Below are 60,957 nucleotides of genomic sequence, written 5' to 3' on the forward strand. Positions count from 1 at the left end.
TCATTGTCTAGACTTGTGTGAACTCTTTATAGCTAAAACTGTAAACTCTGCACCTTATTACAAGTATGGTAGAACTATCACCTCCACCACAAAAGAAAGCTTTCTAAGTAATTTTCCTGACTTATCTCAATTCCTTTAGCACATCCAATACAACACAGATACTAGATGATGTAACAGAAACTATGCACTCTCTTTTTTCTAGCACTTCAGATACAGTTGCTCCTTTACCCTTACGGGAAAGATGAAAGAAAACAATCTGAGTCCTTACCAGAACTAGGAAGTATGATCATAATATCCTGGTTCTGTCAACATTTCACTGGCTCCCTATCAAACATCAGATAGATTTTAAAATCTTATTAATTATCTATAAAACCCTTAATGGTTCAGCTCTTATCACATTAGAGTCCTGCACGTCCGCTGCGTTCACAAAACTTTGGCTGTTCGATGATACCTAGACTATCAAGATCTGTAGGTGGCAGCTCATTTTCCTATCTAGCACCCATACTCTGGAACAAACTCCCTAACACTGTTCGGAAAATAGACACACTCTGTCAGTTTAAATCAAGATTAAATACAATTCTTTAACCTAGCCTACACATAACACTAATACACACTTTTATTATTCAAATCCGTTAAAGGATTTGTCACGTATTTGGACTCCTTTGTGGTTGTTTTCACCTCCCATGTGTTAATTGTCTCATTATGTTAAGGAGTGTCTAGTTAATTTGTGTCAAAGACCTCATGTTTAAAAGCCCTGTTTGAGTTCAGTTTGTCTGGTCTACATCCTTCGATGCGTGTGGTTTCTGTTTACCTACCTACCTACCTACCTGTTATTTGTTACTTTGTTTGTCTTTCCCGTTGTCTCACCCGAATGTTCTCGTCCTCCTGCTGGAGCAGGGGGATCGCTCTCTTGAGGAACACACAAAGGACTTCCTGTTCCTGGCCAAACACTCCCATTACCCAGACAGCTTTCTATGTGGATTTTACTTCCGCGGAATGAACACCTCCTCGCAAGCTAAGCTGTCCGGGGACAGTCCTCAAGAGAGCTTCACTGCTTACATCGAGTGGGTACTGGTGTCGTGCAATTCGTCCGTGACTGTTCAACCCGAGGAAAGTGACACCAGCCCCACTCTAGAGCACAGCCCACCACTTTACTGCAACGCAGAGCCACAGCCTGTGCCCACCGCTGACAAGGGATGAAGTCCACTGTGTAAGGGTCCCTTTTTTCCTGCAGAATGGAATCCAGAGGCCCTGGTCGAAGGTCAATGCGTGTTCGGGAGGTGGGGGGGTGTTTACTCTCTTTTTGAAATCCTTTTGTTCCTTTGGATATCCCTTCTCAGATCAGTCTTATTGCATATACAGGTTTTGATTCACCTCCTTACAACTGCAACCGCTGAGCCATCGCCTGACAGAGTGACAGAGCAGAGGATCACCGCTAGACCCGAGACGATGACGTCAGACCAGGTGCGTGAGCTAGCAACAGAGCATGCCATGGTGGAGAACACCTAGTACAGTGAGATCGCGGAGTGGAGCCCCGCCCACTGCACCACGGCTGAGGATGAGATGATTATACATCTGGGGCTGCTGGATTTACAAAATGAGCTGGGTGTAAGGGTCCCCCTTTTCCTGCAGAACGGAATCCAGAGGCCCTGGTCGAAGGTCAATGTGTGTTCGGTCTTTTCTTTGCGTCTCATTAAAAATCACTAATATTTATTAATCTTTTGTTTCCAATTGCAGTACTGACCTTATACATAATTTTATCTGACTCCAATCTTTCGTGATTTTAGGTATATTTATTTAAATGTAACTGCTGATCCCTCTAGTTTTGATTAAATTTGGATCATTAATTAACTATAATATTTCCTAGTTTCGACTTATCGTTCGTTAGGAGTCTGGGTCGCTTAGAGACCTTGTTTGGCCAGAACAGACTCACGACACATCTGGGCTAGTCCAGGTCTTAGTCTGAGGCTACCCCGTAGATCGCTTACCTTAATGCAGCCATCTCCTCGATAGACTCAAAAGGAGTAATTTTTTTTATGCGTTCCCTAAGTAATAGCATGCTAAGCCAGTTTGGTGGCCAGAAGTCAAGATCTCAAGACGGCTCCATCCATCGATCGTTGATCGGACTCACCCTAGCACCCCAACAATGCGGAAAACCTCAGAAGTGACTAACCTACTAGAAAAGTTATTTCAGACAATATTATAAGTTAACCAAGATTAACATTTATTTTGCCAGGCAAGAACAGTTTCCAAATTGGTATGATTGATAAACATTTGTACAACTGATCAGCAATACAAAAACAACACAAAACAAAATAAAACAAACTTAAAAGGTCAGTATACCTGGACTTTAAAAAGTACATAGTGTAGTGTATGAGTACACACACCACACTACAGGCCGATCTGGCTACAGAATCGTGCCTTCTTGTGTTTTGTCACTTTCTTTATATACTCAGACCAGACAAAGAGATACCAAATGTAATTGTAAAAACCTTTTGGTGTTTAGGTTCCCGTGCTCCAGTGTCACACCTGGCTGGAACACGCTCAGAGACCCAAAAGGAGGACACACCTCCTTCTCAGCAGAACACAGTTCTACCAAGTTCTTAATCTTCTCCATAATATAAGTGATTACTGTGAAATTGAGACCAATTTACCAATCGCACTGAGACCTTTCAAATGAGACCAAACATGAGAGTGAAGAACAATAAGTTCACAAGACACATGATATATAATGCCTTATTTCTAATGAACTTTAAACCAAGTCTTTTGGGCAGAAGGAGGGGAAGCAGGAAGAGCAGAGGTGAGGAGGGTCTCATAAACACAACAGGGGTGGGGGGAGTGGTGGTGTTGTTTACTCTCTTTTAGAATTCCTTTTGTTCCTTTGGATTTCCCTTCTCAGATCAGTCTTAATGCATATACAGGTTTTGATTCACCTCCTTACACTGGGTGACTGGGATCTGGAGTTAGACCTGGCACCATCCCTGTATCCTGAGTTCCTGGTCGCGTCCAGCCGTCCTGAATGCCTGCTGGTCCCCTTCCAGCCGTCCTGAATGCCCGCTGGTCCCCTTCCAGCCGTCCTGAATGCCCGCTGGTCCCGTCCAGCTGTCCTGAGTCCCTGCCCCAAGGGCTCCCTCCAGTGCCCGCGTCTTGAATGCCTCTTCCAGTAACCGTGCACAAAGTATGTGCTCTCCACATCCGTCTCTGTCTCCTCCACCACCTGCTCCGCTGCTGTCGGTCGGCCCGATGGAGTCGACGTCCCCTCCTCCTCTATGACTTTTCCCTCTGTCAGCTCCACCGTGGATCTTCTGGGCTGTACTCTGGATCCCACGGATCTCCTCCTGCTCCGGACTCCTCCTGGCTCCTCCCTCTGCCTGTTCCTCCCTGGACTCTGTTTGCCAACTCCCTCCTGGGGGCCTGTCCTCAACCTGAACCTCCTCCCTAGTTCCCATTCGCACCTCCCTTTGTTGTTGTGATAAACTGTGGAACACATGTTCGGCTACGGCCTGAGCATCTCAGGCCATGGCCAATCATAGGGCCTAAAGTTGATGTCTGTAGTAAGTATCTATACACTTATCTAAACATTAAAGTTTGAGAAGCACAGAGTGATGTGATTCTGCAGTAAGCCTGGTCCAAATGCAGGATTAAGGTAAAGAAATAATTATTTGTATTGGCTGCCACACCAAATAATGCACCTGTGCTTGCTTTTCTGTTTAAGTGTTTTATATACAATAACAAATAATTTGTTAAAAAAAAAAAAAAAAAAACATTTTGCAATCAGGTTCTATTAGTTTTAAGTATTAAAGTGCATTAATATTTTAAATAACATTTGGCCAGAGAAATAAAAGTTATAGAAGACTTTATTCTTGATACATTTTTATTTTATTCTCACAATGTTTCAACTTTATTCCTTGTGTGTATGGATGCATGTATACTCTCTATCCACACACACACACAGATGTTATAACTCTCTATTTCTCTATTACACACAAATTCAAACTGCCTTGTCTTTAGCCTGCATTGTCTTCAATATAATCTTTTTTTTTTTTCTTTTTCTTTTTTTCCCACCCTTCGACCAGAATGTTACATCAACTTCAGCTGGGCTGAATTTCTTCAAAATCCAAATATTTCTCCACTTCAGCTGTTGCAAGATTTTCAGCTTCTTCACCTTTGCACTAAAACAGACTGAATGACAAGCAAGGAACTGTGAGGCATTTGTATGCTTTCTCTCTGTGCTTTTGTCTACTCTGAGAACATGAACTCCTTAAAACTTATCATGTTTTGTCTTGAATATGTGGTGAAAGAAAATATTATTTTGAGTTCAATACAGACTAAAGACAAAGCAGTGTCTGTGTGAGTGTGTGAGGTAGCTTGAGTATACATGCATCCACACACGCAAAGGTCTAAAGCCCTTATGTTTACAAACACATGTTTCTGAACACTAGTTGTTTCTTTTACTGTCATTCTTCCCCATTCATTTTCAATGGCTGCCCATTTTTGACAAGTGAGACTTTGTTAAATTTTGAACAAAATAAAAGCATTTACCTACACAAACCTATTGATTTAACAAAAAACACATTTTTCATCATTTTTTTTAGCTCATATTGAGGAAAGTATTTATGAAATAAATTTTCACTCCAAAAATGTGGGACCCACTTTTGTATAAATGAGGCTTACGATTAATCAAATGCACATAGAAATAAATTGTGACTTTCTTGCAATTTTGTACAAAATAAAAGCATTTAAAAGCAAACTTCCAGATTAAACATTAAAGCACACTAGTGTGATGAACAGTGCAAATTTTTTTATAATTCTTTAATATTGTGAAAATTAAGATAAAACAAAATGTTCACCTTAAAAATTAGGTATTTACTCTCAGATAAACAGATTAATCATGCACATAGAAATACAAAACCATTCCTAAATGAAAGAAAACAAGCTAAATAAAAAAAAAATATTTAAGTAGTAGTACATATTAACTAAATTTAAGTCCAATTCGAAAACATTATTAGTATTAAGTATTAGTAAACATTACTATTTGGGAAAAAGAAAATCTTTTTGGGACAAAAACAGCCCGAACATAACATAAGGGTTATTGAGGGTTATTGTTGAAATATTTCAACCTTATTCTCATAGTTTGACTTTGTTCTCGTAATATTTCTACTTTATTCTCGGAATTTTTACATTATTCATGAAATGACTTTAATCTCGTAATTTTAGATTACATTTTTTTTAAGGTGGCAATAAAACATTATACATCGTACACATGGATCACACAGGATTATGCTTAATTATTATATTATATATACACTTTTTTATAGGTTATATGCTTGTTGCTATAGCTCAAGCTCCTAGTAGATTAAAGAGATTACTGTATACATAAAAACATACAACTGGAAGAATTCATCATTATTATTATTATTATTATTATTATAACGCATAAATGTGTAGTTTTTTTTAAACAATGTTTGACAAAAGTGTTGAGTTGTATTCTTCCAGTAAAGAGGGAGCAAATCTATGAGCAATACACTTCCTCTTAAGCAAAGTGAACCCACAAAGTATATGAGGGTACTTATAAAGCTTCCTCTCAGGTAACCAGTTGTAAACACTTAAAAAAAAAAATACAGAGAGGTGATGAATAACTAGGTAATTGTAGTGTGAATGGCCCAATAATATTTCTAATCCAAAGTAAGCATACAAGGTGTAGCTGATACATCAGGTCCAATGATAATCTGTTGACCTCATGTGTGTTCCTGTGGGTTAAAATTCACTCATCTGATTCATACCTGAGAAGGGAATATAATGCAACAAATTCATGAATTTATTTAATTGAAACCAAAGGCATTTTCTCAGTGATAGTCATAATAGAGAAACTGTACCTTTGTAATCTCTTTCTCAGATCTTTAATCTGTTCATTCTTTTTAGTGAGAATCTCCTTCATGTTGCGATAAGCAGCCGTCTGCTGAAATTTCTTCTCCAGTTCCTTCATGAGTAAATACACATCATATGATGCATCAAACACATCAACCTTCACTTATGTATAAATAATACATAAACATTATAACATATAAACATACATTTCTTAAATAAATATGAACAACAATTACTGGTATTAATAATAATTTATTAAGTAAATAAATTCTTTGAAATAATGAATTCAGTAGGTCTGTAAACAAGACTTTAACAGTGTTTTTAACTAGGTTAATGTTTACTTTCATATGGTGGAAAAAAACTGAATATAGATCTGTTTTTTGCAATGTGTGAACAATCAAAAATTCAGAATAATGTCTGATAAGTGCTATATTGCTGAATAAGTGTACCTTTTCAGCAAGAGAAAGTTGTTCCTGGACACGGAGCAGGTCATGTTTGGCAGATACCAGGCAGTCCTGCAAGTCTTTCTGAGATGCAACGTTAGCATTCAGGGTCTTTTCAAAGTCAGCCTGCATAGCTGCAACTGTGCCTTCCAAATTTGAGATCTCCTGAGTATGTGTTGCAAACTATCAAAGAAAATGGCTGTAAATATTGTGTTATTATACTGATGTAATTTACAAAAAACTACAGGCATATACTATACTGTACAAATTCACAATAAAATTAAAATAGCACATACCATAGTGTTTCCACAAAGCCAAACAGAAAATTGTTTAAAAAAAAACAAAACAAACAAAAAAAAACTCTAAGCAAAAAGTAAGTCATACTACCAACAGGCTAATTTAACAGTTCATTTAAAGCCCAAAGTATACTCTGGCAATCCGTGTTACACACAACACAATTTTTATCACCATAAGTGTTTGTAGACACAACATCCACATGCAGCTCAATTTTGTTGTCTGTGCAGACTAGAGGTGGTACTTTATGTGTTTTAAACTTGTTCATCAGCGGTTGAGTATACTTGAAAATCTGTGTGAACACAGCTACAGCTGTGCACTAGACAGAGCGGAACACGGAAAAAAAGTATACCTGGGCCTTTATACCTGTTGATCTCCTTGGCTCTTCTGAAGGTCTTTCAAGGCTCTCTCTGCTTTAGACTTGTCATCCAGAGCACTCATGGCCTAGAATAAAACAGTTCTAAAGGCAATGCACAAAATAATAGTGCAATAAAAGGGTCCCTATTTAGACGCTTTAGCCAAAATTGTCATTGTTATTGTTATTGTATTATATACAAAATATTACATTTCTGAAATTGCTTTATTTAAAGAAACGTACAACTTTTAAACAACAATGTTTCTAAACAATTTTAAACCCCAAAATAATAATAATAATAATAATAATAATAATAATAATAATAATAATAATGGTTTTTAATTAAAAAAATCAGGACGTTTATCAATTTAGTAATTACATACAAGTGTTTTTGCTATTTTTATTAATAATAATATAATAATTTTATTGTTACTGTTATTATCATCATCATCACCACCATTTCTTCACCTGAGATTCCAAAGTCCTAAGTCTAGCTTTTAGTTTGTCATTGTCCTCTTGTAGTCTGGAAATCTCCTAAAAAAGAAAGTAAAAGATAATTTTTCATATACAGAACCCGTTCACATATTTTGCATATTCAAATATAAAATATATATACCTTCTGGAGTAGTTCAGACACACCTCCTTCATTCAGTGGTGCCAATTTTGGCTTACTAGACTCCTGATTTACCTAAAAGCAAAAAAAATAGATGCTTAATGTAGTTCACCATGATCATACATTTTACTGTAATATAGTACTGTCATTTTTTTAATTAAAAACTTTTAAAAGTTGGAGTGTTGTGGCATATTAGCTTTGAAGCCATTAATATTGCTAACACAATTTTTTTGGTAAAAAAAAAAAATATCCAAAATCATATTTGAGAAAGCGCATAACCAGCTACTGTTCAAAACTATCACCTTACTTTATTATAGATAAACCATTGTGAATCGGGCTAATGTTTTCTAATTTTAGTGGTACGGTTTTTGCGGGAAATTCAAGCATGGTACTGTGTCTTTACCTCACTTCTGTAAACATAAAGAAGCTGTTCCAGCAAGCATAGGCTATTGTCTGATTCGCCTGCGGGAGATCCTGCAGGAGGCACAACGTTTAATTATAGTCTATTGTAATCCAGAAAGGATTATATGAAACACATGTGAATGGAATGTGCTTCTGAATACAGATAGCCTTATATATGATTTGTATTTTAAAGATTTGAAGGATGCATAGTTTGCTTTTTGGGTTAAAAGAATTTCTTAATATGAAATTCAAATTATGTGACAATTAGAGATTAGACTGTTGAAATCTATACACTAATACTAATACTTTACTTAGTCACATGCAACACAGCACTCTGAGGATGGTTTGGTCGACAGTTTTAATGTATCATGCACTGGGATTTTAAATGAAATTGCCCCCCTCAAAATCAGGAAGTTAAAATCTAGAAAACAGCTTTGGAAGCTTGTGTTCTAAGGAAGGAGTGTAGAAGGACAGAAAGAAAACAGAGAAAGGACAAATTCTCAAAAGTCTCAAAAGTAGTTTGTTTCGCAAAATTCAGTTATTGCAAATTCCTTTGCTAAAATATTAAGAGGCAGTTGCCTTGCAAAGGTCTAAATATTTTTCTTAGATCAGCGCTACTCTTGACAGTATACCAACTACACTACTAATGGAAGTGTTGAATGCAGTTTCGCCTAGTATTATTTTGTTATCAGCGCATCCTTGGAGGCGAGATCAATTCCATCTTTTTTAAACATTTGGTGGTTTATCTGCTGATTAAGAAAGCAAATCTGGAATAAAACGTTTTGGAGAAAGCTGTTTCAAATCAGTTATCTCCTTACTTGAGAATAATAATATAATATCCTTTTTCAATCTGGTTTTAGATCTAAGCATAGCACTGAATTAGATTAGATTTGCTGGAACCGGGAACACTACTCCTACAATACGATGTACTTGTGACATCGTAAAAAGAATGGCATCTACGCTAATATTAGTCTGTTTCTTTCTCAATCTGTTTTCACAGTTTGTATCCAGACTAGATGGTCGATCAGCACCCAGAGATTATGTTCATCAGAGACCAGAACACCTAGATGCGCCCCGTGGACCGATCACCAGATCCTGATGCACACGCACACGCACACACTAAGTCATTTACACTACCTGACACAGCTGCGTCTAAAATTGAACTGTGCTGGGCGTCCAGTCAGAGGAGAACTGACCCCAACTGAGTCTGGTTTCTCCCAAGATTTTTTTTTTTTTCTCCATTCTGTATGCATGGGGTTTTGTTTCCTTGCCGCTGTCGCCTCTGGCTTGCTTGGTTGGGGACACTTAACTTCTAGTGACTATCGTTGAATTGACTACAGAGACCGTCTCTGCATTTAATAAGAAATTGGTCACTCTCGTCATTATACATCCCTGTCATTATACATCCCTGTCATTATACTGTACAGTGCTTTGATGCAACCTGTGTTGTTAAAAGCGCTATATAAATAAAAATGATTGAAAAAAAATGATTGATTGAATCAGCCTTGCTAAGAGTGATAAACAGTTTGTTATTATGTGCAGCTTTCAATACAATATCACTGTATTCCTTTAAACAGGTTATAAAACTGTTATTCAGCCACAGGTATCTGCGATTCATCCTTAGACTGGTTTAAATCCTATTTTACTGCGAGGAGTTTTTCCGTGGAAATAGGTCAGTTTAAGAACATCACATGACCAGTTTTGGGGGTAACAAGTAATGCGAGTTGTGTAATCAGAATGTTTTGAATTTACATTTCATTCAGCTTGGGCCATATACATTTCACTTTTGTTGTGAAAAGAACTTTTACATTTGTAAAAGAAGAACATGGGTACATAGATCACATTTACTGACAAATCCTGACAAATCACATGTAAAATAACACATTACGTATCATAAAAATGTAACAATACGTTAATACAATTGTATTGCGCTACTTTTAAAAGTGTTTTTCCCCAACACTGGCTATAACCGTAGACAAAAACAAAATATGCATTTCACACATTAACCTGCAAAATGTGCAATTCTGTGCAGGCTGCAGATGTCATATATAACATGCTACAAAAATAATTGACTATACCAATCAGTGACTCACATGTTATGTCAAGACCTGCAATTAGCTCACCTTGCTGTTGGCTTTGAAATCAGTCTTCTCAAACTCAGCTACTTGCTCTAGTAGTTCTCTAATAGGATGAGAAGAAAAAACAAAACAAAACAACAACAAAAAACAAAGAATGAGAGAAGTGTAAAGATTTGTCAAGAATTTGGCACAACAGATTATTATAAATCATCTAATTATAGATAAACTAATAATAAATTAATAAATAGTTGTAATTAACTTTAAAGGAGTCATACCATAAGCCTGACTGCCTGTTTAATAGTATGGGAGGGAGGAAAATAGTTAAAAGTCAAAATAACAAAAGTATGTTTTATCTCAGAATTAAACTACTGACATTTTAGTGGAGAGTTGTGAAATGAAAAAAAAAAAAAATAATAATAATAATAATAATATATATATATATATATATATATATATATATATATATATATATATATAGAGAGAGAGAGAGAGAGAGAGAGAGAGAGAGAGAGAGAGAGAGAGGAAAAATGGTAAGACTACTGTAAGTTGTAAGTTTCTACATAACTCAAATCTAGAGAAAAGACACATCAGTGACGAAGGCAGATGCACCTGCTCGAACTCTCGGTTGTTACACTGTTCTAAAAGGAAAAATAAAGACCCTCCTTCTCCTTTTGAAAACAGTTTGTGGTAGGCAAACATTTAACTGTGTGCACAGTCTGAAGTTTGCGGTGTGCACATAGGATGTGCGAATGTGGGTGTTTTCCCTCAGTGTGAGGCCCATCCCTGATGTATCAAGGAGGGAAGATCATACACAAACACACAGATATTTATATATTTAAAAGAGATAAAACACACTCAAACACACATACTGCACACACAACATATTATAGAACCGTTTTTATGCGTGTAATTATTACTTCATTCTCTCGGATCTGTGTCTGTAATTTTTTACTATAGGCCATTAACTTGTCTTCTAAAGTTATGTTTTATGACTTTGTGTAAAAGTAAAAGTGAAGGAGAAGAAAAACATGTTTTCAATCAAGATGAAAGTAAATCATGACAGACTTAATGTTTATGTGAACTGTCTCTTTAAGAAGTGGCTATCAACATTTTTGACTTGACATCAGAATTTTGCTAAGGCACACTAGTGGAATTGGTCTCAATAATTCACACAAAGGATAATATACATGCACCTCCAAATTGATGGAACCTAATTTACATGTACAATGTTACATGTACATGCTCAGTTTAAGCTCCAAGTTTAACCACCCATTGCAGTACAACCTAGGTGGAGGATAACAAAAACACATGAGGACATGGGGAGGTGTAGGGATGCCAGAAGAACTGACATTGGGATGGTGCAATAAGTGCTCCTTATATATTTTTGTAATGATGATAATGGCTCCTCTCAAACCTATGTTTGGGTGTTTCATTCCCTTTTTTTTACATATAGATTATATACAATAGATTTGATGTCCTAGGCTGATGTTACGTGGTATTCTCAAATGTCTTTATCATCAACAAAGAAATCTACTTGCTTTGAGTGTAAGTGTGACTTTCAGTTGACCTTTCAGCATGATGTACAGGTTATTACATTTAGTGACTGCATTGTAGCAACCGGTGGTATTATTTATTAATCAGTAAACCTTGTTATCAGACTAGCACTAGACGTCTTTGTGAAGATGTAGGGCATCTGAAGTGCCTCAATGACACCTTCTCTCATCTTCTGTCTTTCTTTTGTTCATCAGCACGCAGTTTCCAAGATTAATCTCTTCAATGAACTTCCTCCACTCCTGGTTCATGCCACAAAAAATATATATAACAAAGGACCCCTGAGCTTACAAACGCTGCCTTTCATGCAAGATGAAATAAGAATAATTTTCTAACCACAGTCTTCCTTTAGAAATACAGTGATATAAAAACCTACGCCTTGGTTTGATTTTAAATGTACATTACATGATCATGTTCATTCAACGAAGTCTTTTGGAAAATCTGTCAGTTTTGATATTGTGGCAGGTCGCCACAAATAAATAAATGTATGAGAAAGACATCCACAGCACAATAACCTGAGACCAACTTCATTACTCATCATTAGCTGCATTTGTAGTTGGCAGCATTAACCAGGGCTGCGTATCCCGGTAACGATTGATTGAGCACTTAAGAGAGTTTTCTACGAGCCATTTTACGAACATATGTTACTGTTTCACCGTGCATTTCCCAACTGAAATGTAGGAAATATAATAAGAGTTTAAGTATAATATTAATATAATATATATAATAATAATAATAATATAGACTATATTATTTATATTTAGTACTTTAGCAGATACTTTTAGCCAAAGCAACGTACAGATGAGGACAATAGAAGCAATCAAAATCAACAAAAGAGCAAGTTTCATTTACCTTAATGTATTACATATATAGCAAGATTTGCATAATTATTATTATTTTTATTGTTGTTGTTATATAATTAAAAAAGAAAACAGATAGAAAATTAATAGAGCAAGCCAGTGTTAGAGGCCTTTTTTGTTTTTGTCCATTATAATAAATAGAAAGTTGCTTGTTTCAATCCACACATAAACAGTGAATTGGTCATCAACTAGACTTATCGTTATTATCGGGAGAAGGAAAATTTTCAACGATATATCACAAACAATAAGATATCACCCATCCCTATCATAAGGTCAATTAGAAAACAGAATTAAATAACATATGTACAATTTAATTGTTCACAATAACATTTTGATGCACTTAGAAAGCAAATATAGTGTTTTTATTATATTATTATTTAATGTTGAATTTAAAGCATTTGAGTTTTCATTGTTCTTGATGTAAAAATACATTAAACCTTAAACTCTTAAACATTTAACCTCTTCCTTCTCCTCACCTGTTTTCCAGCTCAGAAATGTCCGTTTGCAACCTTAGGTAGAATTTCTCTGCCTGGGAAAAGAGTTGTCGCAAAAGCAGCACATTAGTGTGAGCTGTGTTTATTAGTTCCATCTCCACTTCTCCACGCACCAGCACCTGCAGACCGTCCAGCATGTCAGATACCTCATCTACTGTATATGTCTCTTCCATAAGCCTTTAATATGGATGTAGAGACAGAAAGAAAAAAAAAAGTCATAAAAGGAACATTTGAAAACAGTAGCTAAAAGAGAGTTACTGCTAATACGCAAGCGATACATAATGCATAAGGCTGGATTACCTTACCTACTATCTTTTAGATCTTGGAAGCAGGAGTCAATTGTCTTCAGTCTCAGTGCCCGTTTAGAGCGGGCAAAACGCATGTAGTTTATCACCTCATTTTGATGATGCTCATTAAACTCAAAATCAGCCTGTAGGTGAAAAATATTACATTTAATGGCAACCTATGCTTTAAAGACAAATGTTGCAGCAAAAAAAAAAAAATACTACATAGAAACAGCGCCTCTTTCTGGTTTCAAGACACATTAACAGCAATCTGCTGTACAGAGAACTATAAAAATTTAATTTTAAAGTTCACACTAAAACTTTGAAGCTGACTTTCATCTCTGGTTTAAAGATCTTAATACAAGTTATATGAATACAGTTTAATAACCATATATCGAACAGTAAAATGGCAAGTTCGTGTGATGGGAATTATGTAAATTTTCAAATGTATGCAGTAATCTTAAGTATAGAAAAAATCATAGGGAAGTGCTTACTGACTGATCAGAACAAAATGAATGTAATTACGTAATTAAGTATGATGAAATTATAATGATTTGATATTGATTGTGGCTTGGGGGGTTTGGGTTAAAAAATAATAATTTATTTATAACAATAAGCGTTGCTGATATTATTATTTATTAATAATAATACCAATATTAATATAATGTCAAGTAAACAACTGAATAAATACATAAATAACGGTACTGATGGCCTGATAACGTTACAACCTGACGTCATCTTATAGATCTAAGTCTTCCCTTAACAAGCCCTCTTTAAATTGCTCGTTTTAGAGATAAGATCAGTTTATCGACAGTTGAATAAACTGCTAAAATTATAGCCACATGCATGGCTTATTCTCGAATTTTCTCTAATGTTAGCTGGCTAAGCTACTTACCATTACGGCAGGGTGATGCAGAAGAGTTTTAACGTGGCAAGAAGAAAAATAAACGTATCCAATATTAAATATAGAGCCTTAACAAAAGGTCCGAAAAGCAAAAGGCACTTTCATGAAAATAGACTGGGAATGGTGTGAAGGACTGCAGAATTTACAATGAAAGTTAGCGAGAAGAGCCTTATTTTGCTTCTGGGTTGCGCTTAGAAACAGAACGGCGTCACTCCGTTACTAAAGACACTAGAGACAGATTCGCCATGTGACTACAGGGGACGTGTTAATTCTTCTTCTTTTGTGGCTAAAAGGGATACAGCTCCGACCGGAAACAAACAATTTACCTTTTAGATTTTGTTTTATTAGCGTCTACACCCACCCCTTCCAATAATTTAAAAATAGTAATTACTGTTGTGCACAGTGACAAAAATTACGCTGTATTGATGTGCCCAGTAACGCCATATGTGTCTCTATCTCTATCTCTCTTTCCCCTTCCCCTTATCCTTCTCCTTCTTCTTCTCCTCCTCTGTCTTTGGCGGAATTAGAGACTTATAAGAGCATTACCGCCACCTATCCCTCGAATGGACCATTGACATTCTTTCTACATGCAGGTCCTGAAATTGCTGAGTTCTGTGTTCCTAGGTCAACATATGAATAACTTTTGAATCCAAAAATTAAATCTGAACAATATCTAACACATGAGTAATACCTAAAATCAGAGGAAATATATATGAATGACACTGATGTATGAGCACCAAACACTGATTGTAAGACTAAACTTCACAAAAACTATAAATTATTTCTTTAAATCTAATCACAATGTTGTTGATATTGTTGAACACGTTAAACTCAGCAAAATCAGGTTCTGTCTTTCTACATATCTACAATCAAAGTCCATTATAATCCTTGCTCAATATTTTGCAAATTAAAACGTTACAATAGTTAAGAAGAATGCAATTATGATTTATTCTGAAGCAATATTCTCATCAATTTCCTATTTGCTGTGACATGTAAATCTGCTTGTTTTTTTCCATTAATGTAATTAATACCGCATCTTTCATTATCAAATTCTTAAATTTGATCTGTAGATTCAATTGGCCTATTGTAAGGAGGTGAATCAAAACCTGTATATGCAATAAGACTGATCTGAGAAGGGATATCCAAAGGAACCCCTCCTTCTGCCCAAATGACTTGGTTTAAAGTTCATTAGGAATAAGGCATGTTATGTCATGTGTCTTATGAACCTATTGTTCTTCACTCTCATGTTTGGTCTCATTTAAAAGGTCTCAGTGCGATTGGTAAATTGGTCTCAATTTCACAGTTATCACTTATATTATGGAAAAGATTAAGAACTTGATAGAACAGTGTTCTGTTGAGAAGGAGGTGTGTCCTCCTTTTGGGTCTCTGAACGTGTTCCAGCCAGGTGTGACCATGAAGCACGGGAACGTCTCGGTTACGTATGTAACTCTCGTTCCCTGAAGAAGGGAACGGAGACGTCACGTCGGATGACCGACGAATTGGGATCTCGCTTCGAGAGACCAATCTACTTCGAGTGTATCTAAACGAGCCAATTGAAGATTGGCATGCGCTAATCGCATCCAGCTGCCGCTGATCACAGCGCGGGTATAAATAAGCAGCGGGTGCAGCGCATATTCAGGTTTTCGCTGAGGAGCCGAGCTAGTGACCCGGCCCCTTCAGCAGAGGTGCAGCACTGTGGCGACGGGATGTGACGTCTCCGTTCCCTTCTTCAGGGAATGAGGGTTACATACGTAACCGAGACGTTCCCTTTCAGTCGGTCACTCCGAGTCACGACGAATTGGGATCCCTACCAAAACGCCATGGACGCTGCCTCTTCCAGTGTCCTGTGGGAGCCCACAAGCCCCCTTAATCTATCCGCGTAGGCCGGGGCTCGACCACAAGAAGCCAGCTACTTTTGTAAACACTACCCATTCGTAAGACTGGAACACTGGGAAACGTCCCACGTTCTAGTGAACAGGGACGTGCGGAAGTCCAGCCTTCCCGTAGGAGGTCTCGGAACGAATACGCATATGGACAGTATTTCAGTTTGCATATGGAAAATTGGAGGTGATTGAATCTTCTTAGATGGGCAGAAGGTCTGCCGGGGAAACACGGGGCTCTAAGGCTATGCCGTGGAAATACACACATAAAGTCCTCTTGGGGTACTTTACATGGCTCCCAGCCCTCACCGGTTCTCACGGATTCATCGAGAGGGCCTGGCGCCGGATGCTCCCCAACATCTGGCTGCCGAAGGGAATGGAGGAGCTCGACAGGGTCTACTGTATGGACGCTCTGGAGCGGTTAACAAGCCGACCCGAAACCGGGCCTCTCAGTGCTTCTACCCATTTGAGGTGAGAACACAGGAGAATACCGGTTCCACACGTAGGCTATAGACTCTAGCGATCGTGTTGGGGGTCGCCCAGCCCGCAGCTCTACAATCTGTCAGTGAGGTGCCACGAGCCACCGCCCAGGACGATGCAATACTTGCTGAGTGTGCCCGCAACCTGGAGGGGGGGCAGGGCATACCCTGTGCTTGGTAGGCTAGGGTAATGGTGCCCACTATCCAGTGAGCCATCCTCTGCTTGGAGACGGCACTCCCCTTCTGCCGGCCTCTGTGACAAACGAGAGCTGGACTGAGGTCCTGAAGCTTTGTGTCCGGTCAACGTAGCATCTTAGTGCTCGGACGGGACAAGCAACGTCAGGGCTGGGTCTGCCTCCTCCAGGGGCAGCGCTTGAAGGTTCACCACCTGGTCTCTGAAGGGGGTAGTGGGAACCTTGGGCACGTAGCCGGGCCGTGGCCTCAGTGTTACCTGGGAATCCGCGAGCCCAAACTGTAGGCACGAATCGTCGACCGAAAAAGCCTGCAGGTCCCCTACCCTCTTGATGGAGGCCAATGCGAGCAGGAGCAACGTCTTCATAGATAAAAGAACTTTAGCCCAACTGCTGGCAAAGGTTCAAACGGAGCCTACTGCAGTGCTGTCAGCACTACAGACGGGTCCTAAGAGGGTACTGTTGGGAGCCATGGAGGATTCAACCTCCTGGCTTCCCTCAGAAACCTGATAATCAGGCCATGCTTACCCACAGACCTCCCATCTATGGGGTCATGATTTGCAGCGATTGCAGCCACGTAGGCTTTAAGGGTGGAGGGAGACAGCCTTCGCTCCAACCCTTGCTGCAAGAAGATAAGCACGACTGATAGGGCAATTCCGGGGGTCTTCAACCTGAGAAGAACACCACTCGACGAACAGGCTCTACTTCAAGGCATAGGCCTGTCTCGTGGTCACCTAGAGCCTCCGCATCCCATCCAGGGACCAGACATGGAGTTTCCAGAGGTCTGGACGTGGGTGCCAAGGGGTGCCCCGTCTCAGAGTCAGAAGATCCTTCCTCAGAGGGATCAGCCAAGGAGGGGCTGTCGCGAGGAGCACAAGTTCTGGGAACCAAGTCTTCACCAGTAGGGTGCTACTAGCAAGACCTGCTCCTTGCCTCCCTGACCTTGCACAGTGTCTGTGCAAGAAGGCTCACTGGGGAAATACATACTTGCAAAGGCCCCGCAGCCAGCTGTGTGCCAGTGGGCAATGGGAAGTCTCTGGAGAGGCAAACAGGTCTACCTGAGTTGAACCAGCTGAACCGCCCGGGGATGGAGTCTCCATTCTCCGGGTAGTGCAGCTCGCGACAGCTCGTCGGCTGCCTGGTTGCACACTCCTGGAATGTGAATGGCGTGAAGCGACCTCAGAACTTCTGACTCCATAGGAGGAGGAGGTGGTGGGCTAGTTGCGACATACGACGGGAGCGTAGACCACCGTGTTGGTTAATGTAAGCAACGGTTAGTATGTTGTCTGTGCGGACTAATACATGCTGGCCTCGAAGGCAGTTCTTGAGACTGCCTAGGGCGAGATGTACTGCCAGCAACTTTAGGCAGTTGATGTGCCATTGCAGTTGAGGGCCCGTCCAAACCCCTGACACTGCATGCCCGTTGTACGTGGCCCCCCAGCCGGTGGTGGAGGCATCCGTGAAACCACAGCATACCTGGAGACCTGCTCCAGGGGCACTCCGGCCCGAAGGAACGAGAGGTCTGACCACGGGGTGAAGGTTTGGCGGCAGGCCGGTGTTATTTGAACCCGGTGAGTGCCACTTTGCCACGCCCACCTCGGGACTCGATCGTGTAGCCAATGTTGAAGTGGTCTCATATGGAGTAGTGTAAGCCCAGGGGGCACCCTCAGCGACGAGCTGGCTGAGGCGGGCCGTCGGCGGCTGGGTGGAGGCAGCAGCTGCACGCCGAGGCAAGATGTTTCTTACCTCAGTCTGCTTCTGGGCAGCAGAGAACTGCTGGGCAAAGTTCTCCACTGCGTCACCGAAGAGGCCGGTCTGGGACATGGGGGCATTCAAGGAACGTGTCTTGTCTACCTCGCGCATGTCGACCAGACACAGCCACAGATGGCGTTTCTGGACCACCGTAGTGGCCATCGCACAACCCAGAGACCGTGTTGTGACCTTCGTCGCTCGTGGCGTGAGGTCCATCACGATACAGAGTTCTTTCAGAACTTCTGGGTCATGACCACCCCTGTGCAGATCCTTCAGTGCCTTGGCCTGATGAACCTGCAACAACGGCAAAGCGTGTACTGCAGATGCAGCTTGTCCACAGGCCGCACAAGGCACTGCCGTTCAGAGCCGATGAGTACCTGCAGGCCCGGGAGGCGAGCACAGGATCACCGCACTAAGCGGAAACGGCATTGGGACACAGCTGACCGCTCCACTGGGGGGGCGATCACTGTATACCCCCTTGCTGTGCCGCTGTCAAGGGTGGTGAAGGAGGAGAAGTCACTGGGGCAGTTTCTGGCAGTGAAAGGTGCCTTCCACATCCCAGTAAGCTCCTCATGCACTTCCGGGAAGAAAGGTACCGGGGTGGGGCCCTGAGAACCAGCGCGAGCCACCTTTAAATACCAATCATCCAGCCTCGAAGGGCCTGGGAAGCAGTGGAGGTTTCCACTTGATCCCGATCACCTCGGCGGCCTGGGCAAGCATAGCCACCATTTCTAGATCTGTATCCATTACATTCAACGCCTGGTAGACGCAGAGCAAACCGGATCTCCACTTCCAGAAATGTCTGGCTCACCTTCCGATGCAGCGATTGACTTCTGATTGACAGGGGGAGACCAAGAGGGTACAGCTGATACCCCACGTGAGGGTCCAGACTGCCTCTTTTGCAGCTCCACTGGTTGCAGAGTTTAAGCTTTGTGTCACAACCCGAAATGGAGCCCACCTGTCTGCAGCCAGGATGAGAACCAAGTCGAGCAAACACAAGCTCCGCCCCTTTTTTCAAGGTGACAGAGCCCGCCCATCACTCCGAGATGACCACCTCCCCGCAAGGAAATGATTCATCCACAACCGTCACCTCAGCGTGCTAAGCCCAGGCTAACCCCAGATTCAATCAATCAATCAATCAATCATTTTTATTTATATAGCGCTTTTAACAACACAGGTTGCATCAAAGCACTGTACAGTATAATGACAGGGATGTATAATGACGAGAGTGACCAATTTCTTATTAAATGCAGAGACGGTCTCTGTAGTCAATTCAACGATAGTCACTAGAAGTTAAGTGTCCCCAACCAAGCAAGCCAGAGGCGACAGCGGCAAGGAAACAAAACCCCATGCATACAGAATGGAGAAAAAAAGACCTTGGGAGAAACCAGACTCAGTTGGGGTCAGTTCTCCTCTGACCGGACGCCTAGCACTTAACTTCCAGTTCAAAACAATGACATTCGCAGGTATTTTATGAGTAGAACTTAATTTCAGGTTAAATTTTAAGGACAGCTAAACCAGGTTGTGTTCTCGTCCGCCACTGCATAGGCAATGCTTCTGCCAGCATTGGCCGGGAATCGAACCCGGGTCTCCCGCGTGGCAGACGAGAATTCTACCACTGAACCACCAAGGACTGCGACCGTCACCTAACACCAGGTAACAACCGCATCCAGAAACACACGGGTGTACGTTGTCTGAAGCAAGACCCACGCTATCTTCCAAGACGCGTTGAGTTTGCCAGACGTAGCGTCGTCTTTAAAAAGACGCACCCGCGAATGCTCTTTTAGTGCTGAGGCAACAGGGGATAGCCGTTTTGCACACAAATAGGGGGGTAGTGCAGCCTGATTGTGGCAATCCACTCGACGCAGGAAAACGACCTCCGCTGAAACGCCGTACTCCAACACTCGTAGATCGTCTTTGGAGCAGAACAGTCACGCTCGGCTCCGAAGCGAAAACCTGAATATGCGCTGCACCCGCTGCTTATTTATACCAGCGCTGTGATCAGCGGCAGCTGGATGCGATTAGCGAATGCCAATCTTCAATTGACTCGTTTAGATACACTCGAAGTAGATTGGTCTCTCAAAGCGAGATCCCAATTCGTCGGGCATCCGACGTGATTTGGAGTGACCGACTGAAAGGGAACCTCAACACCAAAAGGCTTTTATAACTACATTTGGTATCTCTTTGTCTGGTCTGAGAATATAAGGAAAGTGACAAAACACAACAAGGCGTGATTCTGTAGCCAGATCGGCCCGTAGTGGGGTGTATGGTCTCATACACTACACTATGTACTTTTTAAAGACCAGGTATACTGACCTTTTAAGTTTGTTTTATTTTGTTTTGTGTTATTTCTGTACTGCTGATCAGTTGTGCAAATGTTTATCAATTATACCAATTTGGAAACTGTTCTTGCTTGGCAAAATAAATGTTAATCTTGGTTAACTTATAATATTGTCTGAAATAACTTTTCTAGTAGGTTAGTGACTTCTGAGGTTTTCCGCATTGTTGGCGTGCTAGGGTGAGTCAGATCAACGATCGATGGATGGAGCCGTCTTGAGATCTTGACTTCTGGCCACCAAACTGGCTTAGCATGCTATTACTTAGGGAACGCATAAAAAATTACTCTTTTTGAGTCTATCGAGAAGATGGCTGCATTAAGGCAAGCGATCTATGGGGTAGCCTCCGACTAAGACCTGGACTGTCTCTAAGCGACCCAGACTCCTAATGAACAATAAGTCGAAACTAGGAAATATTATAGTTAATTAATGATCCAAATTTAATCACAACTAGAGGGATCAGCCTTTTAATAAATATAAATAAAATCACGAAAGATTGGAGTCATATAAAATTATGTATAAAGTCAGTACTATAATTGGAAATACAAACGATTAATAAATATTAGTGATTTGTAATGAGACGCAAAGAAAAGACCGAACACGCATTGACCTTCGACCAGGGCCTCTGGATTCCACAACATTCTCTCGATCACGATCACAACATTCTCTTGGATAGACTAGAAAACTATGTTGGCATTAGAGGAAGCGCCTTAGCATGGTTTAAATCATATCTATCTGACCGCTATCAGTTTGTGGCATTAAATGAGGAGGTATCATATCGATCAAAAGTGAAATATGGAGTTCCTCAAGGCTCAGTGCTAGGACCGTTACTTTTGAACCTGTACATGTTACCTCTGGGAGATATTATCAGGAGTCATGGTGTTAGCTTTCACTGCTATGCTGATGATACTCAGCTCTATATTTCAGCGCAGCCTGGTGATACACACCAAATTGAGAATCTAACAGAATGCATAGTCGATATAAAAAGCTGGATGATGAGTAACTTCTTAATGTTAAATTCTGAAAAAACAGAGGTGCTAATAATTGGACCTAAAAACCCCACATATAATAATCTAGAACACAGCCTATCACTTGATGGCTGCTCTGTTAATTCTTCATCATCAGTTAGGAACCTAGGTGTGCTGTTTGACCGCAATCTTTCCTTGAAAATCATGTTTCTAGCATCTGTAAAACTGCGTTTTTCCATCTTAAAAATATATCTAAATTACGACCTATGCTTTCAACCTCTAATGCAGAAATATTAATTCATGTGTTTATGACCTCAAGGTTAGATTATTGCAATGCTTTATTGGGTGGTTGTTCTGCACGCTTAATAAACAAACTTCAGCTAGTCCAAAACGCAGCAGCCAGAGTCCTTACTAGAACTAGGAAGTATGATCATATTAGCCCGGTTCTGTCAACACTGCACTGGCTCCCTATCAAACATTGAATAGATTTTAAAATCTTATTAATTACCTATAAAGCCCTGAATGGTTTAGCTCCTCAATACTTGAGCGAGCTCTTATCACATTATAGTCCTGCACGTCCGCTGCGTTCTCAAAACTCTGGCCATTTGATAATACCTAGAATATCAAAATCAACTGCGGGCGGCAGATCATTTTCCTATCGAGCACCTAAACTCTGGAACAATCTCCCTAACTCTGTTCGGGAAGCAGACACACTCTGCCAGTTTAAATCTAGATTAAAGACACATCTTTTTAACTTAGCCTACACATAACACACCAACACGCCTTTTATTATTCAAATCCGTTAAAGGATTTTTAGGCTGCATTACTTAGATTTGCTGGAACCGGGAACACTACTCCTACAATACGATGTACTTGTGACATCGTAAAAAGAATGGCATCTACGCTAATATTAGTCCTGTTTCTTTCTCAATCTGTTTTCACAGTTTGTATCCAGACTAGATGGTGGATCAGCACCCAGAGATTATGTTCATCAGAGACCAGAACACCTAGATGCGCCCTGTGGACCAATCACCAGATCCTGATGCACACACACATACACACACACACACACTAAGTCATTTACACTACCTGACACAGCTGCGTTTAAAATTGAACTGGAAGTTAAGTGCTGGGCGTCCGGTCAGAGGAGAACTGACCCCAACTGAGTCTGGTTTCTCCCAAGGTTTTTTTTTTTCTCCATTCTGTATGCATGGGGTTTTGTTTCCTTGCCGCTGTCGCCTCTGGCTTGCTTGGTTGGGGACACTTAACTTCTAGTGACTATCGTTGAATTGACTACAGAGACCGTCTCTGCATTTAATAAGAAATTGGTCACTCTCGTCATTATACATCCCTGTCATTATACTGTACAGTGCTTTGATGCAACCTGTGTTGTTAAAAGCGCTATATAAATAAAAATGTTGGTAACACTTTCTATGAAGCCTGTATTTATAATGCATTATAAGGGCATTCTTAATGCATTATAATACATGTATAATGTCTTATAAACAACATTATAATATGTTATATCATCTTATAAATAATCATAACAACAGTTACAATACATTATAATACTTACCTATTTGTGCTTATAACTTTTATGAGAACAATGCATTATAACACCAGATGAAGCCTGCATTTATAAGACATCATAAGGGTATTCTTAATGCATTATTATGCATGCATAATGCCTTATAAACAACATTATAACGTGTCGTATCATCTGATAAATAATCATAAAAACAGTTACAATGCATCATAATACTTACCTATTTGTGCCTATAAATATTTAGTGTAACGAAGAGTGTGATGACACACAATGAACATATTATGAGTGGTCTTTAACTGCTTAAAGTAAAGTGATGAAAACAAAGTCTTCTTTTAAACATCTAAAAAGCTTTATAACGTGGTATTAATATTTATAAGTGGTCCTTGTCTGCTTTAAGTAAAGTGAGAAATGTTAGGTATTCTTTTATAAACGTGGTATTAATATTTATAAGTAGTCCTTGTCTGCTTTAAGTAAAGTGACAAAAGTTAGGTACTTTTATAAACATGGTATTATCATTTATAAGAGGTCCTTGTCTGCTTTAAGTAAAGTGAGAAATGTTGGGTATTCTTATAAACATCCATAAGATATCATGAAGTCATTATAAGAACATCAAACATCATGTTCATGTGTAACATCAAAGTAATGTGGAAAAGTACAAAGAAACAATATATTTCCAATGCAAATCATGTTTTATTCATTAAAACTGTAAAATTACAAGGTTTTACCACATACATTTAATTAACCAATATAAAGAGTTATAAACAGTTGGCGGTGCACAAAATTATGTTTCTTTACAGGCTGGTTAACTACATTCATGTAAGTTGTATTTTCTAATGTCATGTATAAGGCGGCCAAGAATGTGTGAGGGATGGTTCCTGGCAAGCCAGTATTCCCATTCAATGACCTTGAGGTGCTCTTTCAAAAGTTTAGTCCTGTTGCCACGGTGGCGCCATATATCCATTTTGTACGTCTTCCAGGCACGCTCCAAATGTTGTGTATGTGCTCTTGTTACTGGATCAACAAAATTCCTCTTGTGGCACACTGTGTGATGGTCATAGCCTGCCTGTGTCAAAGCCCTGCGATAAGCTCGCCATTCATCAGTAATTATACTGGAGCCTCTCCGGACATGCTTCAAAATATTTGGCAAGAGTTCATTTTTTGACCGTCTTCTTACCACTTTGAGAATGGGTTTTCTTCTTGTCTGCTCAACTTCTAGTATGCCTAAAACCCATTTTTTGTTGCGTCGCCAAGCAGAACCAAATCTGCCACGGTTGTACTGTAAAACAAATGGTAGAAATCAGTACTACACAGTTTTATCACACATACATCTAATCTTCATTGAGTTAGATCACACTAATTGTTTAACACATTGTCCAAATGTACAACTGTAAAATTGCTGCAACCTAAATCCTCTAAATATTCTTGCAAATTGCCACTACAACACTTTCTTTACTGCCCGTATGCAGACCTTAGTAAAAAAAAAAAATTACATGTCTGTTTCAGGTAGGAAATCCCAGAATGCACTGTGAACAAAACTTTATATAACTTTATAGTCAGTGATTTTGAGCTGGACATAAACTGACATCTAGCAACATGCACACAGTATGTAGAGAATCAAATAAGGGTAGTTACTGAGATACAAGTTATGTTTGCAAAAGCATATTTCCATATTAGTTTTGCTATTTTCAGTTCAGTATATAAGTAAATAAATGAGTAAATAAAGTGATATTTTTATCTGCTATACTATATTTTTTCTTAAGTGTTATTCCTTTATGATTTAAACCTTTAATTTAAAAAAGAGGTCCTCTGGACTTTTAATAACATGCAAAGCAACACTTCAAAAGACAATAGGACCCATTCTAATCTGTAATATTGTCTACACTGGACTGTTTATCTATTTTATCTGTTTGCGGTGCAGTGTGATGCTATGAGACAACGATGGCGTCTGGTGTAGACACGGTGTCATAAAGCATGTTGGTAGGTGGAAGCAGTGCAGCTCACTAGGTTTTGGGATAGACCATACTTTCTATTTAAAGCCTTCACAAACCTAGGTATTTGTGGCAAACTAGCATTTAATTTTAATTGTTACCATCATAATTCAAGACAAATTGCAAGGAAGTCAATTTTCTGCGAAAGCCAAGCCAAAAAATTTATTGTAATCATAATTTCATTATTCCTTTATACAGTACCTTTCTCACTACTACAGTCATTCGAGATAAAGTTCTGCTGCTTGAAGCCACACCATCCTCCATCAGGTCTATCTGTCTCATTCTTAGACCTTGGGAAAACCTGAGGAAAACCAAAAGAAATGTTAAAATTATGTTTTGCTGATGTAAGTTTTCAATGTGAAAACTACACAACTGAGGAAAATAAATGAAAAAGGTAAATAATATATATATATATATATATAGGGAGTGTAAGGAGTGTAACGATGCATATATTTGTACCCAAGGAGCACAGTAACGGAGGGGGAAGGTTAGGACGATTCTAAAGGCCCAACAAGGGAAAGGGGGCCCTGAACACCCCCCAGCAAAAAGTATTACAGTCTTTTAGAATCAAAATTTCTTCAGAATGTTGACAAAATACATATTGTCAGAAAGGTCTGAATCTCAAGATTCCATATTTGGTGGTTATTTTTTGACAGAGAAATTTAGACATTTGAGTGTCCTTTCTGTGAACAAATTAAGTATGTCACAAAAATTTAAGGTTTCATATGACATTGCTAAATAGAACATTATTTTGTGTATTTGGTGTAATCTAATGTGCTTATGTGGTTTAAGGTTCAAAAAACAAATAAATTATGTTCCTCATACTGTACATTATTGCTACTTTTCTAAGCCCCACCTTTCAGAAACGGGTAGATTTTTACGAAGCTCATCTTTCTAAAAATGCGAGGTGTCCTCTGATTGGAAAAGAAAAATTTGAAACTGCATCATATGACCCCTTTAACTGAAACTCAGCATATATAGGCTACTTATGTCACTTGTCACACCGTTTTTTATTCCTCTTGTTTATCTGTCAACTAAATCAGATATATTCTGAGTATGTATGTACTACAGATTTTAGATTTTAGACATTTTAATTAGATATACTGTAGTATGTATAGTATGTTTACCTCTAGGTGGAAAAAAGTAATTTGTACTACTATCTGTTAAAAATAAATGAAAAGAAACCTAGCATAGTGCATAATAATTTTACCTTTCCGATGACTGTTTTTTTAACATTAAAAGACACCTTTAAAATACATAAATATTAATAATAATTAAAAATCAAATCAAAAGTCATTTAGACATTCCGTAAAGTTTATCCAGGGGGTTTCTTGTCCCAAGTAGGGGGCTAACATACCCCAATAAGGGCCATCTTACCCCAATATTTGTCATTTTATGCTATAACAACTAAATTACCAAATATTTCTATTCATTTCCAGTATTAACATGTTGGCTAATGCATCGTAACCCTGCACATGCTAACGTGATATCGAAATATGTTACAATTTAAAAGCAAATTCACACTGCAGAAAGTTACATACCTGTAGATGAATTCTACATGGTTCTGCAATGATCTGCGGGACTGGTAGAAAATTATATTCTTACGAACTGTCGTAACTCCTCGGCATCGTCTGCAAACCCTGGTGAAAATCAGAATCATACTAACAAATCCCAAAAAGTACTAGTCTGCATACATATTTTAGCAATTTGAAAAACATGTAACTTACCAATGATATCCATCTCGACGTGGCTGTTTTTCAAGTTTCATTTTTTCTTTGCATTTGCATCGCATTCTCCGGTGCAAAAGACCCTTCTTCTGCATCCACAACACAATCTTTCGTTTGTGCGAAAGGGTTTTAGGTTTTCGAATTAAACACAAAAGTTCCTGCACTAATCTGGACATTTTAATTCAACCAGAAACTCATGGGTGCAGGCTCACTCCAAATCCGTTCAAAAAGAATCGGCTTTCCGTTTCGGAATCACAAGACCACTCCAAAAGATGATGGCAATTCATTCCATTGGCATGCATGACAATGATGTGTTTTCATGCATACTTTCAATAATCGATACTTCGAGTAGTTACACTATTAACTTGCATCTCGTTGTTTCTTAAGAATTGAGAAAATTAAACCTGAATCGGCTCCTTGAAAACATGAAAGAATCAGAGTCGATTCGAAATTGAACACTCCAAAACCCGGGAAGAATGACGCAGGCACGTCACAATCTACGCACGCAGCGGCATTACCCGTCATACTCTACGAGACAAATCTGGACAATCATCGAACATCGTGACTGATTAAGTGAGTTTCTTTAAACACAATAGATAAGCACCATAATACAAGTAAATGTTAAATTGTATTTGTAGAAATCGCTCACTAGGCCCATATAAAGTGGGGTAATCCAAATAATGTTTGTAAAATAGCTAAAAGGTTTTTATCCATATAGATTTAGACATGGATATACATACGTTTTTGTTGTTGTTGTTGTTTTTTTTTAACATTTATAATTGATTTTACGACAGATATGAGCCGAAAGCGGGTGCGGAAAGATACTAACGTTAATTCCCCTGACAATATCACCGGTGATGATTCAACATCAACGAAAAACGGTGAGCAGATTACCTGTAATGAAGTATTCCATCCTTAAACTCTGACTGTACAAACAGTAGCACGTTGAATGCAGTTAAAGGTCAAATAATATTATATATATATATATATATATATATATATATATATATATATATATATATATATATATATATATATATATATATATATATATATATATGTATGTATATATATATATATATATATATATATATATATATATATATATATATATATATATATATATATATATATATATATATATATATATATATATATATATATATATATATATATATATATATATATATATATATATATATATATATATATATATATATATATATATATATATATACAGAGTGCGATTTGTGAAAAACCAGAGGGGATGCTTTTGAAAACGTATGAAATGTTTTTAATACGACGGAATATGTATTTAACGTGATCACAGTTTAATAAAAACGTTCCAATCGGACCGTGTATCGCGAATCATTTGGTTCAGATCTGGTTCGGGGATAAAAAGAATTCAGCAGAGGCAGGGATGTATAAACCAGAGATGATGTATAAACCCAGGCAAATGTATTAAACTGAATCATTTCATTGATGTAATATCTGCATTCTGGAATTAATGTTTGGCCAATCTAATTAAAGGGCCAGAACTAACAGCTGTATGGTGTGTAACATTTTTGTCAATTTTCAGACACACCTGCTCCAACTTACACACATGAGCTTGCAACACTTAAAATACAGCTTCAAGCTGAAAAAGAAAAAGGGGACCTGAGAGATGAAACCATTGCGATTCTGAAAACTGATAAACAGTTCCTCCAAGAAGAGTTGGTAAAGAAAGATAGCTTTATCAGGGAACTGATAAAGAAAAACGAAGAAAAGAAACCAGGTACTTATTCTTTTTAATATTGATTAATAAACATTTACCATGAACTGCCCTATCGTCTCTGCTTCATTGTATGACAAGACTGTTTGTTTAATAAATACATGAACACAAAACATTGAGTCTCATTCACTAAGCATATGTACACACAGATTTATGTGTAAAATGTTTGTATGTACAATTTTAAGAATACGCCACGATTCACCAAAACTTTCACACCAAAACTTATTGTAATTTTACGATAAAATATAGGAACAACTGAAACCACATGTACGAAAAAACATTTACTCTCATTACAGCCTTACAATCATCTTAAGAAGCTGTTTACTGCTACTTAACACAACATTAAAGTATTCTTTATTTTTTAATACTTTTATAGTATTAATTGTAGTATTCAATCCACATATAAAATTATATAATAAAATTGTCAAATAAAACAAATTAAGGCTTTTTACATATCATCATATACATTATAAATTTCATCATATAGGCTACATTTTGTCATACAGAGAGCCGTTGTGGAAAACATGGAGATGGTTTGGGTGTGCTTTATGCAAATTACTAACCTTTTGCACATAGCTGCTTATTTTTGAATTACTCCAAATTCAAAAAAGATAAGACGAATGTTAAGAACAAATTAATTTGTGTACACACATGTTGTGACATTTTGTGAGATTTTTCATGAGAAGTTCTCAATTATTAGTGAATGAGACCAAATGATTTGAGTTGAAATGACTTAAAATTTGAATAGTAGCTGGCTAAGCAGGGAAAATATACATGCATGGATGCAAATATAATGTAACACGTAACTTATTTTACACAGGCCTAAAAGCATCAAAGAAATCTCCACGGATTGCCATTTCTAGTTCAGAGGAGGTCATTGATTCTGATGAGTCTTCAAGCCTTTCAGACTCCTCCCTTGAAGAGGTCAAGGTGAAGAAGAGAAAACACAAGCACAAAAAAATAGCACTACCTCTAGCTGATGCTATTGGACACAACCGTACGCAGTAAGTTACATTGTGGATAAATGACCATTAATTAACCAATCATTTGCAATTATAAGGTTCTATCTGACATTTTCGTCAAAATTCCATTATTCACATATACTTATTCTGTGACAACTTATTTACATTATATGATGGTTTTTGTGTGTGTGTTTGTGTGCACATTTTGGGACTTTTTATATATATATATATATATATATATATATATAAGGTTCTATGTACAAAGGTCTGCAAAAACACAATACCTCAAAACTGCTCAGAATGCAGATACAGTACCATATAATTAAGTAATAAATAAAATGCAGCGAAAGAGCTGTTGAAGATTAAACTTATACCTAAAAAGATTAGGTTTTGTGATAAAGATTAACCAATATTGCAGAGAATTTGAGAATTATAGGAAATTGCCTTTGACAAGTAACTGGTAGCGTAACAATATATAATAATATTTCTCTTTATTCAGTGAGGAACACCAGAGGCATCATTCGCAGATACCTTGACACTCTAGAAGCCTTCAAGAAGGTGAAATCCATGAAAGCGGCATTTGATGCTATTGGAGTGGACAGAAACACAATTGCAAGAACTGCAATTATTGCAGAGCTGCATCTGGCTGCACCTGATGTTTTGAAGACTATGGGCCAGTGGAACGACAAAACAGAGACACTGAGCAGATTTATTGGTAAATGTCATTCTGCACTGACCACTGAAATTAAAGAAAAATTACTCAAATGAAAGCAGATGGAGATCTGTTGCCTATTGCTTGATTTATTTGTAAACTTAAACTGTCCTGTTGTGTAGAAATGGACAGGTTTTGAAACTTCCTTTAGGAGATGTAAACAGGGCTGCCTGGGTTATGTCATTAGAGTGGCCTGTTCATTTGTTTGGCTTCACTCATGTCTTTTGCTTAGCTAAGCATTTTGTGACTTTGCATATTCTCATAAGACAAATCAGAGAGTTAGAAAAATAGTTTACAGTTCTGTTGTTTAGCCTTTAGGTGAGCTGTTACTTTGTTTCTATTTGAGTGTTTCCTATTAGGTTAATGCGAACTTCAGTGTGACCTACGTAGAGTTAGCTTACTGGAAAGCCTTGACATTTTAAACAATACAGTATTGTTTTGTTGATTTTTGTGCACATTTTATGTTACATGTACTGCAATATAAATGTTCACAGCTAATAAAAATTAAGTTCAAAGCAAATGTGTCATAACCCATTCATGATATCTTATGGATGTTTAAAAGAATACCTAACATTTCTCACTTTACTTAAAGCAGACAAGGACCACTTATAAATATTAATACCACGTTATAAAGCTTTTTAGATGTTTAAAAGAAGACTTTGTTTTCATCACTTTACTTTAAGCAGTTAAAGACCACTCATAATATGTTCATTGTGTGTTATAAGTCATCACACTCTTCGTTACACTAAATATTTATAGGCACAAATAGGTAAGTATTATGATACATTGTAACTGTTTTTATGATTATTTATCAGATGATACGACACGTTATAATGTTGTTTATAAGGCATTATGCATGCATAATAATGCATTAAGAATACCCTTATGATGTCTTATAAATGCAGGCTTCATCTGGTGTTATAATGCATTGTTCTCATAAAAGTTATAAGCACAAATAGGTAAGTATTATAATGTATTGTAACTGTTGTTATGATTATTTATAAGATGATATAACATATTATAATGTTGTTTATAAGACATTATACATGTATTATAATGCATTAAGAATGCCCTTATAATGCATTATAAATACAGGCTTCATAGAAAATGATTGATTGATTGATTGATTCCGTTCTGCAGGAAAGGGGGACCCTTATACTATAATAATGTGATTGCTATTATCTATATATTATTAAATGAAATAATGTATAGTGAAAAATACAACTGTGTTAAATAATACTATAAGATTCTTTAATATATATGCCGCTGATTTAATAGATGATTGTGAGATGGGTTTACATAGACCATGTGAGCTGAAAGTGATAGCATATAGGCTAAAGCTAATGTACGTGTAAAAAATTATGTATCATTATAAAAAATAATGTATAACTTAGTATCAAAGGTTATTCAAGTGCCATAGTGTTCAATAAGTTTTGGAATGTTGAATTAATATTGTTTAAAATGCATTCATGTGATTTATTGATGAAACTGTTGAAAATGTATTGTTCTGCCCTGTGTTTTGCAAGGCTGGGTTTTCTTTTCTGTGAAATTTGAGATTCCTGATGGTTCCTGATTCATGTTGAATGCTGGTTAATACAAGATGAGCCATCCATGGAACTGTTTCTCTGTTGAATTGTTTTGAGCCACCAAACTGGTAGGAGAATTCAGTTTTTTCTTCTGAACAACAGGACTTATCAGGATTTATCTTTTTTTTTCCACTTTTGACTTTTCAATCAACTGTGAATCTGATTCATTCCAAAAGAATCAGTATCTTTCTGAGCTCAACCATTCATGGACTCTGGAGTATACAAGTAACAGAGTATTTAGATTGAAAACATTGTCTTTTGGTTTGTCCTATTTGTATTACATAATATATAATAAGAAATCTGAACAGTGTTGATTTTTTGTAAAAGTTTTATTTTATTTTTGCTCTTTTATTGTGAAAATCTGTTTATCTGTATCGATCTGCTGAATCCACACACCTCTAAAATCCAAAAAGAGCGGTTGTTGTCTAGAACAAAAATCCTAAGAAATTTAATTCTCAAATACAGAAATTTAAGCAAAAAAATTTACTTTGTGGATTGTTCACTTACCTGTTGTGCTGTTCTCTTCTCTCCAGTAGCCGTGCCCTTCTTCTGATCTATTGGCCTATTCTAAATGTTACGCTAGTGCAATACACTATACAGTATCTGCTACACTCGCTAAAGGTTTCATTAGACCTTTCACCTTGAGTGCAGGGGGGTTTCCTCCTGAAGTCCAGTATCATCTCCACTGTTTTGAGCGTGTTGAGCTCCAAGTTGTTTAGACTGCACCATTCAGCCAGCTCTTTGACCTCCTGTCTGTAAGCAGACTCGTCACCGTCCTGTATGAGGCCGATGACTGTGGTGTCGTCCGCAAACTTCAGGAGTTTGACAGAGGCGTCTTTAGAGGTGCAGTCATTTATATAGAGGGAGAAGAGCAGTGGGGAGAGGACACAAGCTGAGGGGCTCCAGTGCTGGTTGTATGGGTGCTGGATGAGAATTTTCCCAGCCTCACTAACTGCTGTCTGTCTGTCAGGAAGCTGCTGATCCACTGACAGACGGAGGTGGGCACCGAGAGCTGGGTTAGTTTGAGGTGGAGGAGGTTTGGGATGATGGTGTTGACGGCCGAGCTGAAGTCCACAAACAGGATTGGCACATAAGTCCCTGGTCTGTCTAGTTGTTGCAGAGCATAATGCAGTCCCATATTGACTGCATCATCCACTGACCTGTTTGCTCTGTAGGCAAATTGCAGGGGGTCCAGTAAGGGTCCTGTAAAGTCCTTCAGATAACCCAAAACCAGTTTTTCAAATGATTGAACAGTTGTTGCTCAGTCTCCGTAATCAGATCGGCAAGTTTTTGTAAAGCCAGGCTCACATGCGCTTGCGGAGTGATGTAAACACACACCAGAATAAACAATCAAAACTCCCGCAGCGAGTAGAAAGGCTTACAGTTAATGAAAAGTGCTTCTACATCAGCACAACACATCTTCTTTAACACAGTTACATCTGTCCACCACCTTTCATTGATGTAAAAGCACGTCCCGCCGCCACACGATTTCCCCATTAATTCTACAACGCGATCCGCTCTAAACAGCTGAAAGCCCAACAGACTTAATGCGCTGTTTCCCCCGCCTGCGCAACCTTAGGCGTTTGACCAGCACTGATTTGTGTGCACTGTTACCACCTCCTATTTTTTTTTTTGTGTGTGTGTATTAATCTAGGGTCACTAGGTGGAGGTAACAAAATAACAATAAAATAACACGATGAGAGGTCTCCTGATCCTCTATCCCAGCCCTCATTAATGATGAGAATAATATAAATACTCTCAAAACTTATTTCACTGAAATTCAGAAAAAATATAACAACATTTTGATAATGTAATTAAACAATTTTATTTTTTTTAACAAAACAAACGTAACCAAGATGTCGGGAGAGAGTAAATGCCAACAATCTACCTTATGATTTAACAACGTAACTTACCTAAACAAAAGAAAAACTAAATTAAAGACAATAATCTTACCTCTCTCCCTGACTATAGAAAACAAGAGAAAATATCAAAAAGGGACACATCCCAAATAAATTGACACTCATCTCCCTACATGGTTGTTTACACTTCAAGAGAAAGTTGAACTATCACTGTTGTAATCACACCTAGGGTTTCACTACATTTCTCAACAAACAAGAGGAAAATATCGTCTGGGATAGCGGACAAGAGACTCCTCTCGAACTGCGTCTCTCTGCTGCTTTATCATTGTTTGGTCAGAGTGAAGTCGCGCTGGCGTTAATTGTCATCAGCTGTATGGAATTGGTGCGCTACTTAGCCAGGAGAGAGAGTGAGAAAAGAAAAAAAAAACAATCATGTGACAATACACAATTACGTCAGAGGACGTAACACCCCCACCATTAAAATCATAAACATCATACATTGTTTATAACCAAACACACACATTATCATATTCCACTACATAGAAATGTTAAGACCTGGACAATGCATCAGCCACAATATTGTCTGAGCCTCTTTTGTTATTAATGTCAAGATTGAATTCTTGAATGGCAAGAGACCCCTGCATAAGACGCTGATTTGAATTAGACATACGCTCACGGAAAACTAGCGGATTGTGGTCTGTATACACAACTATAGGGGACACGCTACCACCTATGTATACCTCAAAGTGTTGCAATGCCATCAACATGGCCAATGCCTCCTTCTCAATAACACTGTAGTTCTGCTGACACTTGGAGAACTTTTTTGAGAAATACGAGACAGGATGCGCTACACCAAATCGATCCTCTTGTAAAAGGACCGCACCCGCTCCTGTAGCTGAGGCATCAATCTGCAATTTGAATGGAACATCAAATTTAGGGGCTTTGAGTACTGGGGTACTACAGAGTAAATATTTTGCAGCCTTAAAAGCATGTTCACAGCTGGGTGTCCAGATAAAACTTTTAGCAGTGTTTAACAAATCAGTTAGTGGAGACACAACGGAGGAAAAGTTTGGGCAGAAAGCACGATAATATCCACACATTCCTAGAAATCTTCAAGGTTCACGCTTATTAGAGGGAGCAGGATACTCAAGAACCGCTGTTATTTTGGCTTCAACAGGTTTGACCATCTCTTGGCCAACTTGCTTACCCAGGTAAGTTATTTTTCCCTTCGCAAACTCACATTTAGCCAGATTCAAGGTCAATGAGGCATCAACCAAACGTTGAAGTACCTTCCTGAGGCTGGATACATGCTCTGTCCAAGTAACTGAATGAATAACCACATCATCCAAGTATACTTCACAGTTCTCCACATCTGCCAACACTGTATTCATTAACCGTTGGAATGTAGCAGGAGCATTCTGCATTCCAAAGGCCAGGACAGAATACTGTAGGAAGCTGTCTGGTGTAACAAAAGCGGATATTTCTGATGCACGCCGAGTCAGAGGCACCTGCCAGTATCCCTTTAGAAGATCTAGCTTTGTTACATACTTGGCGTTACCCACCCTATCCACACAATCTTCCATCCTTGGAAGTGGGAAGGAATCAGCCTTAGTTATATGGTTAACTTTGCGATAATCCGTACAAAAGCGATAGGTGGAATCAGGCTTTGGTACCAGTAAGCAGGGCGAACTCCAAGGACTTTGACTCGGCACAGCAAATCCATGTTTCAGCATATACTCCACTTGAGCTTTCATTATGTCACTCTTTTGAGGGTTAACTTGATAGGGATGCTGCTTAATTGGGGGTGCATCTCCAACATCAATGTCGTGGGAACAAATGGTAGTTCTGCAAGGCACATCTGAAAACAGATCTGGGAATTCAAACAACAATTCAGTCAGTTCTTTAATTTGACTTTCCTCAAGATGAGCAAGGTAATTCCTCAAATCGCTCATGATAGCAGAGTTTTGTAAACGTGTGGAAGAAACTTGAACTTCTTTGTTGCGCAAACCATCATCTTCCATGGTGTAGCTTGTAACCAAAGCAACAGTGGAAGTTAACACCCTCCCAGTCTTTCGCTCTTCCTCACCAAGTATTTTGTCACACTTTGTTGCATTCACACACTAAGAAGTCACATACTTTTTCAGCATGTTGATGTGGCACATGCAACTTTTGCTTACGATCAAGAGTGTCAATTATATAGTTTGTGTCACTCACTTTCTTTTTAATGATGTAGGGACCGGTAAACTTCGCTTGGAACACAGAACCAGGGGTGGGTAACAAGGCCAGAACAGAATCTCCGGGCTGGAAGGACCTAAAAACAGACTTCTTATCATAACGGGCTTTCATCATGTGTTGTGCTGTCACCAGGTGTTGTAATGCCACTTCACGAGCTTGTTGTAGTCTCTTTCGGATGGATTGAACATAATCAGGAATAGACACAGCGGACGAATGTTCAGACAACAGTTGTTCACTTAACAATTTTAATGGCCCTCGCACAACATGACCAAAAACAAGCTCTGCTGGACTAAATCCCAGAGACTCTTGCACTGTCTCTCTCACTGCAAAGAGAAGCAATGGAAGACCCTCGTCCCAATCCTTTCCAGTCTCGACACAGTAACTGCGCAGCATTGTCTTCAATGTCTGGTGAAACCTCTCAAGTACACCCTGGGACTCAGGATGGTAGTCACTGGACAACTGGTGACTTATGCCAAGCTCCTTTAAGATCTGCTCAAACATTTTCGATGTAAAATTTGTGCCACTGTCTGTCTGGATTATCTTTGGCAGTCCAAAAGTAGAACAAAACTTGATCAGCTCTCTCACTACTGCTTTAGCTTTTAGACTACGTAAAGGAACTGCTTCAGGAAATCGTGAGGCAGAACACATGATGGTTAAGATATACTGATGTCCAGCCTTAGACTTCGGTAATGGACCAACGCAATCAATGACCAGACGTTCAAAGGGCTCCTTCATAACAGGAATGGGAGTAAGAGGAGCTACAGGAATCTTCTGGTTTACACGCTTTGCAAAAAGCAGACACAGCAGACTTAATACCAGGCCAGTAGAAGTATCTGGAAACTCTGTAAAATGTTTTTGTCACTCCCAGATGACCAGACATTACATGTTCATGAGCTAGCCTCAACACCTGCGTGCGATAGCCACCAGGCAGAACGATCTGTTGTACCTCCTGACAGTTCTCATCGTCAGCATCTGGTTTCCATCTGCGCATCAGCAGTCCATCATCCCAGTAATACATCACCCCTGATTTAGGTGCTTGTCCAAGATCTGCAGCTTCAACACACTTCACTAGCGTTGAGTCTCCTCTCTGTGCTGCCATTTAAATGATCTCTGCCCACTTTTATGGCCGTTTTCACCTCAGAACTGGAATCAAGCTCATGCTCCATAGATAATGTGCACTCCGATGGAACAGCTTCTGGGACTAGAAAAGAGTCAGCAAGATCCACCACTTCCTTAAATTTCTGTGCCTGTGCACGAGTCACTGCACATGCAGGAAAAGCTGAGGGATACACAGTAGCAAGATTAGTCAGGTCTTTCACAACTGGAGTCTGTGAGACAATTGGAGTAGGGAAAGCTTCACCACCTGCCAAGTCATTCCCTATAATTAAATCTACACCTTCCACAGGTAACTGTTTACGGACACCCAACTTAACTGCTCCACTGACAAGATCTGACTTCAAATGTACTGTATGCAAAGGCACATTAACACAACTCATCTCAATACCTCGAACTAATACATCAAAACCTGTATAAGTGTCAGCAGAAAATGGTAATCTATGCTCAAGAATGAAAGATTGAGCCGAACCTGTGTCCCTAAGCATAACAATAGGCTTAAAGTCAGCATCAGGATAAATAGAAACCATGCCCTCTAAAAGAAATGGCTGGTAACTTTCTACATCAGCTGTGCTGAGCACTATAATTGTAAGCGAACGTCAAGGTTTGCAGCATTTGTGGCCAGTCCTGTTTGGTTCTTGGAGAAATGCCCTGATCATATTATGCATATTATCCAAACATCTTGACTTGGCCATTGCCCATCGGATGATATGCCATGGTTTGTGACTTCTGCATGCCAACAATTTGTAATAGTTCCTTGATCAACCTGCTTTGAAGTTTGCTATTGGTCTGAGTGAATTCTCTGTGGAAAAAACAAACACAAAAAGATTTTATCTCATAAGTGACAAGCTATTTGAAATTTTGATTGGTTTTTGCAAAGGAACGTGTTCACCATTTTTGTGAAGAGGTCCGTTATCACTAAGAAATTCACACTCTTGCTGGATGAATCCTCAGCAGACAAGAAGTCTATACAGACTAGTTCTAACGGACTGACAAGCAGACATCATCCATTGGGTTTCTTAAGTTAACCAGGAAGTTACACTACCTTCTGGTCCTATTATCCACTCTGTATGGGCTTTGAAGACAGCAGAAACTTGGTCAAAGATCAATGAACATTGCTCTATTGGATGTTCAGCATATTGTCTGTTTGCTCTGAGCCTAAACAAATACTATACCATTTCTTCTCTTATCAGTTCAGACTGACTTGGGATAATACTGCGCTTATACCATCCAGTAAAGCATCAGTAGAGAGGATAAATGGCTGGGTGAAGATAGAGCACATTCTTTAGTCCAGTCAGTTGAGCTGAGTTTCCTGAAAACAGCACTACCTCTTGAATAACTTTTTTTTCCTTTTTTTTGCTGTAGTCAACGAGAAGAGTGGTTTGGCAATACTGGGATAATTGGGAATGAACTGTTGGTAATACATGATCATACCCAAAAAATATTTGATCTTCCTAGTGGAAGGTGAAATGCCTTTACTTATAGCTGTAATTTTGTGGGGATCAGTTGCAACACTGTGCTGGTTCACAACATGACCGAGAAACATGACACTCCATCTAAGGAAGTAGCATTTCTTGGGTGCCAACTTTAACCTGTGTGTACTTAGTCTCTCAAAAACAGTTTCCAACTTTTTCAGGGCCTTTTCTTCAGAAGGAGCCATCACTAGGAGACCATCCAATTACAATAGCAGGCTAAGGAAGTTTTAGTCACCAAATATGCTCATCATAAGCTGCATGAAACTTGGTGGGCTGTTGCATAGTCCCTGCGAAAGACGATTGAATTTATAAAGCCCTAGAAGAGTGCTATATGCCATCAGTTTTTTGTCCTTCTTACACATGGGGATGTTGTAGAAGCCAGACATGAGATCCATTGTGCTCAACAATGTATTCTGTAGATTCTGATAGTGCCCTGGAGGCACACGGTAAGGAAAATGGAAAGAGAGGAGGATGCAATGCAAAAAATCTGTTGCTCTCCTGCAGTCTAGCTTGTGCTTAGAGAATACATATTAATACTTCTGGACCAAGCACAATAGCTGACTTTTCCACTGTGATGACACTTCACAACAGTCAATGTCCCAGTCGCTCAATCCAATCTTTGGCAAAGCGTTACAGATGATGTCTCGATCATGTGTTTCATTATGCTCAGTTTAACTCTGAGCTTTTACGGTCTCAAAGGGTTGCTCCAAATCTGTTTCCAAAGAAACATTGTCTACCTTGGAATTTTTCTTTAGAGTGATGGACTTGTTGTATGGATTCAGCATTCTAACTGGCACCCACTTTTCAGCAGTCATATAAACCACCACACAGCATTGTACGATAACCTTCTTGTGTGTTGGCAACTTGGTAGGCTCAGACTGCGCAGCTTGGCCCATACCCAGTGCTCCTGTTTTGGCAGTAACGTGACAGCCTGAACCAATTTGGCATTTCCAATGACATCAGGCATCTCATCACCTCTCCATGTGGTAAGGCCAGAAATTATGTTAAGTAACTGCTCAGATTATGCCTCTGCTGTTGATTCAGGTCTGTTTATGACACGCCAGTATGTGGGATTCTGCATAGACTGACTCATGACAAATTTAAGAATGTTGGTATCAACTCATTTTGTTGTCAAACAACAACCAGCATAGGTGACTTCTTTCCACTCCTTTTCATTTGTTCCTTGTGCTCATTCGCACCGTTTTCACAAGCTCGTCAAACAAGAGTGGTAAGTGAATTGTCCATAACTTACGGTGAGTAAATGGCTTCTCCTTGCTTCTCCTTAATATCATCATCACTTGCACCGCTTGCCACATGTATAGTTTATCTGTCTCTGTCAGCAACCAGACTTAGAGACACACATCCAAGCGTTAATTGAGGACAGTAAGAATGCGAGGGTTGTAGATACTGCTTTGGATGAGACTAGTACAGTGAATCGTGTACATTGTTTGGTTCCGGCTTTACAGCCCGTGCAACAGGGCAATTGGGTGACCGTAATTGTAATTGGCGATTCTATTGTACGGAACGTGAAAATAGAGACACCAGCCACCATAGTCCAATGCTTACCAAGAGCCAGACCGCACTTTGAATTACCATTGTGTATGAAATGTGCTATATAAATAAACTTGCCTTGCCTTGTCTTGGTCACCCGAGCAGTCGATAGATTACATCTTGACTGACCGCAGGAGCAAGAGATCCCTATGCGCTCAAAGCTGGACGACAGATTTCTGTCGGGTGGCCGAGGGGAGGGACCTCAACGTTGGTCTCTCCCCTTTTTCAATGATCTCCACGAGGAGCTTGCTCGCTCATGGAGTAAACCTTTTTCGTCCCGTGTCTTCGTTCCATCGATGTCGATATATTCCAACATTGTCGACGTGAAGGCACAGACTATTTGATGATGTCCCAGGTTGAGGAGACGCTTGCTGGTGTTGTATTACAAATTTATAAAAGGTTAGACACAGATTCCAATATAACAGTATATGCTGAATGTGTATTGTGATTTACATTCTAAGAGCAGGAAGCCCAAGCCCTGAGACAGTTATCTTTTGTCTTTCAGTTCTTGAACATCTGGTAGGTGTCCTAAGTCAAGTGTGAATGCTAATCCTGAGGTACAACTGTGCCTTTTGTTTTAGTCTCTATAACACCTATGCATTTGAATGACACTTAGATGCTAAATAGATCAAGGATCGGGAAAGTTCCTGTTCTAGGCTAAGTTCCTGTTCTACATTTGCATACTTTTGTTTTATTGGTCTCTACCTCTGTGTACTCCAATTCACGTATCGTTCTCCGCGTTTCAACAGCATTGTTCCCATTTCCGTGAAATTGGAGTGAGCACATCTGCTGACACAAGAATTGGAGACTCTGCTGCACAAAGGGGCCATAGAACGTGTTCCCCTGCCAGACAGAGAGTCAGGCTATTACAGTTGATACTTCTTGGTTCCAAAGAAGGACGGGGGGTTGCGTCCAATTCTAGATCTTCGCGAGTTGAACCGCTATCTCAGAACATACAAGTTCAAGATGTTGACAATCAAGATGATTGTTTCTCAAATCCAGCCAGAGAACTGGTTCATGACAGTCGATCTAAAGGATGAATATTTTCACATAGAAATCTTGCCACAACACAGGAAGTTCCTGAGGTTCGCTTTCGGGGGCGAAGCTTACCAGGGTTCTTCCATTCAGCCTAGCCTTGTCACCCCACACATATATGAAATGCATGGATGCAGCTCTGGCTCCTCTGCGACTCCAGGGCATTTGCATTCTCAATTACATAGACGACTGGTTAATTCTTAGCCAACCAGAGTATGGTTCTCTCATGTCCTTGAGTCAACATCCCAAGGTCATGTCTGAGACCTCTTTGATGTTTGTGCACACACACTACACTAAACTTGGGGTCCAGACACTTCCAGCACAGAGGTGTTGGTATTCTCGATCCCATTAGCAATATTGAGTGCAGCTTTTAAAAGGGAACGTCTCAGGTTACTTGACTTTAACCCTGTTGCCTGAAAAAGCGGGAACGAGATGCTGCACTCAATGCTGCACTGGATGCGTGACCGGACGTCCTTTCAGACAAAAGTTTAACCTGAGGATGTTTCCATTTCATGCTTATTTATAGCCTCCAGGTGCATTTAATGAAGTCACATCACCTAGCCGAAGTTATAAAAGCCAACCTTTGGCGTGTTTGACACACATGCTTCAACAACCGGTCGAACAAAAGACGTTCTCATTAGCACTATGGAGTGCAGCATCTTGTTCCCGCTTTTTCAGGGAACAGGGTTACAGTCAAGTAACCCAAGACATTCTGCTTTGAAACTGCATGAAAACGCTGTTTCTCACTGAGAAACAACTTATAACGCATTTCTTGGCTTGTTTTGAGTTTATTTGCTCAGAGGCACTAAAACAGCATTTCTGCTCATAGAAGTCAAAAACTAAGCAAATTGTGCATTTTGACCTCTGAAATGACTGTGTCTAAAACTCCACCCTAGGGATTATTCCCAGGGAACAAACCTATAATTGGACACAAGTTCGGTTCCCTCATATGAAGTTAGGCAGGACATTTGGGTAGCATATAAAAGTATAAATTAATACAAATTTTAAAATGCATTCACAAAAAGAAAAAGCACCGCTTCAAAACAAAAGAATACAAATACAAAAATTTGATACAAATCTTTGATATTTCATACAAAAATACAAATACAAAAAGTCAACATTGGGTTCCTACAATAAATCACATAAATCCAGCAGGGCTGAGGCTTCCAGCGGCAAGAGGAGTTCAGGTTTTACGATGGCACACTTCCACGCACACACACCTCTGTGCACTCAGATCACACAACTAAACACTCAGTGTTACACAGCACACCAAGAAGAACCACCACCAGGAGAAAAATCCAACCACCCGTGGGACCCCGGCTCCTGCAATGAAGCAAATAAATAATAAATACAAATTATAACATTAGCCACAACAAAAGCACACCAACAGGGGTACAAGAAAAAAAGAAGAGAAAACAAGGTTGCAAAAAGACAACTCAACTCGAACATCGAATACAAAATGAGGTTAAATCCAGCAAGAATTTACAAACCAAACAATTAAATGAAGAAAAAGAACATCAACTAAACTCACATAGAGTTAAATACAACAAGACAAACAGACATAGATTTAACGAATGGGAGCAGTGGAAGTAATCTTCAATGTTACTCCCAGAAACAAAGAATACATATCTGAAGCGGGCATTAAAACCACATCTGAACCAGACACGAACAGTCCCCTTTAAGAGTTACTGACGTCAGCATCAGCGTTGTAACAAGGATAATTTAGCAGCATAAGGAGAATGGCCAAAGCACACAGTTTCTATATGGACGAAAGAAAAGGGAGGATCCTACGCAAAAAGACAAAAAGATGTTAATCTGCATCAAATTCAATTTTAATCATTAGTAGCACTTACCTTGAAAATATTACGCCACAATAAATACCTATGGGCACAGGTTTGTCAATCATGCCTTCCGCTCACACAGTGAGGTACAGGAAATCATGCCTATTTTGCACGTAACAACATTACCTCCACAAGTATATTAAAAAGTTAAAAACACCGGCTCGGAAGAATGTACATTACCTGAAAGGCGAACAGTCATCACCTCCACTAACGCCACACCAGCACAACAATACAAATGGTACACTATAATGGTACACAGGAACACTTTAAAAACCACATGCATTCAACGGGTCTTAAGGTATCTACCTGTTAAAATGACGCAACCCGAGTGCCAACCAATCATGTTTCTAGTTTCAGACACAGAAAGTCATTTCAGAACTCAAAATGCGCAATTTGCTTAGTTCTTGAATTCTATGAGCAGAAATGCTGTTTTAGTGCTTCTGAGCAAATGAACTACGAATAATCCAAGAAATGCTTTAAAAGTTGTTTCTTAGTGAGACAAAGCTTTTTCATGCAGATTCAAAGCACAAAAAGCCTTTTCAGTCTGTTTCTAGTTTTAGAAATAGTCATTTTAGAGCTCAAAATCCAAAATTTGCTTAGTTCTTGACTTCTATGAGCAGAAATGCTGTTTTAGTGCTTCTGAGCAAATGAACTCAACACAAGCCAAGAAATGCTTGAAAGGTAGTTTCTTAGTGAGAAAAAGCCTTTTCATGCAGTTTGAAAGTAGAACAGGCCTTTTCTGTCTTTTTTTAGTTTTGGACACAGAAAGTCATTTCAGAGCTCAAAATTCACTATTTGCTTAGTTATTGACTTCTATGAGCAGAAATGCTGTTTTAGTGCTTCTGAGCAAAGAACTCAAAACAAGCCAAGACATGCTTCAAACAACCCAGGGTTAGGGTTAGGGTTAGGGTCAGAGTTAGGGTTAAGGTGAGGGTGAGGTTAGGGTTAGGGTTAGGGTTAGGGTTAGGATTAGATAGGGATAGGGATAGGGTTAGGGTTAGGGATAGGGATAGGGATAGGGATAGGGATAGGATTAGGGTTAGGGTTAGGGTTAGGGTTAGGGTTAGGGTTAGTTAGGGTTAGGGTTAGAGGTTAGGGTTAGAGTTAGAGTTAGAGTTAGAGTTAGAGTTAGGGTTAGGGTTAGGTTAGAGTTAGGGTTAGGGTTAGGGTTACAGTTAGGGTTACAGTTAGGATTAGGTTAGGTTAGGTTAGGTTAGGTTAGAGTTAGTGTTTAGGGTTAGGGTTAGGGTTAGGGTTAGGTTTAGGTTTAGGTTTAGGGTTTAGGTTAGGTTAGGTTGGGTTGGGTTGGGTTGGGTTGGGTTGGGGTTGGGGTTGGGTTAGGGTTAGGGTTAGGGTTAGGGTTAGTGTTATGGTTAGGTTAGATTAGGTTAGATTAGGTTAGCATTAGGGTTAGGGTAGGTTAAATTAGGGTTAGGGTTAGGGTTAAGGTTAGGTTAGGATAGGATTAAGGTTAGGTTAGGATAGGATAGGATTGGTTAGGTTAGATTCGGTTAATTTAGGTTAAATTAGGGTTAGGGTTAGGGTTAGGGTTAGCGTTAGGGTTAGGGTTAGGGTTAGGGTTAGCGTTAGGAGTAGGTTAGGTTAGGTTAGGTTAGGTTAGGTTTGGTTAGCTTAGGTTAGGTTAGGTTAGGTTAGGTTAGTGTAACCCGTATTAACTGCCGTTAATATGGATTTAAATAAGGAGTAATCGCCATCGCTGATGAAAAATAGCGATGGTCTCTTTAAGAATTAGTGGCAGCAGTGAGTCAAGCCCCGCCTATCTTTTCTTGGTAGAGCGCGTCAGAGAGAAAATTCTCGATTCTCTTAAGAGTGGGAAGAGGCAGCTACAAGAAGCGATCTCCTAATCCTTCTTTGAGCTGTCATCGGAGACCTAAGCAGACAAGACAAGATTTACAGAACTGCAGAGTTAAAAAGTGCCACAAAAGAGCTCCTTGAATATATTTATTTATCCCTTGGTGAGTTCTATTTAAATGTCTTGATAAAATTTGATATCTGTATCAGAAAAGTGCCGCTGATTTAATAGTTGATTGTAAGATGGGTTTACGTAGACCATGTGAGCTGAAACTAGGCTAAAGCTAACGCACGTGTAAAAAATAGCTAGAGTTAACTTAGTATCAAAAGTTATTCAAGTGCTATAGTGTTTAATAAGTTTTGGAGTGTCGAATAAATATTGTATAAAATGCATTCATGTGAATTTAACGCTGAAACTATTGAAAGTTTATTGTTCTGCTCTGTGTTTTGCCAGGCTGGGTTTTTACCCCCTGTGAAATCCGAGATCCCTGACGATTCTTGATTCCCGATTCATGATGAACGCCGTTTAATACGAGGCGAGCCATGGAACTGTTTCTGTGTTGAACTGTTTTGAGTTTATTGTGTTACATAGTATATAATAAGAAATCTGAACACTATTGATTGTTGTAAAAGTTTTATTTTATTTTATTTTCCTCTTTTATTTTTCTCTGTTTATCTGTGTACTCGATCTGCTGAATCCATGCATCTGTGAAATCCAAAAAGAGCAGTTGTTATTACTTACTGTACTTCTACTAATTGTTAACTTTTAATTTTCAAATACAGGAAGTTAAACACAAAAATTGACTTTGTCGATTGTTCACTCACCTGTTGTGCTGTTCTCTTCTCTCCAGTAGCCGTGCCCTTCTTCTGATCGATTGGCCTATTCTAAACGTTACGCGAGTGCAATACACTATATAGTATTCGCTACATTAGGGTTAGCGTTAGGGTTAGAGTTAAGGTTAAGTTAGGGTTAGGGTTAGAGTTAGATAGTATTACGGTTAGGGTTAGGGTTAGGGACAGGGTTAGGGTTAGGGTTAGGGTTACGGTTACGGTTACGGTTACGGTTACGGTTAGGGTTAGTGTTAGTGTTAGTGTTAGGGTTAGGGTTAGGATTAGGATTAGGATTAGTTATGGTTAGATAGAGTTAGGGATAGGGTTAGAATTAGGGCTAGGGTTGGGGTTAGGGTTAGGGGTAGGGTTAGGGTTAGGGTTATGGTTATGGTTAGGGTTATGGTTATGGTTAGGGATAGGTTTAAGGTTAAGGTTAGGGTAAGGTTATGGTTAGGGTTATAGAGTTACGGTTAGGGTTAGGGTTAGGGTTAGGGTTATGGTTAGGATTAGGCATAGGGTTAGGGTTAGGGTTAGGTTAGGTTAGGTTAGGTAAGGTTAGGTTAGGTTAGGTTAGGTTAGGTTAGGATAGGATAGGATAGGATAGGATGGGATGGTATGGGATGGGATAGGATGGGTTAGGTTAGGTTAGTGTAACCCAGCTTACTAGTGAGTAGTAGCAGAGGCAGAATCATAGAACAAACAGCAAACTATATGATCGATGTGAAGTAAAAAAAAAGAAAACACTGCCAGAATAAAATATATGCCTAATTACATTAACTATTTATGAAAAAAAAAAAATAAAAGTAAAATATGCAGGATTAGGATAGTGGCGTCCAATGAAATCGCTTTTTGCATGACGTCAATACGTCGTACGCGATCGCGGCAGGTTTGCAACGCATAGTGTTCTGGATCTTTCTTTTCTCCGTGAACTTGAGCCGAGAGCAGACGTCCATTACTGCTCCGGGAGATTTAGTGCTTCTTAAGTGAGTACAAGAGATGTAAAAGTACGTAAAACATTTGTATATCATTATGCATGAGTGAGATAAAAACCACGTACTTGTGTAACCCGTGAGAAACATTTTGATTCATCTTCTAAACGCCTGTTAATGACGCGATTTTAGCGTTAGCATAATATTAACATAAAATGTGTCGTGTATACGTTTATTTCTATCAGACGATTGAGAGAAAAGCGGAGCACGGTTGAGAGTGCATCTTCAACCAGTTACCATCAGGATTTTCCTTCCTTATATGTACATTAGACTGAGTTTCCTTGGTGAGTTGATATGATTTTCAGTTATTCAGTGTTATTTTCATTATGATATTGTTTAAAGTTTTTTTTTTGTTTCATAAATGAACCATTTATTTTGTTGGTAAAAATGATGGAATGAGACATAAGATTAAAATGGAGACAAAAATAATGGTAATTCGGTAGAAATTCCAACATTAACGTTTTTTTCATTAAACAAGATAACTGTCCAATTGATTGAAATGCTTTTGCTAAAAAAAAAAAAAAAAAGAGAATGCCAAATAAGTGACACAAAGAGGTTTAGTACACAGAGGCATGTAAATTGATATAAATGGTTGTTTATTTAAAAGAAAAAATGTCAACTGAAATAATGCATACATTGTAAAGTGCTAATTTTTTTTTTTTTTGCCTTGTGTTTTCAAGGCCGGGTTTTTTTTTTTCTCTTCTTCTTGGGTTTGTTCTGTGTGATGTCTTGCTGATGTTCAGCCACAGAATACAGTCCGCTTATCTGCGAATCGAGTGAAGTGTGAACCCTTCCTGGAGTGTGAATCGTCTCAACTGTGTGTAACGGAAAAGTTGGACTGGCGAGCCGCCCGTTAATCGGACCCTTTGAACAATCCTGTTGAAAGAACATCAAGGTTGAACATACTCGTCTTTGAATGACTGATTCTACATTTATTCTGTTTAATTTGTAAAGGTTGCTTATTTTATTTTTATTTTTGTTTTGCTCATTGTTAAAATACAAATTTCCTTCAATTCTTACCTTAAATCTTGTGTCTGTGTGTTCACTGCTGTTGCAAATTCTCTCTCTTAGGACGAATCTACACTTCTGAAATTACTGGTCCATTGATAAAGTTATACAAAATTTGGGTGTCACGGGTTACAGACAAAAAGTGGCGAGCCAGCCAGGAGAGAGATTGCAACAATAGTGACTGATTATAGCAGCTGAGTTCACTAGAAAGATAACGTGTTGGGCAGCATTTTAACATCATGGATATCATAAAGACAGAGAAGGGTAAACATTGCAAACGCAGTAATTGTTGGTGGTTTAACGCTGACTGAGTCAGACGCAGAATTAGAGTCATTTCTGCTGAGATATGGCAGCATTAGTCGAAATCTTCTCATTGATGACCCAGACTGTGAGTTTCATCGTCATGCTATCATAGAGTTTACCTATAACTCTGCAATGAAAACACTGATGCCCCTTTGCCTCTATCAGTGGTTAGTATGTCAAACCCCAGTATCACTTTTGTTGTGCGTGCTTTAAGCTGCATTTACCCTCAAGTTGCTAGTGACAGTGCTAAGGGGTATCTAGAAGAATTGCAAAACATGGCTAGTATTAGTGGAAAATCGATAGAGGAAATACTCCAGACAGAATTACTGAAGATAAAATTCGGCCCTTCTCTCGCTGAACCATCAACTCTTCTAAGTGAAACACCTCAGTGCCCAAACACAGCAGATTCACACATGCGTGACAGCAGCACAGTTGGCTCACCAGGTGGACCGTTTTCCCCATCCGTATCACACAGTGTGACCACTGAACAAATAGCTGCTTTTTCATCAGGAAACTTGCCATCACACAATGTTGAATCCACGAACACACAAAACCTGTCCAAGGAAAAGCCTAGCCCTGGTACTTCCAACCCCACAGTCACTTTGTCATCCCATTCACCACTTACCATGGAGTTAATTGATCCTCCCAGCATACAAAAGGTAGTGGTAGAGCACATTGTCGGACCAATGACACTGCTCCCTTACATCACACCCATTTCCGTCTCAGGTCCTTCTCCGGAAAAGTCCCGCGACCTGTTAACGAACCTGACTTTGACACCTGGCGTGCAAGTGTCGATCTTCTACTGACAGATCCTTCTATTTCTGACCTACACAGGACAAGGAAAATTCTTGATAGCCTGCTTCCCCCAGCAGCGGATATCGTTAAACATGTCTCACCTAACAGCCTACCTGCAGTATATCTGGAGTTGTTGGAGTCTGTATATGGCTCTGTAGAAGATGGAGACGAGTTACTAGCCAGGTTCATGAGCACTCTCCAAAACAATGGTGAGAAGCCCTCAACTTACCTGCACAGATTGCAGATTCTCTTGAGTACATCTATTCGACGAGGTGGAATATCTGAAAGTGAGAGAGACCGCTGTCTGCTTAAGCAGTTCTGTCGCGGGTGTTGGGACGCTGCCCTCATTGCTGATCTCCAGCTAGAAAGGAGAAAAGTCAATCCTCCCTCATTTGCAGAATTAGTAGTCCTTATCCGCACAGAAGAAGATAAGAATGCTTCCAAGGAAGAGAGAATGAGGAAACATCTAGGGCTAAACAAACACTGTCTTGCCCCTTCAAAATTTAGACTGTCAAATCACCAGATAGCTGCACATCCATGTGACATGCAAGATGACCAAGCTGACACATCTCTCACAAAGCAAGTCTGTGAACTCCAAGCTCAAGTTTTTGCCCTGCAAAAACATTCATGCCAGAAGGATAAGGCTAAAAATGCCAAACCAGATGAGGTGAGTGCACTGAGAAAACTGGTCACTGAGTTACAGGGCCAGATTACAGCCATGCAAACTGCAGCCACTTCAAAAATTAAGAGTGATGGGGAAGTAACTGAAATTGCCGATTTAAAGAGACAGATCGCTGACTTGAAAGTTCAAATGACTGCTCCTGTGACGTACAGAAATCATCCTGAGAAGTTCCCTCAGTCCAAAAGTCGCACCCAGCACCCGTTAGCTGAGCCAAGCTCAATCGAGTGGGCTAGAGATGGTAGACAGCCTGATAGCAGACCTCGCCCTGGGTATTGTTTCAGATGTGGGGAAGATGGCCATCTTGCCAGCAGCTGTACGGACGCTCCTGATCCCAGTAAAGTTGCAGAGAAAAGACGTAGACTAAAGGGGCGACAAGCGCAGTGGGATGCCCACCACACTGCAGCTATGAAACCTTTAAGCGGGAATGGTCTCTGTAGAGGGGCATACAGAGACTGGACAATCAAAGAATTGCCCTAAGAAACCTAAACATTTGTTCACCCAAAATACCAATGACACATTTCCTTGAAGAACCTGCCAAGAGGTTTAGTAGGAGTGAAGTGCACTGCCCAGATTACTGTTGGTGACACAAGAGCTTCTTGTCTTCTGGACACAGGATCTCAGGTAACCACAGTTCCTGGTCATTTTATGAAGAACATTTGTCAGATTGTCCTCTTAAGTCATTGGATACGCTGCTGGAAGTGGAAGGGGCGAATGGACAAAGGGTGCCTTATCTCGGATATGTGGAAATCACTCTAAAGTTTCCCAGAGAGTTTCTGGGAACAGAGGCAGCGGTACCTACACTAGCCCTAATAGTTCCAGACTTAATGAGCACGTCCCAAGTTCTGATTGGCACTAATTCATTAGACGCCCTTTACTGTAACTATGTCCAGCAACCAGTGTTCTTCCCTCCATCTAACTCCCATGGGTACCGTGCTGTGCAAAGGGTTCTGGAAGCAAGACAAAGACAAGCCAATGCTGATATAGTAGGCTGGGTGAAATACAAGGGACTGGTTCCAGAGTTAGTACCTGCTGGATGTACAGTTGTCCTTGATGGGCATGTTCTGATCAACTGTCCTCCAGTTGAGAGATGGGTAGCTTTAGAGGCACCAACTTCACCTGCCTTACCTGGTGGGTTGCGGGTTGCCAGCTGTTTACATACCTTACCCTCCAAGAGGCAACACCCGTTAACAGTAGTGCTAAGAAATGAAACCCAGACTGACATTACAATCCATCCCAGAACTATAATTGCTGAAATGCGTGCAGTGCAAGAGGTGGTGAAGAGTGAGCAAACGGATTCCAGTACTGTGAATAAAAAACTACCTGCTTGTTCCAATCTTAATGTTGACTTGGAGATTCTCCTTGACACCTGAATGGAAAAACGGATAAAAGATCAATTGAATTCCATGCCTGAAGTTTTTGCTTTGCATGACTTAGATTATGGACATACAGACAAAGTCACTCACCGTATAAAGCTTGATGATGAGACCCCCTTCAAGCATAGGCCTCGACCCATACATCCTCAGGACATTGATGCAGTACGGAAACATTTGCAGGATTTATTAGCTGCTGGAATCATCCGAGAGTCAGAATCTCCTTTGCTTCCCCCATTGTGGTTGTGAGGAAGAAAGATAATTCTGTACGCCTGTGTATTGATTTCAGGAAGCTCAATTCACAAACCATCAAAGATGCTTATGCCCTGCCAAATTTAGAGGAAGTCTTTTCAGTGTTGACAGGTTCAAAATGGTTCTCTGTCCTTGACCTAAAGTCGGGATATTATCAGATTGAGATGGAGGAAAGTGACAAGTGTAAGACTGCATTTGTGTGTCCCCTGGGGTTCTGGGAGTTTAATAGGATGCCCCAGGGGATTACCAATGCCCCAAGTACGTTTCAAAGACTGATGGAACGGTGTATGGGTGATTTGAATAGGAAGGAGGTGTTGGTCTTCATCGACGATCTGATAATTTTCTCTAAAAGTTTGGAAGAGCACGAGTCAAGGCTGATGCACGTTCTAAAACGGCTCAAGGAATATGGACTAAAACTGTCACCGGAGAAGTGCAAGTTTTTCCAGACCTCTGTTCGATACCTTGGTCATACTGTATCCGAAAAGGGAGTGGAAACGGATCCCGTGAAAATTGAGGCCCTTAAAACCTGGCCAAGACCTAGGAACCTCAAGGAATTAAGATCTTTCCTGGGGTTTTCTGGATACTACCGGAGGTTCATTCAGGATTACTCTAAGATAATCAAACCCCTAAATGACCTCACAGTAGGGTACCCACCTCTTAAAAAGTGTCTGAGACAAGGGAATAAAAGTAGACAATACCTCGACCCAAGAAAAGAATTTGGGGACAGATGGGATCAGCCCTGTCAACAAGCCTTCGACATGATCATTGAGAAACTCACTTCTGCACCTGTCTTGGGATTTGCAGATCCAGCGCTTCCTTACATTCTGCATACTGACGCCAGTACCACGGGCTCGGGGCAGCTTTGTATCAGAAGCAAGAAGGACAGATGCGGGCGATTGCATTTGCAAGCAGAGGGTTGACTAGGAGTGAAAGCAGGTATCCAGCTCACAAGCTAGAATTTTTAGCTCTTAAATGGGCAGTGACATCGAAGTTCAGCGATTACCTGTATGGAGCAGAATTTGTGGTTGTAACTGATAGCAACCCTTTGACCTACATTCTGACTTCTGCAAAACTGGATGCTACCAGTTATCGCTGGTTGTCAAGTCTGTCCACCTACAATTTCAAGCTCCAGTACAGGGCTGGAAGTCAAAATCGTGATGCAGATGGGCTTTCTAGACGTCCACATGGAGGGCTTTTAGATGACCTTACATCTCAGAAAAGAGAGGAGAGGATAAAACAGTTTACCCTTCATCATTTAGATGAATCGGGAGCAGATGATTCTGTTATTCTGCCAGAAGTCATAAAAGCCATCTGTGACAGACATCAAATTGGAGAGTTCTCGGATGACAGCAGATTGTTCAGTCCTTCCATTGCCCTAGTCGAGTCTTTAGCAATGCATGCAGACGTTCTACCTGATGAGTTTGAACAGGAGAATGCGCATGGTCTGCCAGTTATTCCTTACTTGTCCAATGAGGAGATGAGGAAGCAACAGAGGGCAGATCCTGACATCGGAGTCATCATTGATTGTTTGGAGAAGAATGAGAAATTTTCCACTTCTAAGGACCAATTTCCTTCTGCTACCTTGTGGACAAGGGAATGGAACCGGTTAGAATTAAGAGATGGACTGCTTTACCGGAAGAGGCAAGATCAAGGAAGCACACTTTATCAATTAGCCTTACCTGTGGCCTTGCAAGGAACTGTGCTGAAGAGTCTCCATGATGATATGGGGCACATGGGCATGGAAAGGACTCTTGACCTGGTCAGGACTAGATTCTTTTGGCCAAAGATGTCATCGTCTGTGGAAGAGAAGATTAAAACATGTGAGAGATGTGTACGTAGGAAAGCGTTCCCAGAAAAAGCAGCTGAAATGGTGAACATCAAAACTACCAGACCATTGGAGTTGGTCTGTATGGACTTTCTGTCCTTAGAGCCGGATAGGAGTAACACCAAAGACATATTAGTCATTACAGACCACTTCACCAAATACGCAGTGGCTATACCAACCCGAAACCAGAAAGCGCAGACTGTGGCTAGATGTTTATGGGAAAACTTCCTAGTACATTATGGATTTCCAGAAAGACTGCACAGCGATCAAGGACCAGATTTGAGTCACGTCTGATCAAAGAGCTGTGTCAAATAGCAGGCATACGCAAGGTGAGAACTACTCCATACCACCCAAGGGGAAATCTAGTGGAGAGATTCAATAGAACCCTTCTCCAAATGTTGGGCACTCTTGAAACCAAAAAGAAGTCATGCTGGAAGGAGTTTGTGAAGCCTTTGGTGCATGCCTACAACTGCACTCGAAACGATGTGACTGGTTATACTCCCTATGAACTGATGTTTGGTAGACAGCCCAGATTGCCGGTTGATTTGGCCTTTGGCCTGCCAGTGAATGGAGCTACCAAGTCTCACTCCCAGTATGTGAGGGACCTGAAAGAGAGTTTAAGGGAGAGCTATGAGGCTGCCATCAAGAACGCTGCAAAAGTGGCTCAACGTAACAAGCGCAGATTTGACAGAAATGTGGTTGTTTCCGTTCTCGATGTTGGAAATCGAGTTCTTGTGCGAAATTTGAGACTGAGAGGCAAGAACAAGCTGGCAGACAAATGGGAGCCAGATGTCTATACAGTCATTCGTAAGGTTGGAGATCTCCCAGTGTATGTAGTCCAGCCTGAAGGAAAGAACGGTCCAGTTCGCACTTTACACCGCGACTTACTTCGACCTTGTGGATTTCTATCTGTGAATGAAACTGAAGAGTTGAGTCCTCCAAAGATTCAGCATAAGCCAAGAACCAGATCTATTTCAGCCTTCGAAGCTGCTGACCAAGAACATCAAATGAGCGATCAGGCAGAATCAGATGAGGACTCTTTTCATCTTGGAAATTCAGGACGGCAGTTGGAATTCATTACAACCACCATTTTACCCTCTTCAGGAGTTCGATTCGCCTAATGTGGAGTCCATTGAACTGCCCCTGTAGTGGTAAGCCCTGTAGGAACCTTACCTGAAGTAGAGTCCTTTGAATCCTCTTCTGCTGGCATATACCCTGAAAACGAGAATGGAACAGACACCAGATTATTAGGAGTCTCAACAGAATACCAAAGAAGTAATGATGATGACAGTCAAGCACCAGTGATAAACCCTGCCGATGTCGACACCAGTGGAGTTGAGTCTGGAAGAGAAGGAGATATGGCTGAGGTGGAGACCAGCGGAAGAGTACTGGAAGCAGTTTCTGTGGGTGATGAAGCTCAGTTTAAGGATCAGGCCCCACCTACAGAAAATGTTACATGTGATCCACCAGCCATGGATGGTAATGTAGGTGCCAGTGGCCCTAGACGCTCTAGAAGGCAGTGTGGACCTCCTAATAAACTTGAGTATCACAAATTAGGAAATCCTTTGACATTGGTCATCCAGTCCCTATTACAGGGGTTGAGCTCTGCACTTACCACTTCACTGGAGGAGCCCATATTCACCAGTGATCCGCACTTACTGGATGCCTTACCCTCTGTAGTGATAACTCAACCCCGTGCATGCCCGAGGACGTGCCTGAATTCAGAGGGGGAAAGTGTAACCCAGCTTACTAGTGAGTAGTAGCAGAGGCAGAATCATAGAACAAACAGCAAACTATATGATCGATGTGAAGTAAAAAAAAAGAAAACACTGCCAGAATAAAATATATGCCTAATTACATTAACTATTTATGAAAAAAAATAAAAGTAAAATATGCAGGATTAGGATAGTGGCGTCCAATGAAATCGCTTTTTGCATGACGTCAATACGTCGTACGCGATCGCGCAGGTTTGCAACGCATAGTGTTCTGGATCTTTCTTTTCTCCGTGAACTTGAGCCGAGAGCAGACGTCCATTACTGCTCCGGGAGATTTAGTGCTTCTTAAGTGAGTACAAGAGATGTAAAAGTACGTAAAACATTTGTATATCATTATGCATGAGTGAGATAAAAAAACCACGTACTTGTGTAACCCGTAGAAACATTTTGATTCATCTTCTAAACGCCTGTTAATGACGCGATTTTAGCGTTAGCATAATATTAACATAAAATGTGTCGTGTATACGTTTATTTCTATCAGACGATTGAGAGAAAAGCGGAGCACGGTTGAGAGTGCATCTTCAACCAGTTACCATCAGGATTTTCCTTCCTTATATGTACATTAGACTGAGTTTCCTTGGTGAGTTGATATGATTTTCAGTTATTCAGTGTTATTTTCATTATGATATTGTTTAAAGTTTTTTTTTTGTTTCATAAATGAACCATTTATTTTGTTGGTAAAAATGATGGAATGAGACATAAGATTAAAATGGAGACAAAAATAATGGTAATTCGGTAGAAATTCCAACATTAACGTTTTTTTTCATTAAACAAGATAACTGTCCAATTGATTGAAATGCTTTTGCTAAAAAAAAAAAAAGAGAATGCCAAATAAGTGACACAAAGAGGTTTAGTACACAGAGGCATGTAAATTGATATAAATGGTTGTTTATTTAAAAGAAAAAATGTCAACTGAAATAATGCATACATTGTAAAGTGCTAATTTTTTTTTTTTTTTTTGCCTTGTGTTTTCAAGGCCGGGTTTTTTTTTTTCTCTTCTTCTTGGGTTTGTTCTGTGTGATGTCTTGCTGATGTTCAGCCACAGAATACAGTCCGCTTATCTGCGAATCGAGTGAAGTGTGAACCCTTCCTGGAGTGTGAATCGTCTCAACTGTGTGTAACGGAAAAGTTGGACTGGCGAGCCGCCCGTTAATCGGACCCTTTGAACAATCCTGTTGAAAGAACATCAAGGTTGAACATACTCGTCTTTGAATGACTGATTCTACATTTATTCTGTTTAATTTGTAAAGGTTGCTTATTTTATTTTTATTTTTGTTTTGCTCATTGTTAAAATACAAATTTCCTTCAATTCTTACCTTAAATCTTGTGTCTGTGTGTTCACTGCTGTTGCAAATTCTCTCTCTTAGGACGAATCTACACTTCTGAAATTACTGGTCCATTGATAAAGTTATACAAAATTTGGGTGTCACGGGTTACATTAGGTTAGGTCAGGTCAGGTCAGGTCAGGTCAGGTTAGGATAGGTTAGGTTAGGTTAGGTTAAGGTTAAGGTTAAGGTTAGGTTAAGTTAGGTTAGGTTAGGTTAGGTTAGGATAGGTTAGTTTAGGTTAGGTTAGGTTAGGTTAGGTTAGGTTAGGTCAGGTCAGGATAGGATAGGTTAGGTTAGGTTAGGGTAGGGTTAGGGTTAGGATTAGGATTATTTAGGGCTAGATATCTTTAGGGTTAGGGTTAGGGTTAGGGGTAGTGGTAGGGGTAGGGTTAGGGTTATGGTTAGGGTTAGGGTTATGGTTAGGGATAGGTTTAAGGTTATGGTTAGGGTTAGGTTATGGTTAGGGTTATAGAGTTACGGTTAGGTTAAGGTTAGGGTTAGAGGATAGGTTATGGTTAGTGTTTAGGTTAAAGGTTAAATTTAGGTTAAATTAAGTTAGGTTAGGTTAAATTAGGTTAAATAAGGTTAGGTTAAGGTTAAAGTAGTGGTAGGGTAGGTTAGGTTATGGTTATAATTATAAGGTTAGGTTAGGGTTATGGTTAGGGATAGGTTTAAGGTTATGGTTAGGGTTAGGTTATGGTTAGGGTTATAGAGTTACGGTTAGGGTTAAGGTTAGGGTTAGGGATAGGGTTATGGTTAGTGTTTAGGGTTAGGGTTAGGGTTAGGTTAAGTTAGGTTAGGTTAGGTTAAGGTTAGGGTTAGGTTAGGTTAGGTTAGGTTAGGTTAGGATAGGATAGGTTAGGTTAGGATAGGTTAGGGTTAGGATTAGAGTTAGGGTTAGGTTAGGGTAGGGTTAGGGTTAGGTTAGCGTTAGCGTTAGTTTAGGGTTAGGATAAAGGTTAGCGTTAGGTATAGAGTTGGGTTAGGGTTAGGGTTCGGGTTAGGGTTAGGGTGAGTTGAGGGTTGTCGAAGTTTTCCTTCAGCTTTATTTTATAATTTCTATACATTTATGAGTTAACTACATGTTACTTTTGTGCTATTTTAAACATAATGGTGTCTTTTGCTAGAAGATTGCATGCAAAGGCAGTAGGGTCTGCAAGACACAAATCAACTGGGAAAATCAATAAAGTCAGAAATCACCAAGCTCTCATAGAAAGAAACCATAAATAAGGAGGAGAACCTATAGAACTGACAAGGGACTAAAACAAAAGACCCTGAGATGGAACACAGTTGTTCTCACCTAAGACTGATGGTATGTGGGGTGGGACGCTAGCAGGGATTTAAAAAGGGGAGACCAAGACCAAGAGGAGAGAGGCGGACTGCGGCTATCTCAGACTGGTCAATAAAGTTTTTCCTGACACCTAAAATCCTGCTGTACGAGTCTCTTTGCTCGGGAAGTGACTTCGCCTCCAAATCAACAATAAACTTCCACAACAGGGTTAGGGTTAGCGTGAGGGTTAGGGTTAGGGTTAGGGTTAGGGTTAGGGTTAGGGTTAGGGTTAGGTTAAGGTTAGTTTAGGGTTAGGTTACAGTTAGGGTTAGTATTAGGGTTAGCGTTAGGGTTACAAAGAGTTAAGGTTAGTGTAAGAGTTAGGTTTAGGATTAGGGTTAAATAGGCTTACATAGGGTTAGGGTTAGAGTTAGGGTTATGGTTAGGGTTAGGGTTAGAGTTACTCAGGGTTAGTTAGGGTTAAGGTTAGGTTTATGTTAGGGTTAGAATTAGGGTTAGGCTTAGGGTTAGGGTTAGGGTTGGGTTAGTGTTAGGGTTAGGGTTAGGTTAGGGTTAGGATAAAGGTTACGGTTAGGGATAGGGTTAGGTTAGGGTTTGGGTTAGGGTTAGGGTTAGGGTTAGGGTTAGGGTTAGGTTGCGGATAGGGTTAGGATTAAGATTAGGGTTAGGGTAGGGGTAGGGTAGGGGGGTAGGGGTAGGGTTAGGGTTAGGGTTAGGGTTATTTTTGGGCTAGGGTTAGGGTTAGGGTTAGGGTAAGATAAGGTTAGTGTTAGGGTATGGGTTTGGGTTTGGGTTTGGGTTTGGGTTTGAGTTTGGGTTAGGGTTAGGGTTAGGGTTAGGGTTAGGGTTAAGGTTAGGTTAGGGGTTAGGATTAGGTTAGGTTAGGTTAGGGTTGGGTTAGGGTTGGGTTAGGGTTAGATTAGGGTTAGGATATAGGTTAAGTTTAGGGATAGGGATAGGGTTAGGGTTAGGTTGCGGATAGGGTTAGGATTAAGGTTAGGGGTAGGTTAGGATTAGGTTAGGATTAGGTTAGGGTTAGGGTTAGGGTTAGGTTAGGGTTAGGGTTAGGATAAGGTTAGGATAAGGTTAGGATTAGAGTTAGGGTTAGGGTTAGGGTTAGGGTTAGGGTTAGGATAAGGTTAGGATTAGGTTAGGGTTAGGGTTATGGTTAAGGTTTGGGTCAGGGTTAGGAATAGTATTAGGATTAGGATTAGTTTTAGAGTTAGAATTAGAGTTAGGGTTAGGTTTAGGGTTAGCGTTAGGGTAGGTTTAGGTTTAGGGTTAGAATTGGGTTAGATAGGGTTAGGGATAGGTTTAGGGTTAGGGTCAGGTTATATTTAGGGATAGGGTAAAGTTTAGGGTTAGGGTTAAGGTTAGGTTTAGAGTTAAAGTTAGGGTTTGGGTTAGGTTAAGGTTAGTTTAGGGTTACGTTAATGTTAGGTTTAGGACTAAGGTTAGGGTTAGGGGTAGGGGTCGGGGCTGGGGTGGGGTAGTGTTAGGGTTAGGATTAGAGTTAGGGTTAGGGTTAGGATTAGAATTAGTTAGGGCTAGATAGGGTTAGGGTTTAGGTTAGGATTAGAGTTAGGGTTAGGTTAGGGTTAGGGTTAGGGTTAGGGTTAGCGTTAGCGTTAGGTTAGGGTTAGGTTAGGGTTAGGATAAAGGTTAGCGTTACGGATAGAGTTAGATTAGGTTAGGTTAGGATTAGGTTAGGGTTAGGGTTAGGGTTAGGGTTTGGGTTAGGTTAAGGTTAGTTTAGGTTACGTTTGCAGTTAGGTTTAGGATTAAGGTTAGGTTAGGGGTAGGGGTCGGGGCTGGGGTTGGGGTAGGGTTAGTGTAGTGTTAGGGTTAGAGTTAGGGTTAGGGTTAGGATTAGAATTAGTTTAAGAGTTAGAATTAGAGTTAGAGTTAGGGTTAGGGTTAGTGTTAGGGTTAGGGTTTGTTTTTCGGTTAAGGTTAGGTTAGGTTAGAGTTAAGTTTTAGGTTAGGGTTAAGGTTAAAGGTTAAGGTTTAGGTTAGGGTTAGGTTTAGAGGTAAAGTTAAAGTTAGGGTTTGGGTTAGGTTAAGGTTAGGTTAGGATAAAGTTTAGCGTTATGGATAGAGTTAGGTTAGGTTAGGGTTAGAAGTTAAGGTTAGGTTAGGGAAGTTAGGTTAGGTTAGGGTTAGGGTTAAATTCACATTAACAGTTACGGTTACGGTTACAGTTACGGTTACGGTTACAGTTACGGTTTAGAGTTAAAGTTAAAGTTTTGGTTAGGTTAAGGTTAGTTTAGGGGTAGGGGTCGGGGTGGGGCTGGGGTGGGGTATGGTTAGGGGTAGTGTTAGGGTTAGGGTTAGACTTAGGGTTAGGGTTAGGATTAGAATTAGTTTAAAAGTTAGAATTAGAGTTAGAGTTGGAGTTAGAGTTAGAGTTAGAGTTAGAGTTAGAGTTAGAGTTAGGGATAGCGTTAGGGTTAGGGTTTGTTTTCGGTTAGGGTTAGGGTTAGGGTTAGGGTTAGCGTTAGGGTAGGTTTAGGTTTAGGGTTAGAATTGGGTTAGATAGGGTTAGAGATAGGTTTAGGGTTAGGGTCAGGTTATATTTAGGGATAGGGTTAAGTTTAGGGTTATGGTTAAGGTTAAGGTTAGGGTTAGGGTTAGGGTTAGGTTTAGAGTTAAAGTTAGGGTTTGGGTTAGGTTAAGGTTAGTTTAGGGTTACGTTGCGGTTAGGTTTAGGATTAAGGTTAGGGTTAGGGGTAGGGTCGGGGCTGGGGTGGGTAGGGTTAGGGGTAGTGTTAGGGTTAGGGTTAGAGTTAGGGTTAGGGTTAGGATTAGAATTAGTTAGCGTTAGCGTTAGCGTTAACGTTAGGTTAGGGTTAGGTTAGGGTTAGGGTTAGGGTTAGGTTAGGTTAGTTAGGGTTAGGGATGGGGTTAGGGTTAAGGTTAGAGTTACGGTAACAGTTAATGTAAATGTAATGCCAATTCTGATTCTGTTACGGTTACTGATTCTGATTCTGATTATATTATGGTTAGGGATAGGGTTAGGTTTAGGTTTAGGGTTAGGTATAGGGTAAGGTTTAGGTTTAGGTTTAGGTTTAGGTTTAGGTTCAGGTTTAGGATTAGGGTTAGGGTTAGGGTTAGGGTTAGGGTTTGGGTTAGGGTTACCGTTAGGGTAGGCTTAGGTTTAGGGTTAGAATTGGGTTAGATAGGGTTAGGGATAGGGTTTGGGTTAGGCTTAGGTTATTGTTACGGCCCATAACTGATTTGTGGCTCGCTTAATAAATATAAACGAAAAGTATACAGGCCGAACATATAAAAGAGTCACAACACCTGATATGAATTTAAGACACCTCCTTTTATTAAACAATTCTCAAAATAATAAACAATTCACGTGACTTATAAACGAAACATAAATAATAACAAATCGCGGGTAGGAAAACTAAGGAAGCAAGCCCCTGACTACCCTTGTTCTCGGATTGCAGCTCTTACCTGTCTGCCGACAAACAAAACCAGAACGGGTGAGTCTTCCGGACAACTACTTCCCTCCCTCAGCTCTTACTAACTCAAAAC

At 39.8% G+C, this 60,957-nt stretch overlaps 2 protein-coding genes, 2 long non-coding RNA genes and 1 other non-coding gene across 6 annotated transcripts; 3 read left to right on the forward strand and 2 right to left on the reverse strand.

Moving 5' to 3' along the window:
* Window positions 1-3,856: 3,856 nt before the first annotated feature.
* Window positions 3,857-14,635, reverse strand: lztfl1 (leucine zipper transcription factor-like 1). Of its 2 annotated transcripts, XM_043249769.1 has the most exons (11): window positions 14,138-14,635; window positions 13,264-13,388; window positions 13,072-13,135; window positions 12,941-12,993; window positions 10,099-10,156; window positions 7,577-7,648; window positions 7,429-7,494; window positions 6,972-7,049; window positions 6,318-6,494; window positions 5,877-5,980; window positions 3,857-5,783 (listed from the first exon to the last, which is right to left on the reverse strand). In XM_043249769.1, the coding sequence occupies exons 1-11, from the start codon at window positions 14,138-14,140 to the stop codon at window positions 5,765-5,767; spliced, it is 819 nt and encodes a 272-aa protein (XP_043105704.1). In that variant the 5' UTR covers window positions 14,141-14,635; the 3' UTR covers window positions 3,857-5,764. The 2 variants fall into 2 exon arrangements, with proteins under 2 accessions (XP_043105704.1, XP_043105703.1); XM_043249768.1 differs by having other exon boundaries at window positions 12,941-13,135.
* Window positions 14,636-20,010: 5,375 nt separating this feature from the next.
* On the reverse strand, window positions 20,011-20,085 carry trnag-gcc. Its single transcript has one exon. It is a non-coding gene; the product is annotated as a tRNA-Gly (tRNA).
* A 6,811-nt stretch (window positions 20,086-26,896) lies between these two features.
* Window positions 26,897-30,597, forward strand: LOC122341994. Its single transcript, XM_043235769.1, has 6 exons — window positions 26,897-27,586; window positions 27,808-27,894; window positions 28,593-28,787; window positions 29,605-29,781; window positions 30,246-30,461; window positions 30,581-30,597. The coding sequence occupies exons 2-6, from the start codon at window positions 27,810-27,812 to the stop codon at window positions 30,595-30,597; spliced, it is 690 nt and encodes a 229-aa protein (XP_043091704.1). The 5' UTR covers window positions 26,897-27,586; window positions 27,808-27,809.
* Window positions 30,598-46,876: 16,279 nt separating this feature from the next.
* LOC122348617 lies at window positions 46,877-47,811 on the forward strand. Its single transcript, XR_006251348.1, has 2 exons — window positions 46,877-47,069; window positions 47,466-47,811. It is a non-coding gene; the product is annotated as an uncharacterized LOC122348617 (long non-coding RNA).
* Window positions 47,812-54,995: 7,184 nt separating this feature from the next.
* Window positions 54,996-56,117, forward strand: LOC122348571. The gene is made up of 2 exons (XR_006251346.1): window positions 54,996-55,375; window positions 55,772-56,117. It is a non-coding gene; the product is annotated as an uncharacterized LOC122348571 (long non-coding RNA).
* The last annotated feature ends 4,840 nt before the right edge of the window (window positions 56,118-60,957 follow it).

The sequence above is a fragment of the Puntigrus tetrazona genome, chromosome 1 (genome assembly GCF_018831695.1).
Source record: "Puntigrus tetrazona isolate hp1 chromosome 1, ASM1883169v1, whole genome shotgun sequence".
NCBI classification, from domain to species: domain Eukaryota; kingdom Metazoa; phylum Chordata; class Actinopteri; order Cypriniformes; family Cyprinidae; genus Puntigrus; species Puntigrus tetrazona.

Bases quoted from the DNA above. Each gene is read 5' to 3' on its own strand.
- lztfl1 (XM_043249768.1), bottom strand. The intron at 7,495-7,576 runs GTATATATATTT...TTTCTTTTTTAG, and splicing joins TGTCTGAACTACTCCAGAAG to GAGATTTCCAGACTACAAGA. The intron at 7,050-7,428 runs GTGAAGAAATGG...GTTTTATTCTAG, and splicing joins TTAGGACTTTGGAATCTCAG to GCCATGAGTGCTCTGGATGA.
- LOC122341994 (XM_043235769.1), top strand. From the start codon at position 27,810: ATGAGCCGAAAGCGGGTGCGGAAAGATACTAACGTTAATTCCCCTGAC. The intron at 27,895-28,592 runs GTGAGCAGATTA...GTCAATTTTCAG, and splicing joins TTCAACATCAACGAAAAACG to ACACACCTGCTCCAACTTAC. The intron at 29,782-30,245 runs GTACGCAGTAAG...CTCTTTATTCAG, and splicing joins TGATGCTATTGGACACAACC to TGAGGAACACCAGAGGCATC.